This window comes from Macrotis lagotis, chromosome 1 (genome assembly GCF_037893015.1).
Source record: "Macrotis lagotis isolate mMagLag1 chromosome 1, bilby.v1.9.chrom.fasta, whole genome shotgun sequence".
In the NCBI taxonomy this organism is placed as follows: Eukaryota; Metazoa; Chordata; class Mammalia; order Peramelemorphia; family Peramelidae; genus Macrotis; species Macrotis lagotis.
Window position 1 is genome coordinate 80,245,102 of NC_133658.1, and position 72,089 is coordinate 80,317,190.

Genomic DNA, 72,089 nt, shown 5'->3' on the forward strand with positions numbered 1-72,089 from the left:
CTAAGAATTCTTCCCTTACATGTCCTTCTAAACTCCCCTCCCCGTTGATCTATACATTCTTCTAAAAACTCTTTTATCCTATTCCCTACCCTCCCAATACCTTCCCTATTCTCTCCTGTTTCTTTCTGAACTTAAAAGGCCTTTATACACACCCACACACACACACACATACAAACACACACACGTTCCCTCTTAAACCCATTCCTGATGAAGTTTCCAGAACTACAAGTTCTCCTTCCCCATCTAAATCTTCTATATCAGTTCTTCCTCTCATACCTCATTTGTATAAGACGATAGTTCTTTTTTTAATCTTTTCCTATACTATTTTACTTTTAAGAATTCCCTCCTATTTAGCTCTATGCCAATATTACTAATAACAATCTTAGACATATAGTTTATATTTCCTCATATAGATAGTAAACAATTTATCCTTATTGTATCTGTTTCCATTAGTCTTTGATGTCTACCTCATATTTCCCTTGGTTCTTGTATGTCAAATTTTCTATTAAATTCAGATCTTTTTCGGGGCAGCTAGGTGGCATAGTGGATAAAGCACCGGCCTTGGAGTCAGGAGTACCTGGGTTCAAATCTGGTCTCAGACACTTAATAATTACCTAGCTGTGTGGCCTTGGGCAAGCCACTTAACCCCATTTTCCTTGCAAAAACCTAAAAAAAAAAATTCAGATCTTTTTCAAAAAAATCCCGAAAGTCCAGCAATTCAGTGAATGTTCTTTTTTCATTTAGGATTATGTTTAACTTTGCTAGGTATGATATTTTCAACTTCAACTCCAGTTCTTTTGCTCTTCAATATGTAGTGTTTCAAGACTTATGTAGTCTTTAATGTAATGTTACAAGGTCTTGTGTAATTCTAATTGTGGCTTTGTTATATTTGAATTGTTTTCTCTTATTATTCTTAATATTTTCCTCTTTAACCTAAGGGTTTTGGAATTTAGCTATGATATTCCCATCAGTTTTCCTCCTAAGATCCCTTACAGGTGGTGATTGGTGAATTTTTTTTCTATTTCTTTGCTTCCTTTGCTTTCCTTTGCTTCTATTTTCTCCTCTTGTTCTAATATTTCAAGACAATCTTAAGTATTTCTTGCAATATTGTATCAAGATTCTTTTTTGTTCATAGCTTTCAGGTAATCTGATCATTCTCATGTTTTACTTGATATGTTCTCCAGATCAATTGTTTTTCATATGAGATGCTTCACATTTTCTGTTTTTTATTAATTCATTTTGCTTTATTATTTCCTTGTCTCTTATAATTTCACTGGCTTCCCCTTGTCAAATTCTAATTTTCAAAGAGTCATTTTCATCCTTAAGACTCTGGATCTCCTTTTCCTTAAGTTATATTTCAGTAACTGAAAATTTTAAGTGTTAAGTTTCCAGTTGGTTTGCTTTGTTTTTCTTGGATTGTTTTTATTTTCTTTTTTAGTTTTTCCTCAGTCTCTCTTATTTGTTTCTCAAAAGTTTTTTTTGAGTTCTTCTATGAATTCTTTTTGAGCAGATAGTTATTTGATGTAACTCTTTGGGGTAGGAATGTCTTTTATTTTGCTTCAATGTCTTCCTCATGTCTTCTGTTTTTTCATAGTAACTGCTTATGTTTGGGTTCTTTCTCCTTAATTTTTTAGCAGCTTATGTTATATTCACCTCTTGTCCTGGGGTGTAGGGAATGGTGCCTGTGGTCTCAGGAACTTTGTCCTGGGCCCAACCTCTGCACCCCTTTGCCCCCCGGGTTCCCTCAGCACACTATACTGGAAATGATCTTACTCCCTGAGAACCCTCCAGTGACTAGAATCTTCAATTGTCTCCTCTGGACTGAAAACTCAGTTCTCCTGTAACTGTCCACAGTCAGCAGTGTTCTCACACCACTGCTTCTGCATTCACTGTACATGTATTGGTTCCTTCTTTCTGGGACCACATCAGCAGCACAACTGGGCCTGGCATCCCTTAACAGCAGAGGTGCCCTCTCTTCCTGCTCAGACAAATTCCCTATTCTGTCAGGGAGCTAAGAGTTACTGTGGCTAGGGCAGAGGCTACCTGTCACCCTGGCTGTGACTAGAGCTTACCTCTTACTGTTTCGTGGAGTTAGCCAGGAGGCACTTACACTTCATTCCAGACAGAATCTCTGTCCCAGGATTTTTCTTCAGGTCTTCTCCAGTGTCCCAGGAGAATCATTGTTCTGCATTAACTCTTTTTGTTATTTTTTGCCATTCTATGTTCACCCCAAGGTGTTTTTTTTTAACTTGTTTTGGTGGAGAAATTCTAGAAAGCTTAGAATTTTCTGGTCTACTCCACCATCTTCCCAGAATCCTCTTCCTAATAAAGAATTATTGATAGAAAAACTGAAAAAGAAAACTCTCATCACTATAGAATGGAAGTTAGTGATGTTTATTCTACTTGTGCATCAAATTATTTGGAAATTATAGCTCAGTCACTCTAAGGATGCTTTTTTAAAGTGTAAAACCTTTCATTCAGAGAATATGACTGAAATAAGAGAGTTACAAGAAAATAGACTGAATCAATCTGACTGACTTAACTGAAATAAATGAATCATGGTCCAGTATCCCAGAATGTCCATTTTGTGGGAAAATAGAAGCATGTGACGAAGATTTGGAAATGTATGTAAAAAAAAAAACATGTCAATCCTTTAATTACTGCAGCAGAAGGTTAAGATTAGCCATTCTATGAATGTTCAATATATGGTCTTATCTACACAAATTATCAGATCCTACATGAACATATTGATTTGCATTTAGAAGAAGGCCATTTTGAAGGGGGTGAACAAAGGTTCTAGTGACTTGAGTTCAAATTCAACCTCAGAGACTTATTGTGTGACCTTGGGCAAGTTAACTAACCCCAATTGCCTCAAAAAAAAAAGAAGAAAAAAATTACTGTCTTTAATTCCTAGGACAGGAGTCCTCAGGAAAAGAAGGAGTTAGTTAGGATTAATTATATAACTAAAATTGACATTGGGGTGATTTTCTGAAAATGTTATCTTTTTTATCCTTGCTCTATTAAGAAACAAAACTTTTACACTTTTGCTATTTAACAACTCCTAATCAATTCTTTTTTTACTGGATTTTAATAAACTATTTGACCACTAAAGAACCAATAATTGTCTAAACCTTTTGAATGAGATTCGTAAATGTAAGGTGGCTATAGAGCTACTAAGAAAACCAACTGAGATGTTCAACCAGTTTCAAATATTTCAAAGCAATAGCAATATCCCATATTTGAAAGGGAAGAAATAATTTGCTAGAAGATACCTATCATTGGAAGCATGGTATAAGGGACAGAGCTAAACTTGTAGTCAAGTTCAAATTCTGCCTCTGATAATAACCCCTTAGGGTTCTAGGCAAGTCTTTAAAAGTCTAACTTGCAAAAAATGCCCTGATCTATGAACAGGGGATAGGGGAGAACTGACACAGGTCTCTTCTTTTGCCCTTATTTATCATTTACTTAGTGAATGGGATAAAGTCTGATATTTCTTCAGGAGAATATTATAGATTAGAATAAACTGAGTTATGGGTTATGTCTCTTCTGCCCCTCCTCCCCTGACAAGCAACTTCTGGGATGTAGGTGAATATAAAGAGCAAACTTGAATGCATGACCTGAATGTAAAGAGCAAACTAATCTGGCTCCTTATCACAGAATCCAGATGTCCACACATTCCTCAGGGCTGGAGGAGATACATGTCTCTGTTTGGATTATATGGTTTTCTTTAAGGTAGCTTACACACTTAGATTGTGAAAACCACATTCTTAATTAATGAGGATGGGTCAGTGTGTGGGGGGGGGGGGAGATCTATATTGTTCTTGTTGTTCATGTCTTGTTACCTTACTCTCCCATCTAAATGGTTGAGTAGATGTCCTCTTCTCGAGAATTGAATAAAGACTTTTTCTCTTCATACCTTGAGAAACATCCGAAATTTATTTAAAGGTGGATACAACTCACATGCTTAGGTTTCTATTATTACCAGAAAAAAATAAGGGGGGGACACAATTTGAGGTGTAATAGATATCCATGGTTGCCAATCTCTTTCAGCCCAAAGTGACAAATTTCATCATTCCAGTATAGCTAGTTGTCCCTCATTCTTCCCTACTCCCCCACTTTTTTCCATCTGTCCTTGATCTTTCATACTGGACAGAGGACAAAGGTTACAGGGAATGGGAATATTAGTTCCCAACATATATGAGCATCCCTTCCTTTACCACATCAGCCTAATCCTGAAGCTATGGTTCTTGAGTCTCAATCTTCTCTATATTTTCTTTTCCCTAGACCATCACCACTTAGACTTTCAATCTCAAGTCTAGACATCTGTCAGAGAAGGAAAAAATTCAGTTCCTGAAACCATCTCTTCACTATGCAGGAATACACCACTCAGAAGCATAGCTCAGATTCCTTTCCATAAGGGAGTTAAGAGACAGAAGTAGCATATCTGTTTCCATGACAATAGTCTGTTGACCTGGGACCAAAATTGAATGAATGAGTGATTTGGAGTTGGATCTCCACAGCACTAAGGTCAAATGAACAATCTATTAGTCCCGTGTCTGATCAAAGGTATGATGCCCACTTGTCTGTTGGCCTGCAGTTAAAATGACACAGTTAAACTAGATCATTTCTAAAACTCCTTCCAATTCTCTAATTCTGTCTCTAAGTTCCAAAGACTCCAAGAACTAAAGCAGAACTTTGTAATGGGATTTACAAAATGGAATTTCCAGGCTATATTATTTGTCAAAGACTGTATTCTTTAAGGGAGAAACAAAGTAAGATTTTGAAAAAATGCAAAAACCTAAATTAGAGATTATTTTAAGAACCTCCTATATCAAAACAAGATAGAACATATTTCTATAAAATTTTAAAGTGTACATAGGACATTCTTTACAACACTCCTCTGAAAAGGCTACTATTTCAATCATCCTTCAAATATACAGACTTTTAAAAAATCTCTCTGACAAATGGCTTTGTCCAAGCCACAATAGTGGAGGACAGAGAAATCCACAAAATGTATCAGGCTTAGTGAAAGCATGCAATTAAAAGCTTGAAAATAGAGAACTCTGTTGGTGTTGGAGGAGATACAAATATGATAAGTTGTGTGAATGGTGGGTACTAAAGGCTAGACTCACTAAAGCGACATCCTCTGATACCATGCCTGGCTCATTCCATAGTTTTTGACTATTTTACAACTTGATTGTTAACTAGATTAGAAGGTGTAGTATATCACTTGACCACCAGATGATGTTCTAAGGATAGGAAAGTGACCCACTTCCCCACCACCACCCCATTTCATTCTTCAGAGTTCATCCTAGGTTCTATGATTTTTTCATTTTTTTCCTTATATTGATTTTTGCACCCATAATCCAAGTGTCTACTTCTCCCTGCACTGATGAACCCACGCCTCTCTTAAAGTTGGTAACATGCTTGCTAGAAACTGGAGTTTTAAATTCAGACCAGATTCTGATGGATCTCTAAATGTCAGGATCTTGAGGAAACCTCAAAGAGTACCCACTCTTGACTAATCACTTTCTTCTCCCTCTGTCCTTGAAACTTCCTTAGGGCTCCCTCTCTTTGTTCCCTATATTGGTTCAGAATGCTTAAGAGAATTCTGATTATAGTCTGGGGATTTTCTGACATTCTACTATCCATTCCTAATATCCTTCATCCACAGAAGGTATTACACTCATTAATAACTCTGACAGATCAAAGTAAATCCCCTTATAACACTCCTATCCCCTCTGTTCAGAAATCCAATCCAAACCTGTTTATCATGTTGTACAAGGTTTACATATTAATGACTCTGTTATACCAAAGCATACAGGGGTGCCCAATCCTACTACCAGTATTTCCTCAATTCCTTATGAGGCTATCTGCTTTCCTATGATAGAACTCTGCTCAATTTTTTTTCTTTTTAGCATTTCCATTTACCTAGTTTGCCTTCACCTGAAAGAACACACAATAAAATTGGACTCACCTGCCTCAAGGTATGTAGAAAACTCCACACTGTTCTCCCAAATCTTGCCACAGGATTTGACCTCCTTCACTTACATGGGCATTTCTCTGATTCAGTAAGTTGATGATCTCCTCCTAGTGGCACCCAGTGTTCAGAGCTGTCAAAATAACAGTCACCATCCTTGTCTCTAACTTCATTTGAAGGATCATGAGATGCCTAAATCAGAAGTGACTCCCCCAGGTGGTCTACCTTGTATTCATTCTATCTGCTGCCAAACTCATCAATAATTATCAGATCAAATGACTGAAAGACAATTTTGTGTGCTATTGTAGGGACAGTTGGATATTACTAAAAGTAGTCTGTCTTTTGGTGATATCACTAAGCCTCTAGTTTTCCTAACTCAAGATGTTTCAGAACCTTTGGACTAAATCATCTTTTTGTCCTTGAAGATCTCAGAAAAACCCAGTTAGCAGCTCTAGGGCTTATAGTAAGCTCTTTTATCATTTTGAACACAAATACGAGGAGGAGCCTTCAGGGATCCTCACTCAATCCCTTGGATCTTCTTTTTCCTGTAGTATATTAGTCTATTCATCTAAATTCAATGGCTGAAGGAGCTCTACCTTGCTTGCTAGCATTAACAGTCTTGCCCTTTCAGCTGAAAAAAAACATGTGTTTTGACTATAGGACCCCACTTGTAATGCAATGACCCCATGAGATTGAAGTACTTTTGGTGAGGTATATCATACCCAAGCTTTCTCTGATCAAACATCTACCAAAGATGGAGTGACATTACTGAGCAAAGAAAATCTGACTTGAAAGTGTTCAGTTTCCAACCTAGTCACATTACTCTGATATATCTATTTTAGGGAAGTTTCATCATTATAGTCCCTCAATGTCCTTTCTTTTTTAAAAAAAATTTCATTTCTTTCCCAACTATACATAAAGACAATTTTTAACATTATTTTTTTAAAGTTTTAAGTTCCAAGTTCTATTCTTCCCTCCCCTGCTTTTCCCTGAGATGACAAGCAATCTGATATATATATATATATATATATATATATATATATATATGTGTGTGTGTGTGTGTGTGTAAAATATATTTCCATATTAGTCATTTTATGGGAGAAAAATTCAAACAGAAAAAGAAAAATGAAAGAAAGCAGGAAAAAGGAAAGAAAGAGAGAGGAAGGGAGGGAGACAGGGAAAAGGAAGGAGAGAAGGAAGAAAAAAAAAGAAAAAGAGAAATAATTAAGAGAAAGAAAGAAATAGTATGCTTGTCTATATTCCAATGCCATCAGTTCTTACTTTGGATGTGGATAGCATTTTTCACCATATGTCTTTTGGAATTATCTTAGATCATTGTATTACTGAGAAGAGCTAAGTCTACCATAGTTGATCAATATTGTTGTTTCTGTTGTATAATTTCTCCTGGTGCTGTTCACTTCATTTAAATCTGTCCAGGGTTTTTTCTGAAATCATTCTGCCCATCATTTCTTATAGTATAAATAATATTCCATTATAATCATATAACACAACTTGTTCAGCCATTCCCCAATTGATGGACATTCCATCAATTTCTCATTCTTTGTCAGTACAAAAAGAATTGCTATAAATATTTTACCATAGTATGTCCTTTGTCCTTTTCTCTGATCTCTTTAGGATACAGATCTAATAGTGGTATTGTTGAATAAAAAGGTATGCACAGTTTGATTGCGCTTTGGGCATACTTCCAAATTGCTCTCCAGAATGGAGATACTCTAACGATGCATTAGTGTCTCAATTTTCCCACATCATCTCCAACATTTATCATTTTCCTTTTCTGCCTTAAAAGTCAATCTGATATATGAGCTGGTACTTCATAGTTATTTTAATTTGCATTTCTCTAATCAATAACAAATTTAGGCATTTTTCATTTGATTATAGATAGCTTTAATGTTTTCATCTGAAAACTTCCTGTTCAATATCCTTTGATCATTTGTCAATTGGGGAATGTCTTATATTCCTATAAATTTGACTCAATTCTCTATATATTTGAGAAATAAGATTTTTTTTCAGAAACACTAAAACTTTTCCCTTCTAATCTTGGTTGCATTGGTTTTGTTTATGTAAAACCTTTTTAATTTAATGTAATCAAAATTATCATTTCACATTTCATAATGTTCTCTATCTCTTACTCCATCATAAATCTTCCCTTCTCCATTGATCTGACAGGTAAACTATTCCATGCTCCCCTAATTTGCTTATGTTATGTCCCTTTATGTCTAATCATGTTTCCATTTGAGCCTTATCTGGGTTATGATATGAGATGTTGGTTGCTACTTAGTTTGTGCCATACTGTTTTTCCAGTTTTCCCAGTAGTTTTTGAGAAATAATGAGTTTTTGACCCAAAACCTTAGACCTTCAGGTTTATCAATAACTAAATGATTAGAGACATTTACCATGATGTATTGTTTACTTAATCTTGTTCACCAAATCATTATTTGGCCAATACCAGGCTCTTTTAATGATCACCACTTCATAATTCAGTTTGTGATCCGGTATGGCTCACCTTCCTTTGCATATTTTCCATTGATTCCCTTGATATCCTTGATCCATTGTCTTCTAGATGAATTTTGTTATTTTCTTTCTAGATCTATAAAATATTTGGTAATTTAATTGGTATGGCATTGAATAAGTAGATTAATATAGATAAAATTGTCATTTTTGTTATATTGACCTAGCTTGCCCATAAACAATATTTTTTCACTTGTTTATATCTGACTTTCTTTGTGTGAAAACTGTTTTGTAATCATGTTCATATACTTTTGGGGGTTTGTCTTGGCAGGTAAATTCTATTTTTTATTGTCTACAATTATTTTAAATGAAATTTCTCTATCTCTTGCTGCTGAACCTTGTTGGTTATATATATATATATATATATTATATATATATACACACATATATGTATATATATATGCTGATGATTTATGTGGATTTATGTTATATCCTGCAATTTTGACAAAATTATTAATTATTTCAACTAATTTTAATTACTCTCTAAGTATACTATCATATCTTCTGCAAAAAGTGATTGTTTTGTTTCCTCATTGACTATTCTAATCCTTTAATTTCTATTTCTTCTTTCTGAAATAACATTTCTAATTCAATATTGAATAATTATGATGATAACAGACATACTTGTTTCAATCTTGATCTTATTGGGAAGGCTTCTAGCTTATCCCCATTACATATAATTCTTGCTGATGGTTTTAGATCAATACCACTTATCACTTTTATTCCTATGCTTTCTACTGCTTTAATAGGAATGAGTATTATATTTTGTCACAGACTTTTCTGTATCTGAGATAATCATATGATTTCTATTGGTTTTGATATTGATATGGTCAATTATGCTTATAGTTGTGCTAATACAGAACCAGCCCTGAATTCCTTTTTTTTTTTTTATTTATTTTTATTTAAGGCAATGGGGTTAAGTGGCTTGCCCAAGGCCACACAGCTAGGTAATTATTAAGTGTCTGAGTATGGATGTGAACTCAGGTACTACTGACTCCAGGGCTGGTGCTCTACCTACTATGCCCCAGTTCTGCATTCCTTACCTAACCTAGTTAAAGTAAATGATCTTTGTGATACATTTCTGTAAATTCTTTCTTAGTGTTTAACTTAAAATTTTTGCATCAATATCATTAGGGAAATTGGAAAATTGGTCTATAGTTTTCTTTGTTTTCTTTTTTCCTGGTTTGGGTATCAACATGTTTATGCCATAAAAAGAAATTTGGTAAAACTCCTCCTTGGACTATTTATCCAAATAGTCTATATAACACTGGGCTTAATTGTCCTTTAAATGTTTTGTAAAATTATGCTGTGAATCCATATGTCCCTATAGAGATGGGGTTTTTTTGTTGTGTTTTTTTTTTGCATGGCAATGGGGTTAAGTAACTTGCCCAAGGCCACACAGATAGGTAATTAAGTGTCTGAGACCAGATTTGAACTCAGCTACTCCTTACTCCAGGGCTGGTGCTAGCTGCCCCTAGATGTTTTTTTTTTTTTTGTAAAAAGTTTTTTCATGACTTGTTCAATTTCTTTTTTCTAAGATAGGGGTTATCTAAATATTCTATTTCCCCTTTATTTATCTGGGAAATTTGTATTTCTATAAAAAATCATCTATTTCATTTAGATAATAGAGGAAATAACTCAATAATTATTTTAATTTCTCTTCAGTGGTGATGAATTCCCCCCTTTCCTCTTTTTGATACTATTGATTTGATTTTCTTCTTTCCTATTTAGAATCAAATTAACCAATGGTTTCTTTATTTTTTTTCATTAGCCCTGTTCACAATGACCTTTCTGCAGAACTCAGTCCACATCCTATATAATGATGGTTCCTGTGTGGAAGGCAAACCACCTCTCCCTTGGAGTTTCTATCACCAGTTATGTCTGTCTGTCCATAATGGGGACCACTTTGGCACACAAGAAATTGTTGATGTGGTTTGAAGGTTGTGGGTTGCTCTGGGTATTAGCCTTGTTACTATACATCTCCCTCCTGTCCTACTTGCCAGGACTTTAATCAACATCTTTGCCAACACTTTTGGTGGCTTACCCAAAGGAATATTTTACATGTCAAGAAAAAGATTTTACCTTTTCAAGTATCTCCAAACTGACTTCATATGCATGCCTAAGTCTGACCACTACAAGATCTGGCATTTTTCGATTTTAAGACCACAGTGAGTTTTGTGGCTAAAAAATATTCTCAAAAAAATTGGTCCCCTGTTTAACTCACAATCTCATATTGATTCTGTCAAGAGAGTCTTTTCACTGACATTCCTTCTTGACTTTGGGTAACTATTAGGTTTCATACCCATTATCACTACCAGAGTTTTAGTCAAGTTGAATACATGAACAAAGCACTTAAGAACATAATTGGCAAACTGTTCTCTGAGGCACCCTCCTTAAATGACCTGAAATATTCCCCCTTGCTGAATTTCATCTGTCAATCAGACAGAAGTGAGAATTATATCATTCTCCTTTTGAAATGCTTTTTGGCCATACTCCTATAAGGGCAAAACCTTTCTCCCTGGTTTATATATCATTACTGGAAGAGATATTTCTGTTGCTTCTTATAATACAAGAACAAAATAGACTGAGGGAACTTCATGATGCAGATGCTGCAGTACCAACTGGATCTTTAGACTTTTGACTATATGATTTTCACTCTGGAAATAAGATCTTCATCAAAAATTTTCCAGCAAATCAAAAAGAACTTAATTTGGCAGGAAAAGCCCATTCCAAGTATTTCTGACCAACACAACTGCAATTAAAATAAGGGAAAAAAAATTCTTGTAGCACTGAGCCCACATAAAGCCTTCTCTCAATCATTTAACATAGGAACAATATACCTAAAAATCTTCTTGCTTTGTTTTATTCTTAATACCATCACCTAGTGTTTCTCCTTTCCCAGTTAATCTAAGAAATTAAAAAAATGTCATCCATGTGAAAATGGACAATTTTTAACAATACCATTTGCTATATGCCTCACAATCATACTCATCATGTGTTTGAAATCTTGCCCATTTCCTTGTTATTGCTTAATTCTGAGGATATTACCAGTTGTTCTTTTTAAATTCTATTCCTCCTGGGAGAATTAGAAAAGACCTAAAATTATTAGTAAATTTCATAGGCTATTGGACATGTTTTGTATCATCTTAGACTATTATGTAAATGTTTTGTTTTTCCTGATGACACATATATAACCCATATCAAATTTCTTACCTTCTCATTGAGGTGGATGGGGAGGGAGAGAGAGAGAGAATTTGGAACTCAATTTTAAAAACCAATGTTGAAAATTACTTTTACATGTAATCGAGGAAAGTAAAATGCTAAATAAAAAAATAGGCATCCTACCTAGACTGTAAATTCAACTCTGATACAACATTAACCCAGCCTCCTTTAGAAATGGGAACTTATCAGGATTTGTCTTTTCTAATTATGAAAATTCATATTTAAAAGCAACCTGTGAACTAGCCACTTGTTAAGTGATTTTTACACTCTAATAAGAGAGATGGACATGTAAGCAAATAGATATGTACAAATTACATGCAAAAGAGAGGGAGCAATAGGGCCCATGGATTGTTGGGTTTGTCATCATATCCACCAGAGTGACCCTAGCCCTGGAAGAAAACCGTGACATCATAGAATCATTATTACCTCAAGTCAAAGATAAAATCTTCTGTTTGACATGTAAAGCCCTTCGAAACCTGACCCCTTCCTACCTTTTTTATCATCTTACACTTAATTTAACACTTAATGTAACACTCTATGATCTATTTACTATTCCTTGCACATTACACTCGCAATCTCTTTTCTAAACCTTTGTACTGTATGTCCCTGTGTCAGAATGTTCTCCTTACCCCTTCAAAACCCTTTACTCCTTCAAGACTCAACTCTTGCTCATTCCGGAAGATGCTTAAACCTTTCCTTCTGGTTCATATAAATTGACTTGTTAGTTAAATTGTTCAAACAAGAGTCCTGGCAAGCTCAGGAAAATTATGGGATAAAGTAGTTCATTATAACATACTAAGTATAAGTTTTGTATGACCAAGGCTCAACACTCCAGTCTCGGGTTGCTCCTGAACAAACATCATCATCCTGAAACAAAGAAAAACAGGAGAAATGATTCTATGGCGGTCACCTGGTTTTGAAAACAATTTTCAACATTGGTTTTTGAAATTGAGTTCCAAATTCTCTCCTTCCCTCTCCACCCACCTCATATTGAGAAGGTAAGCAATTTGATATAGGTTATATAAAAGCAATTGCATTTATGCTATAATCTGTTGGATTTTGTGAAGGCTTGTCATAGCTTCTCTTGATTAGTTAATACAAGAACAACATGATTGATTGATCATAGCCTTTGCCCCTTCCTATAGAATCATAATTGGAACTACTACCCATAGATCAGGGTCATGCTGTAAAAAGAAAACAGAACAAAATAAAAAGTACAAATTGTAAAAGAAAACATAAACCAAAATCAAAGGATCCATAAGGTATACCCCACCCTCAGATAACTTTTTTAGCATCACCACCACCACCTTCTCTCATACCATTGAATGTTCGCACTTCATTTTCCAAGAAGACCATGATATCACTTCCTTGATGTCATGACAAACACCAGAATTGAATTTGAGTGAGGGGGATGCTGTGCTAAGTCACCAGCCTCATTTTCTTCTCCAGAGTCATCTGGGTCCAATGGCTAAATACGAACAGGATGACTAGAGATGGCCCTGGATACAGTACAACCAGAGTTAAATGACTGGCCCAAAGTCACACAGCTAGTAAGTGGCAGGCGTTTGAAGCTGGATTCAAACTCCCATTCTTCTGAATAGCACTGAATAAATGAAAATTGATAGACATTCCTTTGCCCACTCAACCTTTCCCATATTTTTTCTGGGGATCTGGAGTACAAGGACTGTGCAATTTCTTTGAGACTTTTTCTCTACCTTGTTTCCTTCCAATGACAGGAAAAAAAGAGTGAGGAACTCTCAATAATGTCATATTACTTTAGAAGGGAAAAAATGCAGAAATGAGACAGTCCAAATCCATGAAGAACTTATACTCTACTAAAAGAGAAATGGCACAAATAACCAAATATAGAATTTATATAAAATAAACTGATTGGGAGCCAGTACACTAGCAGCTGGGGAGATCTGAAAAGGCATCCTGAAGAAGGTAGGCTGAAGTTTCAAGTTGTAAAGCAAAGAAAAAGAGCATTCCAGGCATGAGAAAGAAGACTTCTACAAAATATGCTGAACAAAAAATTTCTGAAGGAAATGAAGCAAGAGTTTTAAATAATTATTTTAGATGAAATGAAAATGATAGCAGAAATAGTTGGAAATGGTTTGGTGCAAAAAGCATGAAATGCTAGCCAAGTAATAAATTCCTTCAAACTTACCATGGATCAAACAGCATGGACCAAAGTTACTCCATTGAAGCATCAAGAAATATTCAAAGCTAAGACAAAAAAAAAAAAAGGTAAAGTATCCCATAATCTATATCTTACTTATATCTCAAAAACAACTAACCTGATTGAGGATAGATAATTTAAAAATCATTGTCTACTAAAAAGCCACATACAAAAAAAAAAAAAAGAAAGAGCTTCTGCATCACATTTTAATATATCATGAAAAAATTTCTTAGAATTTTGCCAGAGGACAGAGAAGATACAAAGAACTCACCAGTCATTTCTTTTTTTTTTCTCCTTGTTCTCATTTATTCAGCCAGGCTCCCAACAGCTGCCTAAGTGCTAACCGCGGAGAAGAAAAAAACGCGGTGGAGTGCGTGGTTTCAGGGGCAAAAAGCCCTTCACCTTTGTTGGGGGGCAGGGTTAGCAGGGGGCTGGAGTGAGAAGGGGGACACCCTGCCTTTCACTAACTTGAACTCGCTTTGGGGGTGGGGCAGGCGCGGTGATTTTTTCTTTTGCAAGGCAAACGGGGCAAGGCCACACAGCTAGGTCATTATTAAGTGTCTGAGACCGGATTTGAACCCAGGGACTCCTGACTCCAAGGCAGGTGCTTTATCCACTATGCCACCTAGCCGCCCCCAAGGCGCCGGGGTTTCAAACATCTCCCTTTTAAAAAATTCCTTTTTCATTTTGGGGGGGAGGGAGGAGGGTGGAGGAGAGGAAGAATCCTCAGCATCTGGAGGGAAGGTGAGGTAAGTGAGGGAGAAAGAGGAGAAAGGAAGGGAGACAGAGAAAAGGAGGGAGGGAGGGAGGGAGAGAGAAAGGGCGCCTTCCTTCATGAATACTACAAAGTTACAAATATTCACCAGTCATTTCTTCAAAGAAACCCCAAAATGAAATCTCCTAGAAACAACAAAGCAAAAATCCATCACTTCAAAGTGAAATTAAAAAAAAAAAATTACTTAGGCAACCCAAAACAATGAAAGTCACAGTCAGAATCACTCAAAATTTAGCTACTGTATAGGAGCAAAGAGCATGGAATACAATATTTCAAAAGACAAGGTTACAACCAGGAATAATTTATCTAGAAAAAACTGAGCATAATGCCAGGAAGAAATGGACCTTTGGAATAGAAAACTTCCAAGCACTCCTGATGAAAAGAAGAGAGTTGAGTAGAAATTTTGAAATGAAAATATGAGTCTAAAGAAACAAAATAAGATGTTAAATGGAACCCTTATTTTAACAAAAAGAAATAGAGGGAAATAAGACAGGACACAGAGGGCTTAAGAGTAATTTTGTTATTTTTTCATGATCTTAAAAAAGAAAGTAAAGGATGAGAGAGGAGAAGAATGCATTTGAAAAAAAGAGGAGAAATGGTAAGGGAATTTATCTTACATAATCAAGGAATAGAAGTAGAAGACTGTACAAACAAGGAGGAAGGAGTCAAATAGTGGGGAACACTTGAACGTCTTTCATCTGAACCTGCCAAAGGGAAGGAGAATATACACATAAGAATATATTTAATTTGGGGCGGCTAGGTGGTGTGTAGTGGATAAAGCACTGGCCTTGGAGTCAGGAGTACCTGGGTTCAAATCCGGTCTCAGACACTTAATAATTGCCTAGCCCTGTGGCCTTGGGCAAGCCACTTAACCCCATTTGCCTTGCAAAAACAAAACAAAACAAAACTAAAAACTAAAAATATATTTAATTCAACAAGTAAGGAGGAAAGAATGTAGAGAAAGGAACAGAAGAAGAGAGAAAATAGACAGGAAGAAATTATAGATGAAGAAAACAGACTCTAAGTTGCGAAGGTGTATCTCAAAAAAAATTCAAAAGAAATAAGGGGGAAAAATTTGGGGATCTGGGTGAAGGAAAGAGAAAAGGTGTAGGGGAACAGTAGATTACATCAAGCATAGAGTACTGAAACCAGGGGACACTCCCCTGTACCATCTATTTTTTTGTAAATGAATCATAGATCAAAGTAGGGAGTGGATAATAAGAAAATAGTATGGAGAAAAATGTAAATAATAGTCATAATTTTGAATGTGAATGGGAAAACAATTTGCTGCTTACAATAAAGACATTAGAAATAAATAGTTAAAATATAGTGCTAAAGTTTATGTTTCAAATGAACTAAAAATATCAGAGCTAGCAATCATGATCTTATACAAAACAAGAAAAATAAATCTGAGAGACAAAACAGAAAACACATTATACTGAAAAGTACCATAACAATTAATATCAACATTTAACATATATTCATTGAATGACATAGCATCTAACTACTTAAAAGAAAAAACTAAATTAATTACAATAGTAAGGATCTCAATATTCTTTCATATCTAAAAGAAAAAATAAGAATCTGAATAGAATTTTTAAAATTTAAAAATAGTATAGACCTCTACTAATTATTGAATTGGAATTAAAAGGCATGTGCATATTTTTCAGCTCTGCATGGTATCTTATCAAAATTGACCAAGGATTGGAACATTCTGGGTAGCTAAGTGGCACAATGGATAGATAGTCTGGGATGAAGCCAGAAGATTTACATATCCTCCTGAGTTCAAATCTGATCTTAGATACTTACTTGTGTGACCCTGCACAAGTCACTTAACCTTGATTTTTTAGGGGTTTTTTACAGTCCTGCAAAAGAAGAAAGGGGAAAACCATTCTAATATCTTGGCAAAAAGAAAATCACCTCAAATGACATTAGAGACATGACTGAAACAACTAAATAGCAATAAAACATAAAAACATGACAAATGCAAAAAAATCCAGAAATATTAAAAACATATATTTTATTGTCCATGACTTAATAAAATTATATTCAATAAAGGGTCATTGAAATAAAAATAATTTTTAAAAATTAATTAATTAATTAATTGAAAAATAATTAGAGAATAAAGAATTAGTGAGTCAAAAAATAAATGATAGAAATAAGTAATTTCATTTAAAATAATTGCTCAAAGAAAACATAATACCAAAATTTGTAGAAAGCAACCAAAATAAACCTTAGGGAAATTTTATATCCTAAACACTTTTACCAACAAAAGGGTGTAGGGGGAGATCAATGAACTAATAAAACCTATAAAACCAACAAATTTTTTAAAAACCTATTCAACACAAAATATAAATTTTGAAAAAAAAGAAGTAAACAAGTGTAAAAAAAGGGATAAATAAATAAAGCAGAGGCTGTTTGGGGGAAAAGTAGACAATATATGAATAATTAGCTACACTGATTTTTTAAAAAGAAAGAGGAAAACCATATTATCAAGTTTAAAAGAAAGAATTTACAAAAATGAAAGAAAAATAAAGGAAATTTTAGATATTATTTTGTGTAATTATATGACAATAAAACTACTATGTTAAATGAAAAGGATGAATATTTACAAAAATATTAAAAAACTAGGTTACCAGAGCAAGAATCAGAGAATTCAAATAAATCAATCTCAGAAAAAGAAATTTAATGAGTAATAAATGAGTGCCAAATTTCAAAATAATGTTGATGATGATGGTAGTGATGGTGATAGCAAACCTACTGGTACTATATAGATTCACAAGTATATTCTATTTAACATTCAAAGAATAATTAATTATAATATTTTATAAACTATCAGAAAAATAGGAAAATAAGGGATTCTACCAAACTCTTTCAGTAATATATTGTCTTAAGAGTTAAAGCAGGGAGAATTAAAATAGGAAAAAAAACTGCAGACTAATATTCCTCAGGAACAGTAATGTAAATATTCTAAATAAAACATTAAGAGTTCTCATCAGCAAAGATTATACACCATCACAGGTTGGAATTATGCCAGGAAAAGAAGGATGATTGAATATTAGGAAAAATATAAACATAATTGATCATATTGTTAACAATAATGACAAAAATATGATTTTATCAATAGTGGCAAAAATCTATGATAAAAAACCCATTTCTGTTTTTTTTAAAAACTAAAAAAAATGGTCTTTTCTTTAGCATCTAAACTGAAAGTCAGAATTTTATATGATGGTTATATAAATATATGTGCATATATATATGCACACACAAAATCATTGCAGCTAAAATTAGAGAAATGGATAATGAGGGGAGTGAAATTCTATAGCAAATTTATTTGTCAAAAGTGTCATTTTCAAAACATTTAAGGGATTGATTTATATTTAGAAGAATCAATACCATTCCCCAAACAATATGAATAGGCAATTTTCAAAGAAAGGAATCTAGGCTATCAATAGAACCCAAGTTATCAGTGAAAAAATACTTCAAATAAATGGAAAAATGCAAGTTAAAGCAACTCTGAATTTCTACTTCATAACCACCAGTTTGGTAAAGTTGATTAAAAAAAAGTTGTGTTTGAGAACTCCAGGAAAAGGGGCACAACATTATATTGTTGATGAAGCTGTAAATTAGTCCAGTCATTCTGGAAAGTAATTTGGAACTGTCCCCTAAAATTTACTACACTGTAGATACCACAGCATTACCAATATTAGGCCTATAACTCAAAGAAAACAAAGGGAAAAGGTCTCTATGCACAATTATATTTATAACAGTATTTTTTAGTGGCAAAACACTGAAAATTAAAAATGCCCTCCAAATGGGAAATAGAAGAACTATATATGAATCAAAAAAGGAATAGTTTTAGAGAAGTCTAGGACAAAGTGAATGTACTGATGAAGAGTGAAGTGAGTAGAAGCAGATAAATAATTTATATTACAATATTGTAAAGACAAATTTGAAACACATAAAAACTCTGACCAACATATTGATTAACTATAATTTCTGAGGTATGATGGTGAATCAGGCTGATGGAACCTGACAGAATGGATTCAGGGTATAGCATAAGATATAACTTTGGGGGCACAGCCAATATGGGATTTTGATTTGTTTGACTGCAAATTTATTACAAGGTTTTTTTAATGGAGGTAGCAAAGTGGGAGGAATTGAAAGTTAATTTATATTAATTGGTAAAATACAAAATTAAGAAGAAACATATGCAATTGAACGTTTAAAATATCAATAAAACATTCTTAAAATTTAAATAAGGAAATGGGGAGTTACTAAAACAGTCTTGAGTAGGATTAATATGGTCAAACTTATGTTCTTGGAATATCAATTTGGGAACTGTGTAGAGAATGGTGAAGGATGAAAAGACTCTCAATTGAGACCATCTAAGCCCCTCATGGAGGAACTGGTGACTGAGGTGAGAGTTAAAGAATGAAGAAAATACTGAAGAGCAGAGATAATGAGAGTGTGTATCAGGAATTGTTACTGGGCTGTGTAAATGCTGGAAGGTGGAAGACATCATGCTGAATTTAACTGGTAGCCTGTTTGGTCTGAACACAGAGTGCAGGAAGAGGAACTAATATGATCATAGGACCACATATTTAGAGCTGAAAGGAGCTTCAGAGGTCATAACGTCCATCCCTTCATTTTATATATGAGATTTTTTCTTTTATTTTTTTTTCTTTAATGAAAGATTTTATTTTGAGTTTTACAAATTTACCCCTATTCTTGCTTCCCTCCCCCACCCCACATCCCACATAAGGCAGTCTGATAGTCTTTACATTGTTTCCATGGCATAGATTGATCTAAGTTGAATGTAATGAGAAAGAAATCATATCTTCAAGGAGAAAAAATAAAGAATAAGAGATAGTAAAATTACATAATAAGATAACTTTTTTTTTCTAAATTGAAGGTAATAGTCTTTGGTCTTTGTTCAAATTACATAATTCTTTCTTTGGATACAGATGGTATTCTCTATTACAGATAGCCCAAAATTGTCCCTGATTGTTGCACTGATGGAATGAGTAAGTCCATCAGGGATGATGATCACCCCGATGTTGCTGTTAGGGTGTACATTGTTCTTCTTCTGCTGCTCATCTCACTCAGCATTAGTTCATGCAAATCCTTCCACACTTCCCTGAATTCCCATCCCTCCTGATTTTCTTCTTTTTGGTTAATATGACTTTACTAAAGTAATCTACATTACTAAAATATTCTTGTTTAAGAATAAACATAATACCCCCTCCCCATAAAAATATAGAAGCTCATGAGAAATAAATAAAGAGAAAAAAATGTTTCAGTCTGTGTTCTAATACCATCAGTTTTGTCTCAGGTGGATCGTATTCTTTATCATAAGTCCATCACAGAAGTTACTTCCATATTTTTCCATAGTTGCTGTTGCTGTTGCTGATTGTAATTCCCTCCATCCATTGCTCCCCACTACCATATATTATATTTTCTCTCTCCTTTCACTCTGTCCCTCTACTAAAATGTGCTGCAGGGTAGCTGAGTGAAGCAGCAGACAGAGCACCAGCCTTGGGGCCAAGAGGCCCCAAGTCCACATACCACCCCAGAGACCCACCAATCACCTGACCCCATGGTCCCAGACAGGCCACTCAATCCCAGCATTTTTCAAAAAAGAAAAAAGAAAATGTGTTATATCTGACTATTCTCTCCTCTGATCTACCCTCTCCTCTATCACTCACATCGCTCCCCCCCCCCAGTCCCCTTCTTTCCTTTTCACTCTAGATGCCTCTACCCTATTGAGTGTGTATAGTTTCCTCTGAGCCATTTCTTTTGTTTTTAGGTTTTTGCAAGGCTAATGGGGTTAAGTGACTTGCCCAAGGCCACACAGCTAGGTAATTATTAAGTGTCTGAGGCCAGATTTAAACTCAGGTACTCCTGACTCCAGGGCTGGTACTCTAACAACTGCACCACCTAGTTGCCCCTCTCTGAGCCATTTCTGATGAGAGTGAAGGTTCCCTCATTCCCCCTCATCTTCCCCCCTTCCATATCATTGCAAAAGCTCATTGCAAAAAAAATCTTTTATATGAAATAATCTTAACCTATTCTACCTCTCCTTTCTCTTACTCCCAGTACATTTCACTTTTAGCCATTGACTCCATTTTTACAATATATTATATCTTCAAATTCAGCTCTCTCCTGTGCTTCATCTATAAAATTTCCTTCTACCTGCTCTATTAAATGAGAAGGTTCATATGAGTATTATCAGTGTCATTTTTCTATGCAGGAATACATGCAGTTCATCACCATTAAGTACCTCATACTTTAGCCTTCTCTTCCACTCTCTATGCTTCACCTGAGTCCTGTACTTGAAGATCAAACTTTCAGTTCAGCTCTGGTCATTTCAATAGGAACATCTGAAATTCCTCTGTTTCATTGAAAGTCCATCTTTTCCCCTGGAAGAGGATGTTCAGTTTTGCTAGGTAGTTGACTCAAGGTTGCATTCCAAGCTCTTTTGCCTTCCAGAATATTATATTCCAAGCCTTATGAGCCCTTAATGTAGTTGCTGCTAAGTCCTGTGTGATCCTGACTGGACCTCCACAATATTTGAATTATGTCCTGACTGCTTGTAATATTTTCTCTTTGACTTGGGAGTTCTGGAACTTGTCTATAATATCTGGGGGTTGGGGTTTGGTTTTTTTTTTTTTTTTGGATCTCTTTCCAAGGGAGATTGGTAGATTCTCTCAATTTCTATTTTACCCTCTACTTCTAGGATATCAGAGTAGCTTTCTTGTAGGAATTATTTAAAGATGAGATCAAAGCTCTTTTCCTGAACATGACTTTCAAGTAGCCCAATTTTTAAATTATCTTTCCTGAATCTGTTTTCCTCTAATAATGTTGAAGTATTGTATCTTGATTTCTTGCAAAGTTATCAGCTTCAATTAGGTCCATTCTATATCTAAAGGATTTGTTTTCCTCAGAGCTTTCTTATCTCCTTTTCCATATGGTCAATTCTGCTTTTTAAAGCATTCTCCTCCTCAATAACTTTTTTTGAACTGTTTTATCCATTTGACTTAAGCTTGTTTTTTAACATGTTATTTTCTTTAGCATTTTTTTGGAGCTCCTTGACTAAGCTGCTGACTTTGTTTTCATGTTTTTCCTGCATCTCTCTCATTTCTTTTCCCAATTTTTCTTCTATCTCCATTATTTGATTTTCAAAATCTTTTTTGAGCTCTGTCATAGCCTGAGCCCAATATTTGTATTTCTTGGAGTCTTTAAATGCAGAAGCTTGTTCTCCCGCATCTTCAGATTGAGTATTTTGATCCTACTCGGGATCATAGACAAAGTATTTGTCAATGGTCAGGTTCCTTTCTTTTCTTTTTACTCATTTCCCCAGCCTGTGCCTGGTTTGGGGAGTTTTTTAATTTTATTGGTACACCACCCCCCACAAGGACTCAGTATGTGAGACTCTGACTGCTCTCCTGGTCTGTGAATGACCACAGGTGCACCCCTCTGCCATGGGGATGGGGGGGGAGGTCCTAGACTGAGATCGGTATCTAAATGAGGTCAGAGCCCCAGAGTCCTGTTCCAGGGACAGAGGACAGACCTTGGAAGCCTCCCTTCACTCCTTTACTTTCGGTGGGCTGAGCACTCAGGGCACAGCTGCCTAGAGGTTTCTGCTTGCCAGCTCCGTGAGCCTGCTTCTGTTTCCTGGATCTGGGCTGCTTGTGACCAGCCATGCTGAGTGCAGCACCATGCTCAGGGTCTGGGCTTTGAGTTCGTTCTGGCAGAGGTCTCCCTACTGATTTTCCAAGTTGTACTTGGTTCTCCCAGGCATGCAGGTCAAGAAACTGCTTCTGCTGCCAGGAGCCACAGCTCCCAGGTGCCCTGGGGCTGTTCCTGGGAGGCTGAAGTTTCTTTACTCTGGTGGAGCCACTCCTCTAACACTGTGGAACAGAGGTTTTCCCACTATTTTCCAGGTTACCTTGGACTGGAGAATTGTCTCACTGGATCTTTTGTGGGTTCAGTCTCTTGAAAATTTAGTTAGAGTCATAATTTTTAGATTTTTTAAATATTTTGGAGAGAGCACCTAGGAGAGGCTCTTCTCCTGCCAACATCTTGGCTCTGCTATATATGAGATTTTTGAGGAACAGAGAAATTAAGTTAGAGTCACACAGATTAGGGCCTCTGAATTTTCATCTCTATTGTAGAACTTTGTGCTTAAAACTAAATTATGTAGGTTTTTAAATTTTGACCTTAGAAGTTTGCATTTATACTAAAGGCAACTTTGTAGTTATTGATATAAACCAATAAGAGTTTTTGAGTATGAGAGGGAAGTGGTCAGAAATGATCATGAGACGGATAACTTTGGCAGTTACATCAATGATCTTTTTCAGGGGGAAGATGCTGGGGAAGAGAGATCAGCCAGGGTGATTCTGCTAAGAGAAATGATTTCTTCATATGTTAATAACAAATTATTGAATTAGCATTAAGGTGAGTGGGAAAATTTTTGGTGAAGTTCTTTCAGGGTCAATAAAACCTTGCTTCCTAAGAGAGACCCAGAGCCTCCTGTTTTGCAATAAGACAGGGAGGACATTTTCAGTATAAAGTCTACTTTCTTGTTAAGATGGTTGTGAAAGTCACTAGGATCTTTAAGGCACCTCACCAGGTGAGAAATATATTATGAAAACATTTCATTCTTTTCTGTCTGTTGCTAGGGTAGATTTTCTGTGAATAGATTGTATAGATTGTTACCTCTGGAGACCCAACCTATGGATTGAAGAAGGGGGTGGTTAGGGAGGGGAAACTGTGGTGGGGCTCTCTATCTTGGTGTGTCTGTGAGTTTGTCCTCCCTTTTCTGGAGAAAAGTAAATAAGAACTTTATTTTGTTCAGATCCGGTGTCTCAATAATTTCTTTTAGAGTAAAATTCATTCAACACAAAGATTTCCCCCTTTTTCTACTTTCTTATTCAGAAATCAACCAGTGTGGAAGAAATCTTGGGAAAAGACTTACCCCACCTACTAAGCTCTAATCAAAGACAGTAAGTAAATTCTAATTTTAGACAAATGAGTGGATTCCTGTTCCTGGTGTTTATTCTGACAAATGTGGATTTTCCCTTTAGTCAGGCAGGTGATGTGGAAATTGATGAGATTTGGGTGCTCAGTGTCCCTTACCTGGAGACCCTCAATGGAATAAGCCCACTGCTTATTATCATATTCATTCTCTCTTTAATTGTTGACCAATCAGAGTCAAGTGCCGCCCTTAAGAAAAAGCCACTCTTCAGAGGACATACAAACTATGCGCTCACCTCTATGAGTCAGCATTGGCCTTGGAGTGTCACTGACTCTTTTAATAATAAAATGGTTAATTATCCAGAAACTGTCTGCAAAGACATACTAAGTCTGGACATCCATAAGGAGAGCACACACCTAGAGAGAAGAGGATGGCAGTGGGAGAGAAGTTAGCCGGGACTGTCCGCAGAGACACGCTAAGTCCGGGCACGGGTCAGGAGAGCCCACGCGTGGAGAGAAGAGGATGGCAGTGGGAGAGAAGTTAGCCGGGACTGTCCGCAGAGACACACTAAGTCTGGACATCCATAAGGAGAGCCCACGCGTGGAGAGAAGAGGATGGCAGTGGGAGAGAAGTTAGCCGGGACTGTCCGCAGAGACACGCTAAGTCCGGGCACGGGTCAGGAGAGCCCACGCGTGGAGAGAAGAGGATGGCAGTGGGAGAGAAGTTAGCCGGGACTGTCCGCAGAGACACGCTAAGTCCGGGCACGGGTCAGGAGAGCCCACGCGTGGAGAGAAGAGGATGGCAGTGGGAGAGAAGTTAGCCGGGACTGGCAGAACTGATCGGGGGGCTGGACCGGAGGGGAAGAGGAGGGGGCGCGGCTGGCATCGCCCAAGCAGAGAAAGCCCGAGGACGCGTTGGCAATACGCATGCTTGGGGCGGCCGGAGCCGGCGGCACAGGCTGAGCGCCGGGCGGGCGGCTGCGTGGCCGGTGCCCAAGGTGCCCATCACGCGCCGGCGGGTGTTGGGGAGGGCATTCAGAAGCACGGAGCTGCAGTGTGCAAGCAGCGGGCGGCGGCGTGCAGTGCCAGCCGGGACTCCGGGGGGGGGGGGGGGCCGCCTCCCCGCGCGGGAACAAAGCAGGGCGGCAGTCCGGCGCCGGAGCCGCACTCCGCGGCACGTGACGTAGGAGCCGGAACTACACTTCCCAGAGTCCTCCGGGCCGCCACCCATTTCTTTCGCGGGACTCCATCTCCCGAGGCCGGGCCGAGGCGGCGCCGCGGGGCTCCGGCCGCGCCCGGGAGGAGAGGGCAGCCCGCGCCGCCCCGGCCTCTGTTCCCGCTCCGGACGCCGCCGCCGGCCAGGAGCATGGGTGAGCGAGCGAGCCGGCCAGCCCCGGACTGTGCCCGGCGGGAGGGCTGCGGCCCCGGCGGCCCGGAGCAGAGGAGCCCGGGGAGGAGCAGGGCCCGGCGGAGCCCGCGAGCGCGCCTGTGCCTGTGTGTCTGTCTGTGTCTGTGTGTGTGTCTGTGTGTGTGTCTGTATGTCTGTCTGTGTGTCTGTGTCCGTGTCTGTGTGTCCGTGTCCGTGTCCGTGCAGGGACGCGCCGGCGGGCCCCGGGGAGAGGCCGATGGCGGGGGCGCGGGGCCGGGCCGGGGGCTTTCTGGCCCTGTGGGTGCTGCCGGGCCGGGCTGGGCGCGGCCGCTGGGTGGGGGGTGGGGGGTGGGGAGACCCCAGGGCCCATTCCTCGGCGGGAGGGGCTGCCGAGCGCGCGCACCCACCCACCCGCCACCCCACTCTTCCCGGAAACTGGAGGTTAAGGGACTGGCCCAAGGTCACCCCCGGGAGGTGGAGAGCCGAGGCAGGAGAAGGGGCTTCTGCCCCCGGGCCTGTAGAGGCCGGAGCCAGTCCCCGAAGATAAACTATCCGATGGGGAGGAAGACTCAGCAGAGACAGCCGAGTGCGAGCTCCCCGGCTTAAAAACGAGCCTTGACCTTGGAAGCAGGAGGGGATGAGAACTAATCCTGCTTCTCTTAACTTGGTACTCCTGGAGCAAGTCTTTAAATCTGTTTGCCTCAGTTTCCTCATCTGTAAAGTATGGATAATAATAGCAGTTTCTTCCTGGAGCTGCTATAAGGATGAAATAGGATCAGTATTTCTAAAGCACTTTGAAAATCATAAAGCACTGTAATATATATATATACATATATATGTGTGTATATGAATATGATTATATACATATAGTATGATATGAAAATAATAGCAGTTTTCCTGCTGAATCCCTTTCCTTTTGAGGCCCTTTATTTGGACTGACATCAACATCTTATCAGATCATAGCTCATTTAGTTGAATGAGCAAACTGATATCCAGAGAAGTTAATTGGCCTACTGGGGCCAGGAACAAATATAAAAATGAGAGAGCTGCTACTCTTTTTTTTTTTTGCAAGGCAGTGGTGTTAAGTGACTTGCCCAAGCTCACACAGCTAGGTAATTATCCTGAGGCTAGATGTGAACTCAAGTCCCACTAGCTGCCCACCCCAGAGCTGCTACTCTTGAGAGGCTTACCTTCTGCTTGGAAGAAACAATATGAGTCTGTGCAGAATAACTACAAGATAGCTTTGACAGGTAGGGCACTAGCAGCAGAGGGGAGATCAGGAAAGAATTTATGAAGAGAGTGATGCATGACCCCAGCTTGAAGAAAGTGAGTCTATAAGATGGGGATAAAGAGAAAGTAGTGTAGTAAAGGCTTAAGGGACATCTCAGAGGAGAGATGCATTTGAGGTAGGTGGAGAGGTGGAGGCAGACTAGTTTTTCTAGACCACGTTAGTACAAGAAAAGGAGCAAAAATGTTGGAGAGGTAGTTTAACACTAACTTGTGAAGGGCTTTTAAAACTAAACCATTTTTTTTTCCCCAAGACAAAAAAAGACTCCATAATAAAATAAAGTTTGTTAAATAGGGAAGTGATGTGGATAGAATTGGGCAAAATCAGAACAAAAAGCATGTTGTCATGCTGTGTAGCTTTTGGGGGGAGCAACTTGAAGCCTGGGAGACCAGTTGGGGCAAATAGTTTGGTTGAGAGGTGACAAAATCTTGACCTAAAAATGGTGGCTGTGTGAGTGTTGAGAAGGGGACGAATGTAAGTGATGTGGTTGTAAAAACACAACAACTCATAGGATGTGTGGGATGAGAGAATGCCAGGGTTGGTTCCACTTCAGAAAACTGTTAAGATATCTGTGCCCTCAATAGAAGTAAGGACATTTGGAAGAGGTTTGAGAGGAAAAATAATTGTTTGGAGCTTATTGAGACAGTGACTAAATAAAATGACCAAGTTGCAGAGTGCATATTCTACATGACAAACCAGAACTTGGGAGATGTCCCTTGTGACAATAATCAAGGCGTTTATATGAAGTCTTCAGTTTTTTTTTCCTCTGATCCCCAATGATACCACCTGAGTTATCACAACCTCTTATGTAAAGATCTTGGATAATTCCTCCCTAATATGGGGATTTATAGGTTAATGAATTTGGGTCCTGCAAATCAAGAATATTTTCCTTCTTAACTACTTTCTTCTCTCCCAGCTCTACCTTCTCAAGGCTCAGTCCTTCTTCCAAGACAGAGCATCTTGCAAGAAGAGGAGGGAATGATCTCTGGGCTCCTGACAGCTAGGTCCCAGGTAAGTTGGTGAGTTTTCTCTACAGTAATGTTATCTCAGTTCTCAGCATAGGGATGCTTTTTGTTCTACTGTCCTCAGTCTTTCCTGCCCTTCCAAATTCTATGCAGAGACCTGAACCCTAACTGCTTTCCCTAAGAAGGCAGCATCTTCTGACAAATGTAGTTACAGTTATAAAGTCACAAGAGTTGAAAGGTGGCTCAAGATTATCCAGGACAACCCCCTTATTTGGACCCTTAACATGATGTGATGGGCTCAGGATTTCCAAAGGTTAGATTTTTTTCAACCTTCAGTTCTGCACTTTCTCCACTAAACCATAGATCTTCTATAGAGAATGCCTCATCTCATTTAGTGTCCTTCTCTAGGTACATTTGGTTATTCATTTAAACTTTGTTGTGGAGCAGAAAGGGAGCTCAATTTGGAGTAAGCAAAGACCTATGCTTGACTTAGGCTTCATTTAACCTTTTTGATTATGTTTTCTCATTTTGCTTGTACTTAGCTCACCTCATTAATTCACATAATAAAACCTCCTGAAGTGTTCCCTGTCTTCCTTTTCACATAATACATTTCCACTCTGTTGGAACAAGGACCATAATCTTAAAAAAATTATAATTCTGAATAGTATAGATCTACTCGTTTCAGAGTATTTATTGTTTACACTCATGGGGCCTGACTGTTCATCAACACTAAAAGTTTATCTGTAAGAGTACTTTCTGGTACAAATTAAGTTCTTAATAAATGCTGGTTTCTTTTGTTTCCATCAAAAACTTACTGATGTGGGCTTTGAGATCTACTGAGCCTTGACGTTTCCTCACCTTCTGACCTTTTGGTGATCACATGAGTTTATATAGACTATTTTGTACAATTTAAAGGGCTAGCTAAATGTTGAATCAGACTATCATCTTTCAGCCATATCTACCATTTACTTATTTTGACATAAATACTTTAAGGGAAACAAACCTAAGAATTCTAAGATTTGTTCTCTGCCTTCACCTATTGGTGAGAAAAGACATACAAATTTTCATTGAGCAAAACTAATTTCTATTGACTCAATTTCCCTAAAATCTTTTGTATCCCTCACCTCCTGCCCTATTTCTTAATTCAGGTCCTCAGCACCTTGAATGTTTCAGTAGTCTCTTAACTAGTCATCCTGCCTTTGGATTGGTGTTTTGAAAAGGTGATTAAGTTCTCTTGTCCACACTCATCTAATACTTTTAAAAGTGACTTTTCTGGTGAATGAATGACCACATCAGAGAATTAACAGTTAGGTGCACAGTATGGGCATGGATATGGTATATATAGAATATACTAGTATAAAGTATATATAATATACTGGGCCTGGATATAGTATATATATATATATAGAGAGAGAGAGAGAATATACTGGTATAAAGTATATAGACTATACCAGTATATAGAATACTGGAAGACCCGGGTTCAAATTGAGTCTTAAATATTTAAAAGCTGTGTGACCCTAGACAAGTCACTTCAATTCAGTCTGTCTCAGATTTTTTTAACTGTAAAATGAGGATAATAATACCTACCGCCCAGGCACTTAATAAATGCTCATTTTCTCCCTATTTGAAGCCAGATTTATTGCTATTTAGGGTACTTCATCTCAAATGGATGGGAACATGGCAGTGAAAGGCCCCAGGCAGTTCTAAAGAGGGATGTGCTTCTCAGAGCCTTAGAGGCTCTCTGGCTTTGAGCCAGAATTTAGTGGTCTAAGCACCAGCAGCTGGAAGTAATCCCTCAAGAAAGCAAAGCTCTGGATTTGGGGGCTTTTCCTTTTGTGAAGAAAGGGGTCTCACTTCCTCACATGGCTTATGTTTTTCATAATAAATTTTATCCATTTTTAATAACTATACTTGGGAGCTCAGGAAGTCAGAGGCTAAAGTTAAATTTTAACTAGTTTTTGTTTTCAAAGACTGGGCCTGAGAGTTTAAAAGAGACCTGGAAATCTGCCCTGTGGCTCAGGAAGGAGGGGAGGGGTTTCTAAATACTTCTCTCTCTCTCTCTCTCTCTCTCTCTCATACACACACACACACACACACACACACACACACACACACATTCTCTCTCTCTCTTTGACTCCTGGCTTTTTTGGAGGCAGGTGCCAGGATTGAGGTTTAGCCTTAGCAAAGTTGACCACTAAGGCATTTTAACAAAATCAGGGCTTCCCAAAGGTTTTATATATGTATTTCTACAGTTATCTGTGTTTGTGTGGGGGTTTTCTTATTTTAAAACAAATTATTTCCTAATTAAAGTTATTCAAATAATGAAACAAATGGAAAAAGTATAAAGAAATTCATTCTTACAATACTTAGGTAATCTATCTAATTTGATGATTAAATCTATTTCAAGTAAAAAAAAATGCCTATAGGTCTGCTTCTCTTGTACTTTGAGCTAGAATTGTCTAATAGAAAGTAAAGAAGAGATCTTAACAAAGGACAGGGAAAGCACAGGGATTCTTGTCCACAAGTAGGTTCCTTCTGGAAGTGGGTCTCCCTGGAGTAGAATGTTATTTTTTCCTTTGCCCAACAGGAGTGGAAAAAGAAAGAAAACCATTTTAGCCAAAGATAGACATAAACCACTACTAATTTACTTACAGCACCATTGTTGATTTATTTAATATTCTGCTAACATGCTATATATTTATACTTGCTAGCAAGTTGAGTAAACTTTGTCTCTATTGACTTTAAAGGGCAAAGGGAAAATAACAGAATTACTGAGAAAAGATTTACCCAACTGATTCAATAGTTGAATTAATTGGAAGAAACAGCATTTAGGAATAATGTCAGGAAAAATATATTTTTCATTCCTTTCAAAGAAAGAAATAATTACAATTAACACAAAGGACTTTTCTTTTATGGCTATCTGTAAAACTTCTCTCATTTAGCTTAACATACTAGTCAACTGTATTACAAACTGTTTACTGAAGCCAGGGACAGTTAGGAAAGATGCTGGGGAGGTACAGTATTGATTGAATGTTCAGTGACTATAAGATTTTGAATCTTGGTGATTGGAGTTTGAACAGGAATAGGGTTTTTTGAATGAGGGTGGTTTAGGAGGAAATATAAAACATTTCTTTTTTTTTGAATTATTCAGTTTAACATATGGTGACATCAACAGAGCTGTTCAACCACATTCTATTCTAGGGAGACCCCCCCTTCCCCCCCCATACCACCTCCAAAAGGAACCTACTTGTGGATAAGAATCCCTGTGCTTGCTTTGTCCTTTGTTAATGTCTTTTCTTTACTTTTCTATTAAACAATCAGCTCAAAATTGATTATAAAAGCCAAGATTGAGACAGGGTTCTGGACTGGCTATAGATTTGAGAGAATTAAAAATACAGATTTTTGTGGATAATGACTAAAAAGGAATTGATATCCAAATTAAATAAGGTATAATAATAGAGTACATTAATGCTTTTGATTACTTCAAGTCACCTGACTCAGGTAAGCTAGATCCTTGAGTCTTAAAAGAATTGATTTTTAAGCCACTCTTAGTGATAGTATAACAGTATGAAGAGGAGAAATATGAAATATCTGGAATTGATAACTTGGATTCATATTGGAAATAGTGTTAAATGCCAAGTTGAATAGTTTGTAGGCAGCTAGATACCAAGGGTGCTGGACTTGGATTCAGGAACAAATTAGGCTCAGACATTTGCTAGCTCTGTGATCCTGAGCAAGCTAGTTCATTTAAATTTCCTCATTCATAAAATGGGAATAATAATAGTAATAATAATAATACCACTCTTATAAGGGTTCTTATAAGGATCATATGTACAGCACTGTATAAACCTTAAAGCTCCCTGTTATGCTAGCTGTTATTTATCATTGTTTTTATCTTTGAACCAATAGAAAAACAATTCTTATGTCAGTCCTGAAGCCATTGAAGACCTTTTCCTCCCTTCCACAATTTTTTACACATTTTCATATATCTCTCTAAATAAAAAAAATCATAAAGAACCCTAACAAGATAGTACTATCTATAGATATGTATATCTTTAAAATACCTTCAAAATTACAAAGAAAAATTCCTAAAAGTTCATGAAAAAAATACTGTCATATGAAGAGTATGTCATGTCTGTATAATGATGTCTTATCTCCACCCTACCTATTGGGGACAAAGATGATCTTTGCAAGAAAACCCAGCTTGTTCTGTATTTTATAGAAAAAACAAAATACAACTTGAATAGCACTGCCTTCCATTGTCATTTGTAATGTATCATCCCATCCACTTGAAGCAAAGATCCTATCCCTTCTTTTACCCTCTTTTTTTCTTAAAATGTAGATTTGTTGAATTTACAAATTCAAAACAAACCCGCCAAAGTAGTTATCATCAGCTTCTCTTGCCAGCCACAGCTCATTTTTAACTATAACATTCCTGCCACATTTCAGCACCTCAATGAATCAGTTCAGATCTATGCTGTGCCCTCCTTACTTCATTCTCTTGCCCTTTATCTTATTACTGATCCTATGCCTTGCTAAACACTAAACTTGGATTTCTTCTACCCTCTTCCCTCCTATTTCTGTGCTGCTAAATAGAATTAGAGAAAAAAGCCTGCTGGTTGGGACCATTACAGATTTTTGTTAGATGATCTCAACTGGCTCCTCAATGAAACAAAGCAATTCTATACCTCTGTAAACCATTTTCTGTCTCACTCAACACAACAGCTATTTTAAACCTTTATGTCCATTCATTAGCCTCTCCTGAGATTCCTTCCATCTACCCTCTCAACTAAGAAATTCACCTCATACTTCAACACAAAAATTGCCAAGAACAACTTCTCCTCCTAGGAAGTCTCACCTTTAGAGATGGCCCTTCCAGTGATATCATTGGGTTTAAAAGAATGCAAAATTTAGTGATTTTTTTAGATGTAGTTCCAAATAGATTTTTATTGGGTCAATTCATTATTCTCCCAGTTGTGTCTTATTTTCCCTGTTTTCCCAAAACTTTACCAGGTTTATTTTCCTTTTTGTTATTCTTGCCAATATGACAGAGTTGAGGTAAAGCCTCACATTTATTTTGACTTGTGTTTCTCTTATTATTATTTTGGATTTTTTTTTTGTTGTTGACAGCTTATATTTCTTTTCTTGAGAAATGCAAATGCTTCAGCCTGTCTGCCTTGACTGTATGACAGTAGGTTGACAATTTTCCACAAGAGTTGCTTCTCTGGAGAATGGCTGAGCTGTATGTGAGACCAGTGGTTTATGGACTGCTGCCTCTCCCAAATCTTCTGTGCCCTTCAGTCTGTTGGTAGCAGGTGGTGTGGTGGTGGTGGTGGTGGTGGTGGTGGTGGTAAGGAGCCCCCTTTCTATAACAATTTCTCTCCTCATTAATGGCTGTAGGGGTTGAGCTGTAACCAGTTCTGGTGATTTGGGGGGGTATTGTTGCTCCCAATCCCTTAGGCTCAGAATTCTAGGTTGTCTCCATCAGGATCTGATGGTAGAGGTCACTATGGCACTTGCCCATTCTCTACCTTAGGTTGCCTTGTAAGGGATGATATTTGTTGATCAAATTGTTTCACTCAGATACTAACAGAGTGCCATGCTGAATCTAATTAGAAAGTAATATTTAGAGGACAGCTAGGTGGCGCAGTGGATAGAGCACTGGCCCTAGAATCCGGAGGACTGAGTTCACATTTGTCCTCAGACACTTAATAATTACCTAGCTGTGTGACCTTGAGCAAGTCACTTAACCCCATTGCCTTGCAAAAATAAACAAACCAAAAAATAAATTTTTTTTAGATTTTTTTTTTTTTGCAAGGCAAATGGGGTTAAGTGTCTTGCCCAAGGCCATACAGCTAGTAATTATTAAGTGTCTGAGGCTGGATTTGAACTCAGGTACTCCTGACTCCAGGGCTGGTACTCTATCCACTGTATCACCTAGCCACCCCACAAAAATAAATTTTTAAAAAAGTAATATTTGGATTGTGATTAGTGCTGTTAATTTGGGAATTGAAATATAAATCCTATAATAGTTGTATAGTTTGGAATTTATGCAAAGAGTATTACATGCCTGAACTTCACTTGGGTCAACAATATTTAAGGGTAAACTCATCCACTCTTGACTTAATATAAAGAAATGATTAGCCCTGGTTAAGTAGGAATGATCTTGCTGTTTCCAGGTATCAATAACATTCAAGGATGTAGCTGTAGATTTCACTAAGGAAGAATGGCGAGAACTGGAACCTTCTCAGAAAAATCTGTACAGGGAAGTGATGTTGGAGAATTATAAGAACCTTGTTTTCCTGGGTAAGAATGATTTTTTTCAGTAGAACGTCTTTTTGTTCTTGATTGGTATTAAAGTATTAAAAAGAACCTAATTTGCTTAATTGGGTTTGATTTGCTTTCAGGGATCAGAAATTTATAATCCTTTATAATTAATAAATGGAGTACTTTCTCCTTTTTGTTTTTAATTCATTACTGTTAGAATTAGAAATAGACTATATCTCTCACACACTATACAGTTCTCATTCTCTAATATCTTAGATCAGTGATCCTCTCCCAACAGTTCTAATGAAGATTTCTGAAAACATGAAATGTATGCATACTTCTAAACTGGAGAGCACTAATGTACTTATTTTCTTTTTTATTCTGCATCTTTTCTACAACCCATCTTAATTTTTACCACTACACTTTCTTACCTTTCCCTGACTCTATCCCCATCTTCCAGAACACATATACACAATTTCAGAATTAGAAGGTACTTAAAACTACTTAATCTGTACCTAAACATCAGTCCCCTCTACAACATCCCTTACAGATGGTCATAAATTCTCTACTTGATATTTCCAGTAAAGGAAAACCCACTGCCTATTGAGGTAACTCATTTTACTTTTGTGTAAATACAATTAACGCAAATAAATCTTAATTTAGCTTTTACATGGCTAGTAACCTCACTTTTAAACAAGTCTCATGGCATACTCTCTACTATCCACACTATCCTTGCTATCTTTTGATTGCATTCTATTTTATCTGTGTCCTTCTGAAAATGTGGTTCCTGTAAATGAAATACTTTCTATGTGGTCTAGGCAAAGCACAGAACAATAGTTCTGGAAACTGTTCCTCAGTGCAGTTTCTTAAGTTTGGGACTTTGTACAGTTTCTTACTCGTGCTTTCTTTTTCCTGAAGAGAAAGGGACTAGAATTCTGAGTTCTCTTCAGAAATTTCCTATTTCTTCTCTATTTTTCAGGAGTACCAATTTCCAAACCAGATGTTATCTACCAGTTGGAACAAGGAGAAGCACCAAGGATTTCAGAAAGAAAAATCTCAAAGGGCCTCTCTTCTGGTGAGTAAGGTACAACCAGGTGGATTTGCAATCTATTATTTAGCTGATGAGTCACAAAGGTAGAATTCCAAGGAACTCTCCTCAAGGACCCACAACTCATGGGTTACATTTTCACTGACAATCACTTTTCTACTTCATCTTTCCTGACAATTCACTTATTACAAAATGTGAGCGAGAATAAAATCTGAAGATAAGAGTTTGAGATAGGGGAGGGTGTACATCTGAACTGGTCAACTGAGATGAAAGTGCTGTTCAGGGAGAATTGAGAAGAATGGAAGGAATAAGGATGATAGGGAAAACAAAGGAATGTTTAGAAGGTGTGAGACACAGACAGAGGAAGAAGGAAAGGAGGTTACGATGGGTGAGGAATTTACAAATTTAAGACCATTACAGTAGTATAGTTGTGAAGGATGGTAAAATCTAAGTCTTTGACCTTCTCTGGAGTGCTGAGGTGGGATGAGGATATAATTCATGGAAGTGGAAGAGGTTGATAAATTTAGAGAGCAGAGTATGGTGATATATTGAAAATCTTGAGAATGAAGCTTGAAGGGAGGGAAATGGGGAATAAAGAAGAAACACGTGAGCCCACATACTGAACTCCTTGTCAGTGAAGAAAGGGAGACTTTGGAGACTTTTAGATGGTTAGTAAGGAATTAGAACAATTGAGAGATAAAAGAAACAAACTGCAAAGAAATTACTGAATAAGTTAAGAAAAGGATGCATGACAATAAAGAGAAAGGAGAATAGGTCCCTCCTCCTGTCCCATAGTGTGCAGAGAAAGACTGCTTGGTACTAGAGAAAGTGATCAGTTCCAGGTACCAGAAGATAGAAAGAATGTGAAAAGAAAGGTTTTAGAGTAAAGATGAAGCAGGAGTTCTCAAGAGCGTAGTGTATCAGGAATAAATATTTATAAAGCCCAAATTTTGTTACATGCCAGATATAATTAAATCCTTTCAGTGCTTTGAAAGTAGCATACCAGTAATTAAAGCAATTGGTCTTCGCTTATTTATAACAATCTTCTCAAAAACAGTATGTAAAACTATTTTCATTAAAGAGAAATACTCAATTATTAAATTAGATTTTGTTTTTTTACTTTAGAGTTGAAGAATTTTAAGTATATTTCTCAAAATAAAAGTAAAATGGCCAAGATTTTTATAAAATAATATTTTAACTGAGACATTATGTCTTTCCGTTTATCAAAATAAATTCTTCATCCTTGCTGTAAGTTAAATTCAACAGGAAGAATATCTGAAATCAGACTCTATGAATGTTACATGACACATTGCAATAACAAATTGGAATTTGCCTTTTTTATTTTTTTGCTTTTTAAGAACATAAGTACTCAAAATCTCTTCTGGCCTTCCTTTATGAAATTCATTGCAATGAATTGTAAATTCTAAGAAAGATAAAGTTTTTGAGTTTTCTGTTCATTCTCCTGTGCAACATCATGGGCTTTAAAAAAAATTGGAAACACATTCTTGTCATGTTATTTGACTTTGACCTTGCCAGATATATCTTTTATGTTTTAAATTATCCACACTAATAGATAAAACATTGTGTTATTGTTGAGTCATTTTTCAATCATGTCTGACACTTTTTGGCCCTACTTGGTGTTTTCTTCATAGAGGTACTAGAGTACTTTGCCATTTTCTTCTCTAATTTATTTTTCAAGTGAGAAAACTGAAGCGAACAGGGTTTGTGACCTTCCCTAGGACCAAACAATAGTATCTGAGTCAGATTTGAACTCAGAAAGATGAATCTTCCTGACTCCCAGGTCAGCTAGCTTACCCAAAACATTGTCATTAATGAGCTAAATGTTAGGTATAGTCTCAGTTTTCATAATTGCTATCTCATTTGTTAAAGTCTCTATCTTTTGGAGTTTAATAAGAACTATTTCTAAAAGCTAACACCAAGGTTATTTATATTCAACACAAGAGTTGATATTGTTATTTTATCTAATTTCATCTTATTCAGTATCCCTCAAAAAATGTTCTTTTGTCTTTTAAGACTGGTTTATTAGGCAATTAAATTCAATACATCGGTAAAGAGAACTTCCTCGTCTCTGTCCCTATTCATTAAGCATCATAAAATTGCAACTTAATTTTCATTCGACTTAAAATCATTCTTTTAATCTTTTGTGTTTGGAAATCAAAGATAGGCTATAAATGGGGTGACAGTATGGTAATGGTTGAAAGATTAATGGATTTGAAGTCAGTAATGACTTTGCTGCTGACTATATAAAGTGACAGGCACATTACTTGTCCTTTCAGGGCTTTAATTTTGTAATGGTATGAACCCTGGACTTGGAATCAGAAAGTAGATTCTGGTTTCTCCTCTGCTTGGTCAAATCACTAAACTAGTTTATTTCTTCATCTGTAAAGAGCAATATCTCCTCTGCTTACCTCACAGGACTATTGCAAGTCAGAAAAAATATATATATTTGAAAATATATATATATATTTAAAGGTCTTTAGACCATGACTTGGAGAAGGAAATAGCAAACAACTCCAATATCTCTGCCAGATTGGAACACAAAGATTTAGACATGACTGAATACAAATGAATAAGACTATGATTTAAGCTCTCTCAGCCTGTTTACTTATCTATAAGATGGGAATAACAATTGCATTATCATTGTTATTTTTAGGATTTTATGAGATAACAATACTTTTCAAAGCTATAAATGGTTTATCATTATTATTATTATTATTATTGTATTCTCAGTGAAGAAACTTCTCTAGCAATATAGACATGTACCTATGAGGCAACTTCTAGTCTTAGAGAATTGCCTGGAGTCCTGAGAGTTTAAGATCCTAGCCTAGGATCACACCACCAGAATGAGTAGTTAGAGGTCGAAAGTGAAGTTAGGTATTGCCAATTTCAAGGCCTATTTGATGAACAAACTTGTTGGATAAAGAACCAATTATAACTGTTTTCTTTCTCCCAGCAGAGAGGACAGGGGATAATTTTGTCTTTTATTTCTTTTAGATGGGGAGAAACGACCTGAAATCAAGGCATCAGGTTGGAAGCTGGGCAATGTTATAGAAGAATCATCCAAGGAAAGATTCATATGGAATGATTCCTGGGGTCCCATGTTGGTAGAAGCCAGGCAATATGATAATGGGTCAGAGGAACATTCTAAGCAAGGAAAATTAACTCACAGGACAAATTCCAGTAAATCGAGAAATCAGGAATATAAATTTGGGGAAAGTTTCAATCAAGAGTCAACCCTTTTTCCTTCACAGAGAGTTCCTATAGGAAATAGCTCCCATAAATGTGATGACTATGGAAAGAGTTCTAATCAACTTTCACAGCTAGTTAAATACAGTAGAATCTCCTCAGCAAAGAAACTTTCTAAGTATGAATGTGAGACCTCCTTCAGCTGTAAAACAGACCATATTCAAAATCATAGACTTCATTCTGGAGAGAAAACTTTTGAATGCAACAAATGTGGGAAAACTTTCAGTCAAAAAACTGGTCTTACTGAACACCAGAGAATTCATACTGGAGAGAAACCCCATAAATGCAATGAATGTGGGAAAGCTTTTAGACGTAGCACACAACTTAATGTACATCAACGAATTCATACTGGAGAGAAACCCCATAAGTGCAATGAATGTGGAAAGGCCTTCAGACGAAGCACACAACTTACTGTTCATCAGAGAATTCATACTGGAGAGAAACCCCACTTGTGTAATGAATGTGGAAAGGCTTTCAGACAGAGTACACAACTTACTTACCATCAGAGAATTCATACTGGAGAGAAGCCCCACAAATGTAATGAATGCGGAAAGGCATTTATCCGGAATACACAACTTACTGTACATCAAAGAATTCATACTGGAGAGAAACCCCACAAATGTGATGAATGTGGGAAAGCCTTTATTCAGAGAATACAACTTACTGTACATCAGAGAAGTCATACTGGAGAGAAACCTCATATGTGTGATGAATGTGGGAAAGCCTTTAGACGAAGTACGCAACTTACTGTACATCAAAGAATTCATACTGGAGAAAAACCTCACAAATGTAATGAATGCGGGAAAGCCTTTATCCGGAACACAGAACTTACAGCACATCAAAGAATCCATACTGGAGAACATCCCCACAAATGTAATGAATGTGGGAAAGCCTTCATACGTAGAACACAGCTTACTGTACATCAAAGAATTCACACTGATGAGAAACCTCACATATGTAATGAATGTGGGAAAGTCTTTATCCAGAGCATACAACTTACTGTACATCAGAGAATTCATACTGGAGAGAAACCTCACGTATGTAATGAATGTGGCAAAACTTTCAACCACCGTTCATCCCTTAGTTCTCATCTAAGAATCCATACTGGAGTAAAGCCCTATAAATGTAAAGAATGTGGGAAAGCCTTTATGGATAGTTCTTACCTTACCTATCATCAGAGAATTCATACTGGAGAGAAACCTTATACTTGTAATGAATGTGGAAAAGCCTTTAACCATAGATCATCCCTTAAAAACCATCGGAGAATTCATACTGGGGAGAAACCTTACAAATGTAATGAATGTGGTAAATGCTTCAGTAACTGTTCCTCCCTTGCTTGCCATCAAAAAATCCATACAGGAGAAAAACCTCACAAATGCAATGAATGTGGGAAAGCTTTCATTCAGATTATCCATCTTACTGTACATCAGAGAATTCATACAGGAGAGAAACCTTATGAATGTAACGAATGTGGGAAAGCCTTTAAACATAACTCTTCCCTTACTTCCCATCTCAAAACTCATACTCGAAAGGAGCCACATAAATGGAGCCGACAACATAGTAATAATCAGAGAAATCATACAAGTAAGAAATCCCTTAAAAATAACAAAAGTGGTAAAGCCTTCAATCACAGTCCATCCCTTAGTCATCAGAAAAATCACATTGGTGAAAAGTCTTGTGAAAGTCAAACCCCTCATCCCAACAGCACTTCAGTGAGTCCATAAGCTTATCTATTGCAGATTGCAATCTAAACACACCCCATCCTGGGCACCTCTTGTCCATCTTCATCCTGAAATATCTAACAAAATATGCTACAGCATTTTCTGATCTCACCATGATCTTGCTGTGGTATCTGACATCATTGAACACTTCTCATTCATATATATATATATACATATATATGTGTATATATATATATATATATACACATACACACACGATACATATATATACACACACATGATACATATACACACACACACGATACATATACACACACACACACACACACACACACACACACACACATATAGCTTCTCCTTCCTAAATTTCAAAATTGAGACACTTCCAATTATTCAGTTTCTCCTCTTCATCCTTAATTAGTTCCTCATCTGCTTCTAGACAACTTACAGAAATTATTTCCTAGAAATCTGTTCTTATTCCTCTTCTCTTTCTCCCTTTTTTGGCTTTAGCAATGCCTTTCATTTTCATGTGGCACAGTAGATAGCGTACTGATCTTGGAGTCAGGCGGATGAGAGTTCAATTTCAGCCCCAGACAGCTCTTACTGTGTGACCTTGGGCAAGTCATTGAATCCTGATCGCCTCACATCCAGGACCATCTCCAGTAGTCCTGATTCATTTCTGTTCACTGGACCCAGATGGCTCTGGAGGAGAAAGTGAGACTGGTATCTTAGTCCAGTCTCCCTCACTCATATCCAATTCATGTGCTTGTCATAGCTTCACCTCTCTGATAGCATGGTCGTCAAAAATGAAGGACAAAAAGTACAAATGTATAAGTTAAAATTGACTCCTGGATCATTATCTCTAGCTCTTAGCTCTCTCCTAAGCTCCAGACCCACATGTTCTACAATCTACAGGATGACTCTTTTAAAGTCCCACCAGCATTTCAAACCCTAAATGTCCCAAGTTGAACTTATTTTGTCTCTCCCCTAAACCTGTTCTTTATTTTGGCTTATTTATTGTCATTGGTGCCATCATTCTTTCTCCTTACTTTGTTATATTTGAAACCTTGGTTTTATGTTTGGTTCTTTCATCTCTTCCCTTCTCATATTCAGTTACTTAAGTCCTTTTTTAGTTTATTTCATTCATTTGTTCATTTAACAAATTTTAACCCATCCTATAAGCAGAGAATTTTGCAAGTCTATGCTTAAATACAGATATAATGATGTTTTACCTACCATCATGGAGCTCAGAGTCTAGTAGGTACACAATATCTGTATTTTAATTTGTGTGTTTTTTTCTTAACTGTTCTCATCTTCATTCTAATATAAGCTTTTCCCTACAACCTGCCTAAAACAGAAACTTACTAAAAGGTCTTTCCTTCTCTATTCTATTGTCATTCCAATTCATCCTTTACAAGGTTGCCTTTTTCATACATAGATTTGATCTTTTCATGCTTCTGTAAAATCCTCAGTGGTTCTCAATAGTTTACAGAGAGCAACTGAAACTCCTGTACCTGCTCTCTGTATATCTGTACTCCACAATTGGGACAGTCTGCCTTTGCAGCCTTATCTCTTACCATTCTACTTCATGTACTCTTTGCTCTAGTCAAACCAGATACTTTGTTCCCTAAATATACCTTTTTTATTCATGCTGTTTCCTATGCATACATTGTTCTTTGACCACTTGAATTCTATTTATCCTTCCAATCCAACTCAAGTGCTCCTATTTGAAGTCTTCCATGACCCTGTGGTCTCTATTCCTTGTTTTATTCCCAGTCCTCCCTCACATAGCACTTTGTGCCTAATAGAATGTGTATTATTTTAAGTTATAATTCTTTGGATATATCATCTCTACCCTATAAATTTCATGAAGGCAAAGACTGTTACATGTAAAAGTCCCCTCACTTCCCCCCTGCCCCCAGCCTATCACAATGTCCTTCACACAGGTGATTATTGAAGTGAACTTAAATGAAGTGATGACATGAAAACTTTTATTTTAAGTGTTTATCTGACTAAATGTCAATGAATTCATAATATAGGGAGATTTTATAAAAGGTTCATTAGCTAAACTGATTCTTGACTTTTTTGGCTTAATACTCCAAAAGTCTCTTCTCTCTTGTACCCTGTCTTCTGCCCTCTAGAGGTAATTTTCTTTCAGTGCATCAATATATTTTCTTGTTGAGATAGCTGAATGGAATCCTAATTCTTCAATTTTCCCAAGGATGCTTATTTATTGGCCTAGATAAATTTATGATTAGTAGATGTTCAGGTAAGATGGAATCTTGGAAATCATGTAAGTCAACTCCCTTATTTTATAGATTAAGAAACAGGCCCAGAGAGGGATAAGTAATTTGCCCAAGATAGTAAGTGACTGCATGTAAAATGAAATAATGCATGTGAAGTTCTATATAAAAGTTAAAAGGTATAAAGGTTTCAAATAATTCTAAGTCTTGAGCTATGCTTTATGAAATAATCTTGATAAGAGTTCTTTATTTTCTTCCTGACTACTCACCAAAGCAAAGGCCAAATTCAGCCCTGGAAAAATCATTTTTATCATAGCCCTCCTTTGGGTTAGTAGCACCACAAGACCAAGGAATTTTCCTTTTGGTTAATAGCAATGTTTTTTTGTTTGTTTTTTTAACACAATAAGCTGTTAAGCATTAGAATCAAAAATCTAGAAATACATCATTTGACATACCTTTCTTTTCTGGATAACCATGGTCTCATCTTGTTTCTTACACCTTAAAAATTTATACTTATTCTGGAATGAAATTACAGTTTTGTGTATAGGTGATATATCAGCAGCCTCACTGGAGTACCTATAGGTGCAACACAAGGAGTTTGTACCAAACATGGCACTTTACAGTTGATGATGCAACTATTGGATACTCCTTGGGTTCTACACAGTTTTCAGAGTATCCTTAGAATATACTGCTGCCCTTGATCACCAAGCCTCCAAGCCAAAAAAGATAAAAATAAATAAATAATTTGAATTCACACTTCTTAGATTAAGATTGTCAGTATTGTATCTATGAAATCACTTTCAGGAAAACAGAGGAAGGAGTCATTAAAAGAACCTCAAAGTTTTCATTTTTTTAAAAGGAAAATGGACTTTTTTTGTATTTATATAACTATTTTGATATAATTTGTTTTCTTTGTAATCCTGTGTATTTTATGCTTTTAAAAAAATTCTGAGGAGTCTATGAGTTTCAACAGATGGCTAAAGAGTTCCATAACAAAAGAGGTGAGAACCTCTGGTATGAGGAATTTTGTTTATAGTAGTTGAATATGTATTGGTTGAAAAATTAATTTTAAAAATATTTGTGTTCTTTACTGATAAATTGAATAACAATTGTTTTTTTTAAAAATAATGGTAAACATTTAATAATTTTAATGAAATATAAGTTCACTGAATTCTGGAACTTAAAATCAATTCATAAATTGTTTATGGAAATATTTAATTTAGAAAGTTTTAAATAGATTAAAGCTGATAATCTAAATTTTTTCATGCTACCTGCAAAAACAGGAATTAGCACTGATGTTCCAGTTTTAGGCTCTAATATTCCTGGGAGTTTTCATTTTGGGTTTTTTTTTTCAGGAGATTACCAGTGGATCTTTTAATTTCTACTTTGCTCTCTGGGAAGTTTTAATATGGCATCTAGACTTTGTGTTTATTTCACGGCTTTCATACAACCAAATACTTAAATTTTCTCTCATTCTGTTTTCTGATTCAGTGGTTTTTCCAATGAGATATTCACTTTTCTCTATTTTTTCAGACTTTGGACCTTATTTTAATATTTCTTGATATCATGTAGAGTAACTTCAATTTGATCATGTCTAGTTTTCAGATAATTTTCTTTAGTAAAGTTTTGTTCAAAGTTCTTAATCCTTTTTAAAAAAACTTTCTTGCATAGCTCTTAAATTTATTTTTTCACTCTCTTAACTTTTTTAACTCTTCTTAGAATTCTTATTGGATATTTGTCCAAACTGCAGTTTTCTTTGAGGCTTTACTTGTTGGTGTGTTCAGATCTCTTCTGTGTTTTGAGTCTTGAGCTTCCCTTTTACTCAAGTAACTTATTGTCTGGTTCTTTTGTTTGCTCATTGGTTCCTCATTCTTCCAGATTATTTATTTGACTTTGAATTCTGCTAGTGCTGAGCTTTGTATACTTCTGGGGGGTAAGGGAGAAAAGAGAGCTGGGGTGAGGAGATGTCTGACTTAAGCTTCTGTCCTTTTACATCCTAATGCTTTCACAGCTTGTTCTGGGGGAGCACTCATTCCCAAAGTGGTATGCTCAGGGAGATATGTTTACCACACTTCTGGTGTAAGCTTACCATGGAAGGTGCTACTGGTTCGGAGTGACTAAACTGTTGGTCCCGCATTGATCTAGGACTCCTTCTCTGGTTATTTCACTAGAGCCTTACTTAGACTAAAGGTTAGAACTAAGTCTTTGATGCTTTGCTCCTGGGATCAGAGTTACCCAGCTACTGTTTCAGAACTTGTTCCTTGCTCAGGACAGTTTAGGCCCCATGCTCACTAGCAACTTTCTATCCTGGGTGACCCAAAAGTGGGATAATGGATAACAAACCTGCCAGTGGCAATGCATTTCTACACCAAGTCTAGTTCAGGAATCCCCTGGGATTTCTTTTTATTCTAATGCCCTCTCTCAGCCCTCTTGTGTCTCTCTCTCTGGGCACTGGAACAGTCCTCACAGTTATTGCTGCCACATGTGCTTCTGACCAGCCCTTGTATTTGTAGACTTCTAGGCTCTTTAAACTGCTGGCCTGGAAATATTCACTGTGACTTTTTCTTGGCCTTTAAAATCAGAATTTTGTCTTGAGAGGTTTTTGAGTTCACTGTAGAGGAGTTATGCTGGGTGAGCCAGGCAAAAATGCTTTCTTTCACTTGTTTTATATAAATTTAAAATTTTGGGTGCATCCATTTATTGAAAAAAAATTCTTTATACCTAGTATAAATTTGCCTCTCCCCAACTTTCTTCTGTTACATCTAGTTTTGAGGCCAAGGAAAACATGTCTAATCTGCCTTTCATTATTCTCTGTTAGGTTATTATCCATATCCCACCCTCTCTTCTATCTCTCTAAACATTCCCTTCAACTTTCCCTCTTTTGAAAACATCATAATCATTCTAGTTATTCAAGTTCCCATGGCCATTGCTCTTCTAACCTTTATCTTTAAAAGACTATTTGCAATAGTCATCTAATTGAGCTCTGGGTTCCTAGTTTGTCCCTTGTCTAATCCAGCTACCACACAGTTGCCACCACTTAAGCTTCCTAAAGCACAAGTCTGACTGATTTTTCAAGAGCCATTAGAAGCTGTCTATTCAGTTTAGCAATAAAAGCCCTTCACATTCTGGCTCTCACACATATCTAGGCTTACTCCCCTTCTCCCACTTTATATTCTAGGCAAATTAGACTACTTGCTTTTCTTTAAATTCAGCACTTGCCACCTTGCATCTATACTTTTGCACAGGCCATCTCCCATGTCTGGAATGTATACTCCTTTTTTCTGTCTCTTAGTATCCCTAGCTTTCTTAAAGGCTCAGGGTTAGGTGCCATTTCTAATAGGAAATTTTACTGATCTATTTAGTTGTTAGTACTGTTTCCTTCCTGAAATTACCATGCAAAAAGCAATTTAATATGTTTTTTCTATCCTTTACCCCAAGAGAATGCATGGTCTTTCAAAGTAGGAATTTTTTGTCCTTGTAGCTCTCCATGACTGCACATAGTAATTACTTAAGGAATGTTTGCCAAATTTGTATCATTCCATATTACAATACTTTAAAATACTTGAAGACAATTTATCTTCCCCCTCAAGTCCAATCTTCCCCAGGTTAAAGTTTCTCATTTAACAGAACTTTCCTGTATAAACCCCCAAATTTCTTCATGATGGTGCTCTGGATGTCCTTCAGCTTGTCAACTTATTTCCTAATGTGGAGCTCCCCCTACTTGTGGTCTGACAAGGGAAGAAGGGACAGTAATTAAAGAAAATAATGTTGATAAAGCTTTGAAAATGTCCCTAACCCTTTGAACAAGAGTCATGCTTCCTAAGATGGTGATCATGTTTGGTCATTTCAGTCTTGTCTGATTCTTTATGACCCCATTTGGAATCTTCTTGGCAAAGATACTGGAGTAGTTTGCTATTTCCTTCTCTAGCTAATTTTAAAGATGAGGAAACTTGAGGCAAACAGGTAAGGTGACTTGCCTGGGGTCTTACAACTTGAAGTGTCTGAGGTCAGATTTGACCTCAAGAAAATGACCTCCTGACTCCAGGTCCAACCTTAACCACTGCACCACCTAACTGCCCAAAGTGGTGGTTTGGGAGTTGGGGCAGAAAGAGGGGCAGCAGTATAAGATTCCTTGTGGACATCCTGCATCCAAGGAGAAGAGTAATGCATACTGTTTTTTGGACAGGTATATCAAGAATATAAAAATGTGGAGTAGGACTGTGCTTCATAAATGACTTTTTAAATGTCTCACCACAGCAGACTAGCTCTTTTATAAGTTTAAATGTCAAGAAGTCTAGTCTCATAAGTATAAAAGTCCATCAAAACTAAAAGGAAAGGAAAGCATAGGCATATTTTGTGATTGTGCTAACAAATGAAACTTAGGTAACACAATGTTTAGAGTGCCAGACCTGGAGTCAGAAAGACTCCTCTTGATGTAGTAATGTATTTAAAAATGACTCATCATGACATTGGATTTATACCATAAATACAAAAAGTTAAAATATTAAAATCAAAACATTTAAAAAATAAATTATAGCAATGATTTGGGGAAAAAAGTCTTTAACAAAATAGAATAGTCATTTATGTTTTTAAAAAATTTCCTCTGCTGTTACAGGCTTCTGTACCGGTAATCAATCTTAGAGCACTATTGCTCAGAAGAAAAGAAATGAGCATAGGAAAAGAGGAAGCAAAATTATCTCTACAGATGGCTAATAGATTGGATGAAAAAATTCAAACAATCAGAAACTTAGATTATAAATTAAACTTACAAAGTGGTCTTTTTTGTATTTGATATAACTACAAATTGCATAAAATATTGGAGAACTAATCTATCAATATACCATCAGAACCTATATGAACACAGATACAAAATGTTTTCTATAGAAATAAGGGCAGACTTAATGGAGAAAAGTTTGTTCATGATAGGATTTTTCTAATATATGTGGCAGTAATACTCAAATCTAGATCTATAGCAATTCAATTAGCAAGGGAGTTTACTCAACCAGGCCAAGACTCAAATGAGTTTTTTTAATGAAGTGAAAGGAGGGGGGAAATCTACCATCAACAATCCTCAAACTACATTTTAAAGCAGTAGAGTCAAAGCTATTTGATATTGATTAAAATATAAAAATAAATAGGAAGCCTATGTAGTAAGCAATTGAGCCTAGTTGTCTAATGTTGAATAAGTATGGTGAGTTCAGTAGTTCACACAAACTACTGGGGTTATTTAACAAGGTCAGGAAAACTGGACAATAAATTTTGATTTCATAAAATTTTAAAAACAAAACATCTAAAAAAGCATTTTCTTAATGGAAGAAATTGCAGCAAATACTGATTTATTTGAACATAGATGATGAATCAATATGGATACTTAGGAACAAAAAACATTTCCCAGTAAATGGTCAAATGACATTTTTCAGAAATGAAATACAAACTGCCAGTAGACAAGTGGCAGAATGCTCCAAATCCCTAATAAGAAAAATGCAAATTAGATCAAGTTAGATTTCACCTTAACTCTTAAAAATTGAAAATTAATTTTAGTTTTATTTTTAAGACCTAGTTTAGCTGGTATAGGCTTAACACTAATCACCTGAGAAATGTAACCCTTCACCTACATTCTGGAAAAATTTGCTTAAAGAGCAAACATTTTACTTTTCATTCTCTCCCCTCTAATCAGGGAACCCTCATTTGAGTCTTAATTACTTTAATTTGTATCCACCCTGGTATTGATCACTTGTAATCTCATCCATCACCCATTCAACCCAAATTCAAGTTGTTTCAGTCAAATCTTTGGCAGACTATGCCAGTGCCTGCAGACTAATCTTACCACTTTAGGATTACTCCCATCTTTCAACAATGTGACAGCCAGGTGGTTCAGTGAATAGAATGCTGGGTCTGGAGTGAGGAAGACCTCTGACATACTAAATTCTGGGCAAATCATTTAGCCTCTGCTTGCTTGAATCCACTGGAGAAGGAAATGGCAAATCACTCCAATAACTTAGCTTAAAAAATTCCATGGACAGTATTGGCATGTGCTTCACAGGGGTCATGAAGAGTTGAAGTCAAATAAGACTAAACATCCCAAGAAAAATAGGGAAGACCTAAGGTAACCCAACCCATCTCATTACAACATCTACCAATTGGGATTGGCTTACCTCTGCAAGATGAGTTCCAAAAGATGTACTGTCAGGTCAATAAGAAGGAAGATATTACTAGATGTAAAAGGCTCTGTCAGTCCCCACTCAGGGTCTCTGGATATTAAGAGAGACCATTGCCCAATATGTTGGTTGCTGCTAATTAATAAATTGATCATGCTTAGAACCTTATCTCAATTTAATTTGCAAACAAAACCCATCAAGTTGGGTAAAATTTTTTTAAAATTATAAATGTTCTAAGTGATCTTATAGTACAGGAACACTAATACACTATTAATGGAGGTGTGAATTTGTCCATCCATTTTGTAAAAAAAACAATTTGGAACTATATTAGAAAATATGAATCTGGGACATGAAACCACAAGATGGTATACTAGATATTTTCTACAATCCCCATGACTGTTAAAAGCTCTCCAAAACAGAAATTATGCACCAAAGGTAAAATAACTTCAATTGTTTCCATGGTCAAAGACAATCAAAATCCAAAAGAAATTTAAAAAAAAAAACCAACCCTAGAACTAATGCTTACTCACCCTAAGCTCACTCAACATCCTTCCGAACCTCCTATGATACTGGCAGTGAGGCTGCACTAGGGGACCCAAGAGCATGATACAGGCTTACATCAAAACCCTATTTCCAGAACTATAAAGATATAAACTTCAGAAGTTTACTCCATACTTGACATTCAACGTGGCCATAATCCTTTAGGAGCAAAAGCTTGCCAAGGGCTGGAACTTACAAGCACCAACACTGTCAGTGGCAGAGAAAACACTGAACTGCTGGTGCAAGCCCAGGGGTCAGGTAACAAGATAACACCAGGCATGTGAGCAGTTGTGTTGCATTCTGCCATACCTAGGGAAAGACCCACCAGTTCTGACAACCCAAAAGTCAGTTGAGACAGATCTATGCTGGTGAACCATGAATTGTCCGATGTGAGAGAATCTGAATGATTTTGATGCTTTGAAAACCAGCCCCCAAGGAAACCAGAATCAGAGGGGAAGGAGTCAGGAAGTGAATGATGAAGAAAAATCACTGAACTGTACACTTTTACTTAGCAATACCACTATATAGGCATAAACTATAGAGGTCAATAACAAATGGAAAAGTCCCACATACAATATTTATAGCAGCACTTTCTGTGGTAGCAAAAATTAGGGAAAAGTGGCCATCCAGTCAGAGAACAATTAGAACAAATTATGTTACAGGAATGAAGGGAAATAGTATTTCACAGATTTTTAAAAAAAGGAATTTGGAGAAACTTGGGAAGAATTTATGAACCAATAGCACTGTTAACACAATTTTCATAGCAATATAGAAAAAACAACTGAAAGGCATCAGAATTCTGTTTAATGAAATGACTAATTTATGTTCCAGAAAATTTGACAGTAAAATATACCTTCTTTTTCTGGGTAGAGCTATGCCAGGGGTAGATTAGGGTAGATTGAGCCCTGCATTATTACATCTGGCTGTTTTGATATTTTTGTTTGTTTGAATTTTTTTTAGAAGGGAGGTTCCTATGATGGAGTGCATGTGGTTGGAAAGTGACGGTGATATTTTTAAAATGAATCAATAAAACATTAAAAATTTAAAATGTCAACATTTATTAAGCACCTGTATGCAAAGAAGAAGGAAGGAAAAGTTCCTGCCTTTAAGGAGCTCACAATCTAATGGGAGAAGATAACATTTTTTAAAAAATGAAAAATAAGGAGGGGGAAGATTACCTGGCCCATGGGCATGTTGAATTCCTGTAGCTTGAGTCCACTTCTTAAATGAAGGAGTGAGGGGAGGAGGAGGAGGTCTCCAAAATAATCTTGTAGGAAGATGATTTAATGGAGACAAAGATGAAATCCAAGAGAGGAACCAGGTACTGAAGCAGTGTCAGTTTGAATGATGATTTCCATCCCCTAAGAAAATGAGCTGGAAACTGATGAAGTCCAGGAGAGCAAATAAGAAAATAGATCTGACTAGCAAATTCTTCTTTTCCTCCTTGAATGTATTGACAAAATTCCCCAAGTCTTTTTAAACTAAAATCTCAAAAGCAAAGGATTTGAGGAGTAAAGTAACTGTCTCAACCTGTTCAGTGTGTACAGTGACTAGTTACGGTTTAGTAAAGTAATTAGTACCTCTGGTTATAACATTATTAAACATGTACCTAGTGGTTTAGAATCCAAATTCTTAGAGGAGAAGCTGAACAATACAAGGAGACAGAGACAACAAAACTATAATAGAGGGGCACTTCAACCTCCCACTCTCAGAATTAGATAAATCTAACCACAAAATAAACAAGGAAATTGAGGAGAATAAAAATCTTAGAATTTAGACCTCTGGAGAAAAATTAATGGGAATAGAAAAAATTATCCTTTTTCTCTGCAGTATATGGCATCTATACCAAAACTGATCATATACCAGGGCATAAAAACTTTACAATCAAATACAGAAAGGCAGAAATAATAAATGCATACTTTTCAGACCATGATGCAATAAAAATTACATGTAATAAAGGGCCATGGAAAGGTAAGCCAAAAATTAAATGGAAACTAAATACTCTCATTTTAAAGAACGATCGTATCAAACAAATCATAGAAATAATCAACCACTTCATCCAAAAAAATGACAACAATGAGACATTCCAAAATTTATGGGACGCAACCAAAGCAATGTTTAGAGGAAATTTTATATCTCCAAATGCTTATGTGAATAAAATTGAGAAAAAGGAGATCAACGAATTGGATATGCAACTGAAAAAGCTAGAAAAAGATCAAGTTAAAGACCCCAATTAAATATTAAATTAGAAATTCTGAAAATAAAAGATTAATAAAATTGAAAACAAGAAAACCATTAATATCATACATAAAACTGAGTTGATTTTATGAAAAAAAAACAATAAAATAGATAAACCTTTGGTCAATCCTATTTAAAAAAAAAGAATCCAAATTACCTGTATTAAAAATGAAAATGGTGAACTCATCAATAAGGAGGAAATTAGAGAGAAAATGTGGAGCTATTTTGCCTAACTATGCCAATAAAGTGAAATGGATAAATATTTACAAAAAATATAAATTACTCAGATTAACAAAAGAGGAAGTTAAATACTTAACCACATTTAAGAAAAAGAAATTAAAGAAATCAATAAACTCCCTAAGGAAAAGTCTCCAGATCCAGATGGATTTACAAATGAATTCTACCAAACTTTTAAGAAACAATTCCTATTCAAAATAAACAATTTTTTAAAATAGGAGAAGAATTTCTTCCAAAGTACTTTTTGATATCATAAACCTATACCTAAGCTGATACTTAAACCAGGAAGAGCCAAAACAAAGAAAATTATAGATGAATCTCCCTAAAGAACATTGATGCAAAAATCTTAATAAAATTTTAGCAAAGAGATTGCAAGAAGTTATTACTAGAATAATATGCATGATCAGGTAGGATTTATACCAGATAAATAGGGATGATTCAATATTAGGAAAACATTCAACATAATTGAACATATCAATAACAAAACCAACAAATCATTTGATTTATCTCTATAGATGCTGAAAAAGCTTTTGGAAAAATACAACATCCATTCCTAATCAAGAATATAGGAATAAATGAACATTTAAAGTAACTTCAGACTACATAAAATACTTTGGAATACTTCCCAAGACAAACCTAGAAACTGTATGAACACAATTTCAAAATATTTTTTCTTATATGAGACCTTTATGAGACCTAAAACTATATTATAAAGTGGCAGTCATCAAAACTCCCTGGTATTGGTTAAGAAATAAGAGTGATGGACCAGTGGATTAGGTACATAAGAAGAATAGATACAAAAGTAAATGACAAACCACAAAACATTAGCTTCTGAGAAAAGAACTCACTATTCAACAAAAGTTCTGGGAGAAGTAGAAAATAGTATGACAAAAACTAGGCATAGATCCCCATCTCACACCCTATACCAAAATAAGATCAAAATGCATTCAGGATTTAAACACAAAGGGCAACACCATAGACTCAATTAACAGATCAAGAAATACTCTGTCAAATCTATGAAAAGGGAGAAATTTATGACCAAACAAGAAATGGAGTACAACATAAATTGAAAAATGGATGATTTTGACTATATTAAATTTAAAAGGTTTTGCACTAATAAAACCAATGCAGTCAAGATTAGAAGAAAACAGAAAACTGGAAACAATTTTCACAGCTGGGGTTCTGATAAAGGTCTCATTTCTAAAATATATAGAGAAATGAATCAAATTTATAAGGTTACAAGTCATTCCTTAATTGATAAATGATCAAAGGATATGAACAGGCAGTTTTCAGATGAAGAAATTAAAGCTACCTAGAGTCATAGAAAAAATGCTCTAAATCATTACTGATTAGAGAAATGTAAATTAAACAAACTCTAGGGTTCTACCTCATATCTATCAGATTGGCCAATATGACAAAAAAAAAGGAAATGATTATTGTTGAAGGAAATTTGGTAAAACTGGAACACATAATGCATTATTGATAGAGTTGTGAACTGATCCAACCTTTCTGGAGAATAATTTGGGGCAATAAAACTATACATGTCCTTTAATCTGGAAATACCATAACAGATCTCAATCCCAAAAAAGATCACAAAAAAAGAAGACAAGGACCCACATGTACAAAAATATTAATAGCAGCTCTTTTTTTTTGTTGTGAACAAGAATTGGAAATTGAGGGGATGCTCATTAATTGGGGAATGGCTGAAAAAACTTAAATATGAATGTGGTGGAATACAGTTGTTCTTTAAGAAATCATGAATGGGGGCAAGCTAGGTGGCACAGTGGATAGAGCATAAGCCCTGGAGTCAGGAATCCCTGAGTTCAAATCCAGCCTCCGACACTTAATAATTACCTAGCTGTTTGGCCTTGGGCAAGCCACTTAACCCCATTTGCCTTGCAAAAAAAAAATCATGAATGACTGGACTTCAGAAAAGTCCAGAAAGCCTTACATGAACTGATGCTGAGTGAAGTGAGAAGAACCAAGAGAACATAGAACAAATTAACCACAACACTTTGTGATGATCAACTATGCTAAATTTAGCTCTCCTCAGCAGTACAATGTTCAAAGACAATTCTAAATATCTTATGATAGAAAATACTCTCCACAATCAGAAAAAGAACTATGGAGTCTAAATGCAGACCAATACATATTATTTTCCATTTTTAAATCTATTTCATGCTTTTTTTCCCCCCACCTTTTGTTCTGATTCTTCTTTCACAAGATGGCTGACTATTATGGAAATATGTTTAACATAGTTATACATATTTAACCTATATCAGGGGAAAGGGATGGAAAGGAAGGGAGAAAACTGTGGAACTCAAAATCTTAACAAAAAAAATGAATGTTGAAAACTATCTTTGCATGTAAATACATAAATATATTAAAATAAAGATAAAAATAACAAAAAAAAATCTGTTCTCACAACATCCTTTGTGTATACCTCACTATCCCCTTCAAGAACCAGATAGTTCTGGTCCTTTTCTGGTCCATGTATTTGACATAATGTATGGATACAGAATGTGTAATGTAAAAGTTTCTGACTAGATACAAAATTTGTGAGATAATGGTTATCAGTACAAGGATGGCACAGAATGGCACAAAATAAGTTTTTTCAGTGTTGTTAGGAAAACAAAAGTTTTTTGTAGGTAGTCAGAATGGTTTGAAGGTACAAGTTCACAATTTGTTGGCATAATTCTTACTATCTAGCATTTCCACCACATCAGGACGACTATGTTTTTATACCTTGTACATAAGAGTTCCTGAATAAATATTTGTTGACTGATTGATTGGAAATAAAAGGAGGGAGATGTCTAGAGAGGGAGTAAGGGGAATTGAGTGAACCATACTGCCTCCATCTTTTGACTCAGTTCTGGAATGAGTTTAGTTCCTTTTCTGTTCCATTATGGATGTAGTTCAATTTCTCACAAAAACAAAAACTTTATTCAAATATGGGAATTGTGACAAAATGTTATTGTGTTGTTTGAACCTAGACCTGCATTGTTAGGAAGCTGGGCCACCTCTTCCTGATGTTTACAGACACTCAATTAAGGTTCAGTCAAATCCAAAGATTGATGCAAGGAGTTTTACCACAATTATGCACTCTAAAGCAACATTTTATGTATTTATACAATTTACACTTACATGCAATGAGTCTGAACATTGTCCCCATTGGTCAGTCAGTGGCTTTTTTCCATGTTCCTTTGGTTGAATACAGATACTTGGGGAGGAGTAGGACACCACTGATTTGGGGGGATTTCACCTGCCAGCACTCCTGCTTCCCAATTCTTGAGATTCATTCACCCCCTTCCCAACTTGAAAAGCCCTACTCCTTTTTTTCCCAATTAGAAATCAGATTACCTAATTTTGTATCTTGTTTTTTAATACATAAAAGTCTATATCCCAGGTGGTACAGTGGATAAAGCACCAACCCTGGAGTCAGAAGGACCTGAGTCCAAATCCAGACTCAGACACTTAATAATTGGCTAACTGCATGATCCTGGGGAAGTCACTCTTAACCTCATTGCCTTAAATACATTCTTTAAGTTCTTAAAAAAATTTTTTAAAAATTTTTAAATCTATATCCCCCCCCCATTAAGTCCAGTGACAAGGCTGAGGATGCCTAGTCCCTATTTGTTATATAATTGGCATGTACTGTTTAAAAAATCAATATGCTCAGAAGTCAAAAAGGTTGTTTCCTCAGTTATTTATATTTTACCTACCACACTAGATAGATGAAGAAAAAGGAAAAGATATCAAATATTTACTGGGGGAAACTTTAAAGGATTCGCTTCCTCTATAGCATATCTTAATCAAAGATACATAAACTTATAGGCTTCTACTAACCTACTTTTTCACTTTTTAGCCAATACCAAGTAGTTTGATTTCTATTAGATTCACTTCTCTTCAGCTCTACTTCATTATTTCCCTTGCAACCCTTCAGATGAATTTTGTTATTTTGTTGAACCATTATTTAAATTAAGACAATTTGCTCACAATGAATAATTGCTTTCATATAGTGATATAGTTTTTTACTAAATTGTATTTTAACATTTTGCTCCATTATTCACAATATTTGATTTGTAGTTATTTTTAAACTGCTTTATCTATTTTGCATTTGAATATCATGTCTATTATTATCTAATAAAATGAGTCCATAAACATTGAAGTAGGTTTGAAGAATTAGTTAGTATAGTAATAATGTTTGTCTTCATTTTCTTAGAATATCACGATATCCAGGAGATGATATCATGACAAGCATGTAAACTGGATTTGAGTGAGAGGGTACTATACTGTCTTCAGCCTCACTTTCTCCTCCAGAGTCATCTGGGTCCAATGGCCAGATATGAATCAGGATGACTGGAGACAGCCCTGATGCAGGGGAATCAGGGTTAAGTGGCCTGCCCAAGGTCACACAGCTAGTAAGTGGCAAGTGTTTGAGACCAAATTCAAACTCCTGGATTCAAGGCCAGTGCTCTATCCACTATGCCACCTAGCTGTCTATAGCCAAGAGATAATGTTTGTGTAGAGAATGGTCTGAGATTGTAGTAAAACAAACTATGAAGATCTAGTGCTGATATATATTTTGTTTTTGTTGTCTGGTTTGTTTGTGCCTGATTCTTTCATGGCCCCATTTGGGGTTTTCTTGGCAAAGATATTGGAGTGATTTACCAATTCCTTCTCCAGCTCTTTTTACACACTAAGAACTGAGTCAGAGTTAAGTGACTTGCCCTGGGTGGCACAGCTAAAGTTTCATAGGCCAGATTTAAACTCATGAGGATGAGTCTGCCTGATCTCACTGTATCAAAAGCTAGAGTCCAACAATATGATTTTTAAAAGAAACACACATAGAGTAAAAATAATGGTTTGGAGTAGGATTTATTATGCTGCCCCTAATAGTGTAGCTAATAGTGTAGCAATCATAATCTCTCTCTCTCTCTCTCTCTCTCTCTCTCTCTCTCTCTCTCTCTCTCTCTCTCTCTCTCTCTCTCTCTCTGTTTTTGCAAGGCAAACGGGGTTAAGTGGCTTACCCAAGGCCACACAGCTAGGTAATTATTAAGTGTCTGAGACCGGATTTGAACCCAGGTACTCCTGACTCCAGGGCTGGTGCTTTATCCACTATGCCACCTAGCCACCCCAGCAATCATAATCTCAAACAAAGTTAAAGCTAAAATATATTTTAAAAAGATAAGCAGGGGGGTGGCTAGGTGGCGCAGTGGATAGAGCACCGGCCCTGGAGTCAGGTGTACCTGGGTTCAAATCCGGCCTCAGACACTTAATAATTACCTAGCTGTGTGGCCTTGGGCAAGCCACTTAACCCTATTTGCCTTGCAAAAACCTAACAAAAAAAAAAAAGATAAGCAGGAAAACTACTATATATAGTATATAAAAGATACCTTAGATAAGGTACTGTAGATAATGAAGCAATATCAATACTAAACTTATGTCCATTAAATGTTATAGCATCTGGGAAAAAGTAAATGACATGGAGAAATAGCAAGATTGTAATAGTGAGGGACTTCAATCTATCCCTCTCAAAACTAGATAAAATTAACAAAAAGATAAATAACAGTCAAGGAGATGAATAGAATCTAGGGAGAACTGAAAGGGAATAGAAAATCTTTTTCTCAGTAGTACATGATATCTTTTCAAAAAATGATCATATATTTGGGTATAAAAATCTTATAGTCAAATGTAGAAAAGCACAAACATTAAATGCATCCTCTTCAGATCATGGAGTACATGACACTTTTACAAAAACTGATCATATATTAGACCCTATATTATAGTCAAATGCAGAAAAGCAAAAATATCAAATGTTTCTTTTTCAGATCATAGGGCAATAAAATCACATTCAATAAAAGAGCATAGAAATATAGATAAAAAATTAATTGCTAACTAAATAACCTAATCCTAAAAAATGCATATATTAATGAACTAGTCATAGAAACAATAAATAATTTAATCAAAAAGAATGACAGTAATGAAACAATAAACCAAAACTTATGGGATGCAGCAAAAGCAATAATCAGAGAAAAAGTTCTACCTCTAAATACTTTCATTAATAAAGTAAAATCAGATCAATGAATTGCATGTGCAATTTTTAAAAAACTAGAAAATAAGTTAAAAATGCTCAACTAAACTCCAAATTGGAAATCCTGAAAATTGGAAAGTGATATTATTGAACATGAATGTAAGAAAACAACTGAATTGAAAAATGCTAGAAGTTGGTTTTATTAAAAAAATTAATAAAATATTGGTTAATGGGATTTTTAAAAAGAAAATAAAATCACTAGTACCAAAAATTAAAAGGATGAATATACCACTAATGAAAGTAAAGCAATTATAAGGAACTATTTTGTCAAATTATTTGCAACAAATTTAACAATTTAAGTTAAATGAAAGAATACTTACAAAAGTATAAACTGACTAGATAACAGAAAATGAAGCAGACTTTCTAAACATATACCTATTTTAGAAAAAAGGAATTGAACAGGCCATAAATGAACATCCTAAGAAAAAAGCATCAGGACCAAATGGATTTTCAGGTGAATTCTACAAAATATTTAAAGGTCAACTAATTCTATTGTTAAATAATTTGGAATAATAGATAAAGGAGTCCTATCAAACTTTTTATGAGACAAATATGATACTGATACCTAAACGAGGAAGATCAAAAGCAAGAAAATTACAGCCATTTTCACTAATGAATATTGATACAAAAATCCTCAGTGAAATATTAGCAGACTACAGCAAGTGATATATTCATTGTGACTGAGTGGGATTCATGCCAGAAATGCAAAGTTGATTCAATATAAGGAAAACTATTATCATAAATGATTCAATAACAAGGCAACAAAAATCATATGATTACATCAATAAATGAAGAAAAACTTTTGACAAAATATAACACTTGTTTCTATTAAAAACATTTGAAAGCTAAGTATAAATGGATTTTTCCTTAAGGGACAGAAGCATCGACCTAAAACCATAAGTAAGCATCATCTGTAATGAAGATAAGCTAGATGCGGCCTTCATAATAACATCAGGAGTGAAAAAAGAGAGGTGCCTGTTCTCACCAATATTATCTAATATTGTGCTAGAGATGCTTGTAATAATATTACTAAGGCAGGAAATTGAATGAAAATGGACAACCAAGAAAAACCTGTCTTTTTTGCAGATGATATGATGGTTATTACTAGAATATCCTAGATTCAACTAATAAACTAATTGAAACAATAATTTTAGCAAAGTTACAAAACACAAAATATAGCATTTTAATATATGACCCAACAAAGCCCTACAAGAAGAGATAGTAAGAGATATTTCATTTAAAAATAATTGTAGACTTTGGAGCAGCTAATGGTATCGTGGATAGAGCATTGACTTTGGAATGAAAAAGACTATACTCAGATCTGGCTTCAGACAAAAACTGAAAGGAAAATATTAAGAAGGTTTGGGGACAAATAGGGGCACATCCTACAAGAAGCAGTGTGCAAGCAAAAGATCATACCTGTATATTTGTTCTGAGCATTTGTATACCAGCCTCAAATGGGCAAGTTTAACTTTTGTGTAGGTAGATAGATTGAGAATGAAAATTTTGTAGCTTGATTTGAAAGTAACACAGAGAGTTAGAAGTTTAGGAGAAATATGATAAACAAGGTGTCCTAGGTATAATAACTGCAGTAGAATATTTTCACTTTTTAAATCTTTTGTAGATTAGATGGAAATAATATGAAATGCTTGGAATAGTTCTTGTGTAAAATACAAAACTAAACAATTGAAATTACAAATTGAGGTTCCATTTGAGAAATAGATCCAGGTGAAATTGAATTTATTCTGGTCTCATTTTGTGAATTATCATTATTAATATATATATTATACTATATGGATCAGGAAACATGTTAGCTCTGTGATTTTAAGCCAGTTATGTGATTATAATGTGTTAAGAAAGTTACTAACATTAATTTGATAATTCACTAGATTAGAAATATTGTTGGAAAAGTAAGCCTTTCCTTTGGGTTACTGAGTTATGGATTAAATTATTAAAAGACTGATGTAAATGTGTTGTTAAAAAAACTTTTTAGAAATATGAGATGGTTATTATTTTCAATAATGTTGCATAGCAAGAAGTACCTTTAAAATGTCCTCATCTGTGAAAAGCAGAGTTCTAAAATCTTACTAGATGTACTAACAGTTTAAAGTAACATGGAGTATTTGATTTTGTGGCAGATTTGCACCTGGGTAGGGGTCAATAGTTTAAAATTTCAAAATCTAACCCTATGCTCAGGTTAAAGTATAATGTCTGATTTTAATTAAATATTAAAAATTGTGAAAGAAAAGGTTTTATTCCTATAAAAAAGTAATTTTCAGTCTCTAACCTTTGGACTATACTGTCCAAACAATGAGTTTCAGCATTGACTTTAGTTTCCCAGGTAAAAATGCTGGTTATTGTGATCTATGATTATTAAATAGGAACTTAAATTATTTCCTTGTAATATTCAAATTGAGAATTATTTAACTTCTTCTGAGAAAACTCAAAGGTTTCTACCTGAGGATATTAGTCATACCCAGGCAATAACTCCTTAGAGCTATCTACCTGGGCCAAAAATCAGTCATCCAGCATCTTAGGGGAAGAAATTCTAAAAATAATGACTTAAAATACTTCGTCAAGTATACCTTAAGTTAATCTGAAAACAGAAGTGAACTTAAACTGTTCGTAAAACTTCCTATAATATTTCCTAGTATTATTAATATGAAACTAACTATATGTTTATATTGATAAACATGGTAATACCCACATGGTTAGAAAAATGGTTTCTCTTGCAATTTAAATAGTTAGGACCTAATTATGTGATGCTGGGTAAGTCACTTAACTCCAATTGCCTTGACAAAAAAAAAATTTCTGTATTATAAATTAAGTATTAAGAGAACTTCATTTTATACAGATAATTAAAATTTTCTTCTTTATATATGATAAAATGTCTGACAGAGTTTTTATAAAAAAGAAGTTCAGAGATCTGTTTATGTAAGTTGCAGTTAAATATATTCAATGATTTTTCTGCATAAGGTAATTTGGAAACACATTCAACTGAATTGAAGTCACCTGGTTAGTAATGGATTATGTTTAAAGCTTCATATGCATAATATAGTTTATGGTATTGTTATGTTTCTATATTTTCTTATGTTGGGAAATTTGGTAAAACATTGTATCAGATGTTATTAGAAAAGCAACTTTTCATACAATCTGGATGTTGTGAGATTATGAATTTTACTGGTAAAAGGTGAAAAAGTTTGAAAACTTTTATATCATTTTCAGCGCTGCTTATTACCACATGTTGTAATAATCACAAGTACTGTAACTTAAAAAATTACAAACTGCCAGGCTTCAGGATTTCAAAAGTTTCACTTAAAAAAGTAAAGTTTCACTAATGACAGTAGGACTGGACACAATTGTTATCAATACCATCAATGCCATGTTTTTGAGGAAGAGTCAAAAAATTATTTGGCTATCATTCTTGAAAACTGTTCAAGTTTATTGACTAAATTATTAGGGATTATGATAAAGTCAGTTTAATTCAATATATTTTTGGCATTTTTCCCTTAGAAAACTGAATCTCCTCCCCATTGCAAACAACTTTTAATGGCAGGGGATAGTAATTAGGGATTTGTGGTAATTAGAAATTTATTTATGGTATTTTAGGGATTTATGATGCTTAAGGACATTTTACAACAACTTTTAAAGTTTTTTTTTCTTTTTTGGATTGATAAGAGATATATGTCAATTTGAACAGGTTTACAGTTACTATATATTCACTAACTATGTGAACTTACAGTTATAAATTATTCACTGGACTCTAATTACTGCCTTTTTACATCAAGATAAATTTTTAAGCTATTTTTGAAAGAAATATTTTTAGAAAGGAATGTTTAACTAAAAATCGTTTGTGGGAATGTTTAAGTAAAAATCTTGTGCAATTCTTAGAAAGCCTAATAAATTTTCTTAGTGAATTTATTTTGATGGCATTGATAACAATTGTGTCCAGTCCTACTGTCATTAGTGAAACTTTACTTTTTAAGTGAAATTTTTAAATCCTGAATAATCGTTTTGGATTTGTTTTCATTGGACTGACCTTAAATAAGTACTCAAAGAAAAGCTCCAGCAGCTTAATGGGAGTGATATCTGAGATCTAAGGCTATTTGATATGCCCCTGGGAATAAGGTTACCTTTGAAAGGGTAAGGTTGGACTCTCAATTAATTTTTCCATATAAGTAATCTGCTTACTTGATTCCATACACTAGGATGTAATGGTGATAGAGGCCTTTGATGATATGTTAAATTTCTAGTCCTTGCTTCTTCCTCTAATTGCAAATCTCACTAAAGCAAGATAAATTGTGATTTTATGATGAATCTCTTGTTACCAATGTGAGGTTATAGTCAAGATTGTTACTGTATAAGATTAGCTGATAGTATTGTATAAGATTGTTATTGTATGAGATTGTTAACTGATATTATAATTCTGAAACTGACTCCAGGAATGATCATCAAGAATTACTATTAGTGTGGTATATGTATGTGATAGAACACTATTGTTCTACAGGAAGCAAGGAGGGATGGGAATTCAGAAATGCCTCGGAAGGATTTGCATGAACTGATGCAGAGTGAGATGAACAGAACCAGAACATTGTACAGCCTAACAGCAACATGGGGTGATGATCAATCTTAATGAACTTGCTCATTTCATCAGGGCAACAATCAGGGACAATTTTAGGCTACCTGCAATGGAGAATGCTATCTGTATCCAAATAAAGAATTGTGACGTTTAAACAAAGACCAAAGACTATGACCCTTAAATTTTTTTTTTAAAAAGGTCTCTTATTATGTAATTTTGCTGTCTTATATTTTATTTTTTCCTTAAGGATATAATTTCTCTCTCTCAACACATTCAATTTTGATCAATGTATAGCATGGAAACAATGTTAAGACTATCAGACTGCCTTCTGTGGGGGGGGGGAGGAGAGAAGTGAGATTGGGGGAAAAATTGTAAAATTAAAAAAATAATAAAAAAAGAAGTGCTATTAGGCCAATGATCCATGATGCCAGCAATCCAATGGATTGACATCCATGAACTACAAGGAATCTCATGGGGAAATACTGGGAGAGTAACTCTTGGCAAGGGCTGAGCAGAAGGGTTAGGCTGTCTCAATTTTCCCAGAATGACATTTCCTCTTCTATCAAAGGTATCCCACCATTTAAGTTTGACTCATTGCATCTGGCTATCTGTATGGCTCTAGTCTGAAGCTGACCTCAGGATATTCTTTTTTTATGGCAGGTTTCTATATCATGTTTGGTTTTTAGTATAATCACAATATTAGTTCTTTATCTCATAAGCTAATATTGGAGAACATCTGAACACTAATAAGATGCAGATATAAGATTTGAGCTATTTGGGCTTGAATTTAGTCCTTTTTTCATGGTCTAAACAATTAAGGAAATGAGTAGCCAGTCTTGTCATCTGACTGTTACTAGTTATATATTCCCATATAAGATAAGTACCTCTACATTTCTCACAAAACTATGGGGATATTTAGGTAATAACAGTAGTATATTTGAAATCAGGATTTAATTCAGTTACTTAATGAGGTTATAATCATAACTGTTTTCTGTTCTGTGTTAATGAAATGAATTTTAGCACAATTAGTTACAGCAAAAGAAGACTAGTTTGTGGCCTATCGTGTAAATGCTTCAAAGAGATATCCACTTTTACTTGGGGTTATTGACCATGGCTAGAAATTGAAAAATATTTTATTAACAATTTATTTAATAAGCACTGTTCTGTTTTGTTTTTAGGTTTTTTCAAGGTAAATGGGGTTAAGTGGCTTGCTCAAGGCCACACAGCTATGTAATGATTAAGTGTCTGAGGCCAGATTTGAACTCAAGTACTCATGATTCCAGGGCCAGTGATCTATTATTCACTGTGCCACCTAGCCACCCCAATAAGCACTATTTTTAAATTACATCGTTTCCCAACACCTTTTGCTACAATTGTAGTTAATATGGCAACTTTTAAGAGAATTCAGTTGTGCATTAGTGGCTATCTTAAAGTGGCCCAATCTATAATAAAAGAAACTGATATAGAATTCTGAGCCAATGGAATTTTATTAAAAGGTCCCCAGTCCTTTCTAATGAAATGGATCTCAGATCTTCCCTCACAATCTGAGATGCTCCCTTCTTTCAGGACCTTGCTTTTTTATAGGGTTTCCAAATATGCAAAAGAAGCACAATGAAATACAAAATCACATTGGTTGATATACTTTGTTCCTGAGGGCCAAAAAGACAAATCATTTGGGGGATTACAAGTTGGGTGAAGCATGGTGCATCTCCACTGACTTAAGTTGTCATAAGATGGACACCTGCTGGTACTGGAAGTGAGAATGGTTTGGAGGCACAAAAATAAATTGAGGGACTTTCCAAAGCATCAAGGCATCCCACCTATATTGGATTGAATATGGAACTTGAGCAAAACAAGATGGAGATATCTCAGGATTCTTGTGGATTCACAAATGAACCTTATAACTTGGCAAAAAAACATGTAGTGAACAATACATTAAAGTATGAGGTCCACTATGGATACCTATCTATCCCTATATAATTTATATAAAATATCAAACTTATTAATAAAAGTTGATTGGAATTAGGTAGGAGCCCAAATGAATGATTATTTATAATGTTCTATTATTACTTTCTTAGCAGATTCACCCCACCCAAAAAGCAAATGAACAATGCCAAGTATAAAAATTGTGCTCATAGTTTTCTAATATTTTGATTTGTGTTTGAGTTTCTTCTTAGATATATCAACAAGACAACTGCCTAACCTAAAATAGTCTTCCAAATTGATGCTTTTATTAGTAGAAACAAACGGTGTGAGCTCTCACTATTTAACCTAGTTATTGTCAAAACAAACTGAAAAATTATATTAAGATCTAATTTATAAAAGAGTTTAGCTGGGGGGGGGGGGGCAGTTAGGTGGCGCAGTGGATAAAGCACCAGCCCTGGAGTCAGGAGTACCTGGGTTCAAATCCAGTCTCAGACACTTAATAATTCTAGCTGTGTGGCCTTGGGCAAGCCACTAAACCCCATTGCCTTGCAAAAAAAAATAAAAAGTTTAGCAGAAAAAGGGGATCTCTACAAGTGACCTTAACTCCTAAAAGCTCTCAGAAGTCCCACACAGTCCAGTATGCCCAAGAGAAGATTTCTAGAGTAGCAGAGAACCAGACAGCTATATGAGATGAGACTCAATGGACTTATGAAATGGACAATTTTACTTTTTCCCCATTTTTCTTTTTTGAACCTTTTATCAGTTAGGTTTGGTTTTCAAAGAGGATTGTCCTCAATGATACATGGCATTAGCCTACTTGCTCCTCCTCACACATGACATTCTACCTTACAAATCTTTTTCTTTGAACTATCCCCCCAAAAGACACCTTCTATGAAACTTCTTCCTCTTTGGATCCCTCATTTTGTAAAGATTCAGCTCAATTAAGTAATCTGACTGAAAATCATCTCTCTCATTAATTACATTCACAAAGTTCCATCTTCATGGAGATTTTTTTTTTCCAATATGAGTGTTTTTGTGTTAAGAAAAGGTCTTGCTTTTATCATACAAAGTCTTCTCTGATATATGTCAAATATATCTTGATATATACTGCTGGAGTAAGCTTTGCAATAATTTCATTTACTTCATTTGTTTCATGTAAGCCTAATTCCACTGTGTAATCATTGATGTTGAATAAAGCAGTTTGAGTGGAAGTTCCCTCTATATTCATTACATTTACAAAACTTTTATCAAGTATGATTCCCCTGATATTAAATAAAGGGCAGGCTCCCAGGGAAGGTTCATATATATATTCTTGACCTTTACAGGTTTCTCCTCTATGAATTCTCAGGTGTCGAGTAAATTGTGAAGACCAGCCAATATGGTTTTTCTCCAGTATGAATTCGTTAGTGTTCAATGAACTGGGAACTCCAGCAAAACCTTTCCACAATCATTACATTTATAAGGGGCATCTCCAGTATGAGTGTTGTAATGTACAGTCCATTGTGAACCCTAGCAAAAGAAATTTCCAGTTATGACATTTATAAGGCTTCTCCCCAGTATGAAGTCTCTGATGTCTAATTAGGTGTACTTTGATATGGAAGGCCTTCACACAGTCATTACACTTGTTAGGCTTTTCTCCAGTATGAATTCTCTGATGTCGAGTCAACTCTGAGTTATGGTTATAGGCCTTCCCACAATTTTTACATTTGTAAGGCTTTTCTCCAGTATGAATTCTGTGATGTAGAATTAATTCAGAACTCTGGTGGAAGGCCTTTTCACAATTGTTACATTTGTAAGGTTTCTCTCCAGTGTGAATTCTCTGATGTAGAGTTAATTGTAAATCCTGGTGAAAGGCTTTCTCACAATCATTACACTTGTAAGACTACTCTCCAATATGAATTCTCTGATGTCTAGCTAACTGTGAACTCCAGCAGAAGGTCTTCCCACAATCTTTACATTCATAAGGCTTCTCCCCTGTATGAATTCTTTGGTGTCCACTTAACTGTGAACTCCAATGAAAGGCTTTTCTATAATAGTTACATTTGTAAGGTTTCTCTCCAGTATGAATTCTCTGATACCCAGTTAGTTAACTGTGAACTCCAACCTTTGCACAATAAGGCTTTTCTCCAGTATGAAGTCTCTAATGTCTAGTAAGGTATAGTTTAACCCAGAAGGCTTTCTCACAATAGTTAGATTTGTAACTCTCTCCGGTATGAATTCTCTGATGTCCAGTTAACGAAGTCTGATGAAAGGCCTTCCCACAATTATTATATTCATAAGGTTTCTCTCCATTAACCACTTTCTGATGTGAAGATAACTGTAATCTCCTGTCAAAGACCTCCACATAATCCAGGGATTTATATGGTTTTTCTTGAGTGTGAATTTTCTGACAATCATTAAGGTATTTTTTAGAGGGGAATTTTGTTCCACACACATGACATTCATCAGATTTCATATAGTCTCTGATGTTAGGTAAACTGTGAGCACCAGCAGAAGACCTTTCCATATTCATAAGGTCACTTTCCAATATGTAGGCTCTGATGTTGAGTAAAGCTAGAATCATAAAGCATTTCCACAATCAATACATTCATATTTATCTTTTGTTCAAAAGGCCAGGGGCCTTTTTTGTATACATTACTTTTATGAAGACTTTTTCAAATGAAAATTACATAATAAGAAGTAATGTATGAATGGTAATTTATGTGTCATATTTACAAAATATCTACTCTTTATAAATTCTAAACCAAAGGTAAAAAATAGGCTGCTCACAAGCAATCCAATACTCTCATGTGGCCCAAACCAGAGTAAAATGTGATAGGGAAATAGTCAACAAAATAAATAAAAGTGGTCACTGTTCTAAACCATTGAAAAGATTTGAAATATAAATCAAAGAATTTTCATATTTAATATAGCTACTTAATCCTGAATAATGTTAAAAATGCTAATAATATATATACTACATATATGGAGACATTTTCATGTATGGACAACTGCTAAGATAAATAGAGTTTGGCCTGAAAATAGCACCATATATTCTGGGTTTTCTGTTGAATGATTATTTTACTTGCCCAAAAAATTTTTCCTCTTGGTTCCTCTGTAGTCCTTTCAATCTATGTGATATTCCCAAGTTTCTTTCTATTTAAAGACATAGAAATTATCCCTTCTGAGTCTTTCTTGAGAAGATTCAGTTCCAGGACCAGTTTTCTAATCTGAAAGAAACAAAAATGTAAATATTTTCAGTTAATTCTGAAAATCAGTTAAAAGCATTGATTAAGCATTTACTACAGGTCAGGCATTGTATTAAGAGCTGGGGATAAAAAGAAAGGCAAAAGACAGTCCTTGCCCTTAAGGATATCACACACTAATGGAGGAGACAACTACTAAATAAATATGTACAAACTAGCCATGTACAGGATAAATAAGAAATAATGAAGAGAAGGGAAGTACCAGAATTAAGAGGAACTGGAATAAGATTCCTGCAGAAGGTGAGATTTTTAGCTTACACTTGAGGGAAGCCAGGAGGTGGAGACAAGAAGGGAGAATGTTCCAGAGATGGAGCTGAAACAGAACATCCAGGAGGTCAGTGTCACTGGAGGAACAGGTTAAAGAAGGCACAAAAAGATTGGAAAGGTGAAGGGAGGTTTAGGTTATGGAGGATCTTGAACACCAGAGGACTTTATATGTGACACCAAAGGGGTGACATGGACAGACTGGTGTTTTAGAAAATCATTTTGACAGATTACCAGAGGATGGCCTGGAGTAGGAAGGGTTATAGGCAAGACCCACTAGCAGCCAACTACAATAATCCAAGCATAATGTACTGGTGGCCTGTACCAATGTGGTGGCAGTATTAAAGGAGAGAAGGGGCTTATTGGAGAGATTTTATGAAGGTAAAAAACTATAGACTTTGGTAAGGGACTGGATTCAGGGGAAGGGAGAGAGGGCAATCAAAGGTAACATAGTTTGCAAACCTATAAGACTAGGAAGTTCAACAGGGAGAAGAATAATGAATTTAGAGTCTAAGATGTCTATAGGACTTCCAGTTTGGGAAGTCAAACAGGTAGATGGAGACAAAAAAACAGAAAATCAACAGAGATATTAGGGTTGGATCTGAAAGCCATTATAAGAATCAGAAGTGAAGTAGTATATAGTGGGAGGGACGTGTGGGATAACCTGGATTACTAGGAATAACATGGATGAAATTCCAGTAAAGGAGAATGAAAAGGAAAGGTTTGATAAGTAGGAGGAGAACCAGAAGAGAGTAGTAGTATTCCAAAAACCTAAGAGGGAAGAGACTATCAAGGAGAACAGAGTGATTAATGCTGTCAAAAACAGCAGAAAAGTCAAAAAGGATGAGGACTGAGAAAAGGGCATTGATTCAACATTTAGAAGATCACTAATAACTGCTGAGAGAATACTTTCAATAGAATATTGAGGTCAGAAGTTGGATTGTAGGGAAAAAAGAAAAGGGTAAAGAGGAGAAGTGGAGGTACCAATTATAAATGGGCTTCTCAAGGAGTTTAGCCACAAAGGACAGAAGAGTTATAGGATAATAGTGGAGATAGTATAATCAAGTGAGGAATTTTTGAGAATAGGGGAAAAATTGGAATGGTTTTTATTGATCATAGAGGAGCCAGTCAACAGGGAGAGATTGAAGAGAAGTGAAAGAGTGGGGAATGACAGAAGTGGCAATCTCTTTAGAGATGTGATAGAATAGCATTCTTTGAGCAGGTAGAAAGGTTAGCACTGACAGGGGCCACTGCTGGGTCAAGGAGGATACAGTGGCAAAAGGCATCTGAGTTCTAAGAGGAAGCTCTTGGGGAATATTTTCCAGTAAAATATGAAGGATTTCATTTGAAAAAGTTAAGGATAGGAGACAAAGGAAATCTGATTTGAGGAAGGATGAAAAAGTTTGGAAAGGATGTTTCAGAGAACTGGGATAGCAAATTGATAAGGGAAGGAAAGCCTTAACTTCTACATCTTGTCCCTCCAAAGAAATTGTGTTGTCTAGAAGTAATTATTTGGTAGTTTAAGAATACTGTGAATTAATTTTAAGTATTTCCTTTTAATATTTCCACAGAATATAAGCAGTGAATATCTTTCAATTATTTAAATTGCTTTTCACTCTTTTGAATGTAGATCTTGAAAGATTGGCTCACGGATATTTTATGCATTTTGTAGTTACTTTGAATGGGCTATTTTTTTCTATTTATATGCTGGATTTTATTATAGCTGATTAAAAGTGCTTCAATTTTTGAGATTTATAGTTTTCTGAAACTGTTGCTTGTTGCAATGAGTTTGTTAAGAGTTTTCTTGACCAGCTTATTTGGTGGCATTTTCTAAGTTTCTTTATTGTCATTTCATCATCTTTGCCCAGTTTGTATGTTTTTATTTCATGGTGAATGCAGGTTACTTGTTTTTCTTGACTATGCAAATTTGTTTCAAATTTAATTTTCTTTTTTTTTTTGTTTTAAGAAGGGAAGGGAGGGGCAGCTATGTGGCACAGTGGATAGAGTACTGGCCTTGGAGTCAGGAGTACCTGAGTTCAAATCCGGCCTCAGACACTTAATAATTACCTAGCTGTGTGGCCTTGGACAAGCCACTTAACCCCATTGCCTTGCAAAAAAAAAAAAATGAAGGACAAAGAAGGGCAAGAAAAACAATGAGAAAATAATTTTATTAACTGAAAAAAAATTTAAGAGATGATGAAGGGAGATGAGGCAAAAGAATTTCTACTGGGGATTAAGTAACCTCAAGGAAAAATGGAAGAGCAAGATCTATTTCTGATTGTCAAGAAACTATTCCCCTAAAAAGGAGGAATTCAAGAAGGGACAAATGTAAGTAAATTACTTTATTGACAGCTCAGATGACATAGTCCTCGCTCTTCTCTAGAGACATGGGGGCCCTTAAGGAGATTTAAGTCCAATATTTCACTGATTCTTCCACAGAAAGACCAGCTAAGATGCAGCTTACAACTTCTAAAAGCCTGGTTTTCATTGACTTAGCTAGAGTGATGATCCTTGGTACTTTTCTGTCCAGAATCTGAAGTGCTTCCCCTTCTTCCAAGAAGGAAATTACATCTGGTTTCCAAACTATATATAAGTCCTATTCATTGGAAATGGAAAAGTGTTGCTGTCTATCAAATCCTCATTCAGCCTCTGGAATAAAGAAGCATGCTAGTAGGTATACTCAAAGGAAGGTTAGAAGAATCAACTGCCTGTGTTCCTGAGAAATACTGAGGCTACATGTAGAAGATTTGCCATTACAAATTACATTTCATTTACTCCCATTAAGAAAATGAAACTCTCATGACTTTAGAATCTGCTTTGGACCTTTAGGGGAGAATCTCTGACCTAAAAGGTCAGAGAATGGGAGAGGTTACTACCTCAAAGGCAACACAAATAAGAAGCTAGTTTCCAGTCATTCACGAGAAAGACTATTCATCTAGGACTAAGGAGCTTTTCACTGGTAACAAGAGCAAACTGGTCTCTGCATGCCAAACAATAACTCTCAGATGTTTATCATTTAGATAATGATATTTTAATAAGTGAAGAAAAGTACAGCAATAAAAAGAATCTGAGGTACTGGGAATAGCTGTCCTTACCCAGGAAGACAAGGTTCCTATAGTTCTCCAGCATCACATTCCTATACAACTCCTTCTGACAAGGGTCCAGGTTTCCCCACTCCTCCTGGGTAAAGTCCACTGCCACATCCTTCATTGTCACCAGTTCCTTTTGAATCTTCAGGAAGTGGTAAATTTGGCAGAAATTTTAGGAAGAGAAGTACCTGAAGTTTAAGGTTTAATACAATTACCTTAGTAATTGTATTACTTAGGAATTCTTACTTAGTAAAATATCAACCATGTAATCCTCACCATTTATGAACAGCAACAACATATATATGTGCATATGTTTTACATATAAAAATGTGTTTAGTTTATGAAGTACTTCATTCTGGAAATTTTTTGTAAAACAGGGCAAAAACTATCATTTTTCATTTTACAAATGAAGAAATGACTCTGAGACTGGCTAAGTGCCATACTTCTAATCACAGTCATCATCTTTTTTTTTTGGTTTTTGCAAGGCAATGGGGTTAAATGACTTGCCCAAGGTCACACACCTCGTGTCTGAGGTCATATTTTAACTCAGGTCCTCCTGACTCCAGGGCTAGTGCTCTATCCACTACACTACCTAGCTGCCCTCATCATCTTTTTAAGGGAGAAGCGACCCTTCTTTCAAATGTCAACTTGAAAGCAACTTTTAAAAGTTTAAATACACAATACTAACGTTAACAAATTTTTAGTAATTATTGATTCAACACAAAAGGTAGTTATCCTCTAGGAGTCAGATATAATTTCCATTAACATTCTCCACTGACATTTCTTCCTATCTTGACCACTTCACACTAAATTAAATATATCTAGAGTGATTATATTATAACTCCTACATGGCCTTTTCTTTCTTAACTTTGATAGGAGACATAGTACAGAATTTCAGTTTGCAAGCTACTTTATGGATATTATCTCATTTGAACCTTGAAAGGAATCTTTGAGGTAAGCACTCTCAGTTTATATTTGAAGAGTTAGGCTCTGGGAGGGTAATTAATTTGAAAATGGCCACTTGGTCTGTGTCATTTAAGTCTGTTAAGAGGCAGGATCACAACCCGGGCTATCCAGGAACCATATGCAACACTCTACTCTGTCATACTGCCTGCTACATAATTTAACTTTTAAAACACATTATTGTTTAACACAATAAAATTTTGTGAAAAGCTATTCTCACAATTAACTTTTAAAATAAGCTGTGTGCATTACCATATTATTACAATTGCTTTACAATTTTCTCTTTCCAACTGCCTTCTGGGTTCAACTACATAACATAGAAATGGGAGCCAATGGAGTTTTAACTCCGTTTCTCCCACAGCAAAAACTTTTGTATTAAGGTCAATAAGGTCAATCTCTAGATTAGTAAAAGAAAAAAAGGATAGATAGAAAGGAAAAAGTTCAGATAGAAACATTCTACATTATCTTCCTATGAATGCATCGGGTTTTGATTTACTTGACTCATTTTGAAACTTATTCCACCTTTTTAAATATTGTCCGGCTATATGATAAACTATCCCCTCTCTGTTTCTTCATCTTTGAAGTGGGAAAATAGTTTTTAACGCCTGCACATTTCTGTAAGGAAAACGTAGACCTCCTAAGAGACTTAGGTAAATCTATGTTATTTTCATGTTTTTTTATTTTATACATTATGGCACCAATTTCAGGACTTAGCAATCTCACACTGGGAATGATTTAAGGAAAGAGAGGTGGACTGGCAAAGTATAAAGCCTATCTGCTATGTTACCCAGAATGATAGTGTGCTATACAAAGGGAACGCGGTCCAAAAGTAAAGGAATCTGTCAGGGAATCCTGGCTGTGCTGCTTGCTGCCAATGTGACCAGAGGAAAGCGGGGAGACCGTGGGGACGAAGTGCTGGGGGAAAGACTTGATGAATCTCACCTCTTAGCGGATGGGAGTCAT

At 35.8% G+C, this 72,089-nt stretch overlaps 1 protein-coding gene and 1 pseudogene across 1 annotated transcript; one reads left to right on the plus strand and one right to left on the minus strand.

The window, feature by feature from the left end:
- The first annotated feature begins 24,917 nt into the window (after positions 1–24,917).
- On the plus strand, positions 24,918–53,365 carry LOC141500292 (uncharacterized). The gene is made up of 5 exons (XM_074203372.1): positions 24,918–25,034; positions 27,238–27,332; positions 33,466–33,592; positions 34,533–34,628; positions 37,617–53,365. Exons 1-5 carry the CDS (start codon positions 25,031–25,033, stop codon positions 39,590–39,592), a joined length of 2,298 nt encoding a protein of 765 aa, XP_074059473.1. The 5' UTR covers positions 24,918–25,030; the 3' UTR covers positions 39,593–53,365.
- A 10,628-nt stretch (positions 53,366–63,993) lies between these two features.
- LOC141500381 (uncharacterized) lies at positions 63,994–66,177 on the minus strand (annotated as a pseudogene).
- Positions 66,178–72,089: the final 5,912 nt, after the last annotated feature.

What these genes read in the sequence shown, in the direction of transcription:
- LOC141500292 (XM_074203372.1), top strand. An exon ending in TCCTGACAGCTAGGTCCCAG is followed by an intron (nt 27,333 to 33,465) that starts GTAAGTTGGTGA and finishes TGCTGTTTCCAG; the next exon opens with GTATCAATAACATTCAAGGA. An exon ending in CTCAAAGGGCCTCTCTTCTG is followed by an intron (nt 34,629 to 37,616) that starts GTGAGTAAGGTA and finishes TATTTCTTTTAG; the next exon opens with ATGGGGAGAAACGACCTGAA.